This window comes from Vigna unguiculata, chromosome 11, assembly GCF_037176805.1.
Source record: "Vigna unguiculata cultivar grain cowpea cultivar isolate G323 ecotype 2 chromosome 11, ASM3717680v1, whole genome shotgun sequence".
Lineage (NCBI taxonomy): Eukaryota > Viridiplantae > Streptophyta > Magnoliopsida > Fabales > Fabaceae > Vigna > Vigna unguiculata.
The window spans coordinates 25,826,293-25,898,381 of record NC_140802.1 but is presented as its reverse complement, the minus strand read 5'-3'; the positions used below and the strand labels follow the sequence as shown (position 1 = coordinate 25,898,381).

At 33.9% G+C, this 72,089-nt stretch overlaps 2 protein-coding genes and 1 pseudogene across 4 annotated transcripts; 2 read left to right on the top strand and 1 right to left on the bottom strand.

The window, feature by feature from the left end:
* Positions 1-24,611: 24,611 nt before the first annotated feature.
* LOC114168358 (G-type lectin S-receptor-like serine/threonine-protein kinase At4g27290) lies at positions 24,612-28,628 on the bottom strand. Of its 2 annotated transcripts, XM_028053141.2 has the most exons (7): positions 27,050-28,616; positions 26,555-26,656; positions 26,293-26,450; positions 26,006-26,216; positions 25,657-25,888; positions 25,424-25,574; positions 24,612-25,341 (listed from the first exon to the last, which is right to left on the bottom strand). In XM_028053141.2, the coding sequence occupies exons 1-7, from the start codon at positions 28,314-28,316 to the stop codon at positions 25,042-25,044; spliced, it is 2,421 nt and encodes an 806-aa protein (XP_027908942.2). In that variant the 5' UTR covers positions 28,317-28,616; the 3' UTR covers positions 24,612-25,041. The 2 variants fall into 2 exon arrangements, with proteins under 2 accessions (XP_027908942.2, XP_027908943.1); XM_028053142.2 differs by lacking the exon at positions 24,612-25,341 and having other exon boundaries at positions 25,434-25,587; positions 27,050-28,628.
* Positions 28,629-38,105: 9,477 nt separating this feature from the next.
* On the top strand, positions 38,106-64,895 carry LOC114170240 (G-type lectin S-receptor-like serine/threonine-protein kinase At4g27290; annotated as a pseudogene).
* On the top strand, positions 40,250-45,939 carry LOC114169622 (uncharacterized). Of its 2 annotated transcripts, XM_085669430.1 has the most exons (6): positions 40,250-40,706; positions 41,182-41,305; positions 41,411-41,513; positions 43,603-43,683; positions 45,308-45,676; positions 45,769-45,939. In XM_085669430.1, the coding sequence occupies exons 5-6, from the start codon at positions 45,326-45,328 to the stop codon at positions 45,835-45,837; spliced, it is 420 nt and encodes a 139-aa protein (XP_085525556.1). In that variant the 5' UTR covers positions 40,250-40,706; positions 41,182-41,305; positions 41,411-41,513; positions 43,603-43,683; positions 45,308-45,325; the 3' UTR covers positions 45,838-45,939. The 2 variants fall into 2 exon arrangements, with proteins under 2 accessions (XP_085525556.1, XP_085525557.1); XM_085669431.1 differs by lacking the exon at positions 40,250-40,706 and having other exon boundaries at positions 40,740-41,305.
* Positions 64,896-72,089: the final 7,194 nt, after the last annotated feature.

Here is a 72,089-nt window from a genome sequence, read left to right as displayed (position 1 = left end):
ATATAGAAATTAAATTTGGTTTAAATTTGGAGAAGGACAAAATTGCACAATTTTTACAAAAATTGGGACTAAATTGAGACAAAAAATAAAATACAGGGACCAAATTGAGAATGAGAAAATGACAACTCCCAAATACTGCCACGTGGCACTGCCACTGTCACGTGGCACTGCCACTGTCACGTGGCACGATGTCCGCTTGACACGTGGCAAAATTTTAATTTTTTTAAAAATTTTAAAAAAATTAATAAAAAATAAAAAAATTTCAAAAAAAAATTTCAAAAAAAAAAATAAAAAAATTTCAAAAAATCCAGAAGCTGACACGTGGCACCTCATTTAACACTGTTACTCTACCACTAACGGAAAGGACTTAATTGAGTCAAATTTCCCAAAATAGGGACCAGATTAAGATAAAAAATAATTGAGGGACCAAATTCAAATTTTGCTACGAAAATGGGGAATAAAAGTATAATTTAACCTTATAAGTACTAAAAGAATCCACTAAAAAGCCTTAACTTTTTTTATAATTTTTTTATTTTAAATTTCAAATTCAAACTTCTATAGTTTTTTGAAATTTTGAATTTAAAAAACATTTTTAATATATACATATGTTTTGAATTTCAATTTTGAAAATATATGGGTCTTAATTTTGGAATAAGATTGAAATTGAAATGGTTAATTGTTTTCCTATCTTTAAAAGTTTAAAAAATTTATATTTTTTTATTTTTTACCATATATTTTAATTATTATTATTATTATTATATTAATATTATCATGATATTTTATATTTACATTGTTATTAAATAATATTATATTTTATAATATATTATTATATAGTTATAAATCATAAAAATTTTGAATTTATAATAATTAAATTTTAATATTAATATTATTATTAAAATTTGTGAGAGAAGTTAATAAACATTCAATATTCATATTAATATTATCATTTTCTTTGAAAATGTGAAATGATAAAAAAAAAAATAGTAGAATAAATTCGTTTAATAAACTCATATAATAAAGTTTTTATGTTTAGGCACAAATTCATATTTAAAACTCTTATTTATAAAAGTTGCTTTGAAATATATAATTTTAAATATTATAATTAGCTTAATAATTAACTTTGATTGAAAATATAATTCCATTAAATAAATTGAAAAGGATATGATTTTTTAACATTTAGTTTATTTTTAGTTTGTTTACAGTGTCATTATTTAATTATTTATTTGTTGTTTTACATCATATTTTAATTATTATTAATATATTAGTGTTAATATTATTATATTATTATTAAATATTATTGTTATTATTATGTGTTATCGGATATTATTATATTATTAAAAACTATCAAAGCTTTTAAATTTATATATTTTTTGTCAGAAGCACTAAAAATATTTATTAAAAAATATATATTTTTGTATATTTTTTTATTTTAAATACATTAAATGAAAAATTCCAATGTAAATTCAAAATAATGTAATATTATATAAAATTAAAAAATTTTAATATTACATTAATTCTACAGTTGATATTTAAATTTAATTGTAATTGATATAAATTTAAGAATATAATCATAATAATTAATATTACATCAATCAGTTTTCAAATACCTTAATAAAAGAAGATTTTGATTTTCAATGAAATATTTTTAAACTGTCATTTTAATTTCATTGAATCTTATTAATAATTAATAATATATAACACCTATGAAATATTGATATTAATGATTAATAATAAATAAATAACATGTAACATTTTCCAAAAAAACATCATGACATATAATTTGTATATTTTATATATGCTTGAAGTTGGTAAATGATACTTTTTGAATGTTTTAAATCTTAATTATATGTTAATTTTGTTTTTAAGAATACTTATGCAAATAAGTTAAACGTCATCTCCTATAATATATATATATATATATATATATATATATATATATTTTGATTGATATAAATGAATACAATTTAATATAAATATAAATATAGATTATATATTAATATGAATAATATAAGGATATATATGAAAATAATAAATTAGATTTTCTTTGACATTTGAAAGAATATACATCGAAAGGAAATTAATGTTGAAACCTTCTATTTTCAAGGACATTAATTGAAAAAAAGAAGTGTTCCTGCAGATAACAAACAAAGATAAGTTAGGCACAAACGTCACCTTACCCATGTAGTCCGCTATCTCCTCAGTTGGCCTCTTTCCGGTTGGTACATGTCGGTTTGGACCTAGGAGGAGTTACTTGCAGAAAGAACTTCGAAGCTCAAGTAAGTCAAAGCTTTCAGAAGGTCAAATCAGTGATTAATGAAGTAATGAATGCGTAGCTTTAATTACTGGGGTCCACGTGTATTTATAGAGCATTAATCATGTTTTGTTATGCCATTGGCTGGGCCTTGGTTTGGGCTGTAAGTGGGCCTGGGCCCTAACCCAGGCCCTTAGGAGGATCCATTGAACAGTAGGGGGGCTTGGATTTTATTAAGTATATCGGAGTAGTCGGCCTAGGCCAACTACTTTTGTTGGTGGTTTACGTTGGTCATGTGCCGTCTTGTGCAGGTTGTCTTTCTAGACATTCAGGTTCAGGCCGACTCAGCCTAGGTTGACTACTTGACTGCTTTGGCATATATGTATCGTTTTATTACTATTTGGTCGAGTTGGCTAGGTGTGGTACACCAGTCCCCCAGCCTTGGCCGATATAGGTGTCAGTCAAAGGTGATATGTGTTGATATGTTATCAGAATCGGCCGGGTGTGGTACAAAAAGTTTTAAATACAATATTCCTAAATTATCATTTTGGTTTTATTTGTATTCATAAATATTATATAAAAATAATAAAATGTAAACTTTAAAACGATCAAAGAAAACAAAACTAAAATTTGAAATGTAGTACATATTAGATTCATATCTTATCGATTTTCTTCATGGTGTATTATATATCATCTACATTTTCTTCATTTTTGTGGATTTGCCTTATTGTATGTTAGCAATGCATTGAAATAGAAAAATATTGAATTATTTTTGTTCATAATTAATGCTATGTGAAGTCCAATGATGCAAAATTCTTAAAAGATGAAAATTTATTGATATTTGACAACAGAAATGTTGGAAGACAAAAAGAATGAAAAGTTTTTCATTGGTAGTGTGACTAAAATTTTTTCATTTATTTTTGTATATTATGGACATTTATATTGTAAGACATACGTGTTGATTTTAGAAAGCTTATTTTAAGAAGCTACGTCTAAATTTAAGAAGAAAACAAATTATGTATGAATTAACTATTCTTAGAAATTAAAGGTTGAAAATTTTTTCGAAACTCCAATTCTTGATATATTAAGAAAATAAAATATTTTACAAATTAATTATTAAGAAACTAAGAGACTTTACACCTAAAAGCTCTCCACATTTATAAATTAAAGAAATATTGAAAATTGAGGTCAACAAATGTGACATTGGTAACTCACAAATTCTTAAAATTTAACTTACAAATATTTAAACTCAAATTTAAAATTGTAAGTAACTTGAAAATATTGTACTTTTCTGATCAGTAAAGCTATCTTCTTTATGGAGTTTTCTTTCATCTCTGATTCTACGACATGCTGATATGGTATTAGGAGGATAGATGTTTTCTTCTACAACTTGTTTAAATATTTCTCCCCTTGTTTGGTCGTTTACATCATTTGTTTGTTCTAGCTTTGCATTTTCATATGATCACTTCATCAAATAACCTTCCTCCAAAACAAAGATAAAATAAACAAACCATAAAAATAGATAGAGACAATATAGTGAAAAATGTTTGGAACCCCTAAATTTAAAGAAAGAATTTACAATTCTAAAATCAAAAACATAAAAATACCCTTTCCAACATAGCATAGGTCGAGCATTTACGACATAATGTATCCTCAAAATGACTCAGTGGCATGGCAAGGAAATTATAAAATAACCTCTTCAATAAAGAGTTAGGCATCAGAAATTCATCTTGCAATCATGGTCTAATCAAGATAAGAAAAAAAAATGTGAACTTTGTTTCACAAATCAAAGAATAATCACATAAGAACTTGAAAACAATAAAAAAAAAATCAGAAAAATATACCTGAAAATCCTTGAGTGAACAAACTATTCAATAGTTGGTCAACATTCTTCTTCGGGTGAGAAACAATCTTCTTCGAGTGAGTTTGTATATTTTTTAAAAGGAGGTTCCAACCGTCATAATTGTTTCTCATGATAGTTCAAAGTTAATACATGTCATTGGAAAATCAATAATTTCATTTAATATATAATGAGTACTTATGAGAGCAAAACATCATCCAACATATAAATATAAATATAACAAAAGAAGAGTTTACCTTTTTGATAAGTAAACAAAATAGAGTAAAATAAGAACAAAATTGAAAAAGAACAAAATAAGTTGTTACCTTTGTGACATCGACACAACTGAGAATTTCAACAAAGAAAATCTGAGAGAAAGAAAACCATCAAACACAAAAATAATGCAAAAAAATATCCGAGAAAATGGTAGAAGAATGTAAAAAAAAAAACAGAACAATATGCAATCAATCGATCAAACAGTATACAATCAATCAACCAAGAGAAATCAATCGAACAATATACAATAAAAAGCAAATCTGAGAGCAAGATTAACCATCCAAAAGAGAAATATAACCAAAATAAGTAGTTACATATGTAGAAGAAGGAAAATAAGAACAACAAAGTAAATCTGAGAAAAAAACACCAATCAAACAGATAAATGCAACAAAGTAAAGTAGATCTGAAAACAAAACATTTATCCAACAATAAAATAGAACAAAAAAAAGTAGATCTCAAAGAAAAATATCCATAAAAAGAAAAATAATAGCAAAAACATTAGATCTGAGAAGATGGTAGAAGAACGAAAAAAATCAGAAGTTGTTACCTTTTTTAAGTAGGGTGAAGGTCCTCAAGAATCTCAGAGGAAAACATCAACCCAAAGAAAAGTATATTTGAGAAGAACAAATTCATCCAACAATAGATCTGGAAAAATATGAGAACAACAGTAGATCTGGACTAATAGTAGATCTGGAAAAATATGAGAACAAATTCATCCAATAGTTAAATCAAAGTAAATATAAGAAAAATATGACATGTTACCTTGAAAAAGCTGAAAAAAAAAAAAGAAATCTAGGTAAAAAAATGATATCTCGCAGTGACCAATGTTAGAATAATTTCAGTGATCTGTGAAAAATGACCAAAACAGAGATCAGGCAAAAAAAAAGAAGAAGAAGATGAACGGTTTGCTTGTAAAAGGTGAAAAAAATAGAAACATTGGTAAAAAAAGGAATCTGGTCATAAAAATTACATACCAGTTAAGTTGTACAGCGAGAAAGACTCTTGCATGTGTTTGAACTCATCATTTGAAGCCTGTAATCAAAAGATAAATACCATCAACGCAAAAAATAGTTAGATCAAAGTAAATATAAGAAGAATATGAGTTGTTTGCTTCAGAAAGCTGAAAATAAAAACGAAATCTGGGTAAAAAAATCATATGTCGTAGTGACCCATATTAGACCTGTAGAAAAAAGAAAAATACCATTAACGCAAAAGATAGTTAGATATGAGAAAATATAAGAATATAAGTTGTTTGCTTGAGAAAGGTAAAAATAAAAACAAAATCTGGGTAAAAAAAACCATATGTCGTAGTGACCCATATTAAACCTGTAGAAAAAAGAAAAATACCATCAACGAAAAAAAAGGTTAGATATGAGAAAATATAAGAAGAATATGAGTTGTTTGCTTTAGAAAGGTGAAAACATAAACGAAAACAGAGATACAACATCTTCAGATATGGGTAAAAAGACGATATCTTCAGATATTCTCATTTCATTCATCTGAAAAGAATGACGAAAACATAGATACCACAAAAATAACTACAGATCTGAAGAAGTTAGAAAAATCGAAAAAGAGAAGTCTGAAGATGAAGAGGTGTTGTGTGCTCGTGAGAAAAACAGAGAGAAAACAGGAAGATAGAGTAGAAGTTGAAGAATCTAGGGTGTGTGTGAGTGAGAAAGACCTGAGAAGAAGAGAGAGAGAGAGAGAAAAAAAGTGAGAAGAAAAAAAAGACGTTGGCAGGAAAGAGGAGCAGAAGCTGAGAAGAAAAAAGTGAGAGATAATTTTTGGATTCTGATTTATTTTTTGAACGTTCAAAATTGTCTTTGATTGACACATTATCATTTATTCCTTTTGTAGAATGAAAATTTTGAATTGAATTGGGTCATATATATTATTTAATAGAAGAAGTTTCCTTTTGTTAGTTCCTATTTGTATATAGATATAGATTACATACTTATCACAGAAACGAAAATTGTAAGGTCCACTTATTTTTTCTTTCCTAAATATTTAAGGGCTTACCCTAATCAGTTGGGCATAAGGTTGGCCCACAGGGTGCCCAAAACCCCTAAACTAGCTCTAACTCTCTCATTCTACCCATTTTCAGAAAATTATTCCCCTTCTCCCTCTCACATTTGAAACGCAGAGCTCTGCTAGGGTTTGGCTCCATTCTTTGTCAAGTTAGCTCAACTCCGTTTTCTATCCCAACGTAAGTTGATTCTCGACTCATACTTTCTACTCTCTAGCTTGTTTTTTATGGTTCCAGCTAGGGTTCATCGTAGTAACCCGTCTTCGTTTTAGTGTTTGTATTTCTAGCTCGCAAAAACTGTTCTAGGAGATGTGGTGCCTTTTCTGCTCGTGCCAAAATCCCTCACAGTAACTTTTGATAAGGTAAGGTAAGGGAAGTTAGGGTTTCATGTCTTTGTGATTATTTTTCCTATTGCGGGACTATCCTTGTGTTTTGGTATGTTTAAATGTTGCTTTGATGGTATGAACGTTGTATGTCGTATGTATTTCTGGTTGAAATCTGGTTTGGCACGCATGAGAACAGGTGGGTTCTACTAGACTCGCCTAGGCGAGCTGGGTGCTCACCCAAAACAAATAGGTCTCGCTTGAGCTAGAACGACAACAACTTACTCCTCTTTGATTCGAGGACACGCCTAAGCGAAGGCCTCTTGCCTGAGCGAGATGGGCTAGCTTGAGTGAGATCTCGACGTGCCCACTGTTTGCAATCTCGCCCAAGCAAGATCTGGTAGCTTGAGCGAGGGCTTCCCCTCGCCTGAGCGAGAGTTCCTTAGCCTGAGCGAGATTGACAGTGGTGTTTTGATAAGTGTGTGTTTCAAATGATTGATTGGTTGGTTGCTTTACAAAGTTACGTAAGATGCCTTATATGTATTCTATATGACACAATGGGACTGGAATTGATGAGCTTGGTGTGATTATACGTATAAAACATGACTGGATGATTGGTTGTATATTGACATGAGATTGGTATGGATGATAACTCTATGGTTGGTTGGTGAAGCATGGTTATGGTATGAGTTGGACGTAATTCCATGAATCTCTTGGTGAGATTCATGGTGATGCCTTGTGGGATGGACGTAATTCCATGAACCTCTTGGTGAGAGCTCATGGTGGTGCCTCATGTAACGAACATAATTTCATGACCCTCTTGGTGAGAGCTCATGGTGGTGCCTCATGTAATGGACGTAATTCCACAAACCTTTTAGTAAGGTTTTGTTGTGATGCCTTAACGTATATAATTAAGTAAGGATTGCATCCTGAAGCTCTAAAGAGTCAGTTAGTCTCACGTAGAGCATACTAACTCAAGTGATGAGAGTAGTAGGAGGCCCCAATCTTTGGCAAGATAATGGCCTTAGATGTTTGAAGGCTAACCTTGTGCGTGGTAGGGTGAAACCCATTGGCAATGGCTCTGCAGAGCAGTAGAGGCCACCACAAGTGCAAGCATCCAGTGAATCCAACTGATTATATGTATCCGGATAATTGAGTCTTAAATTCTTGCTTGTCTGCTATCACATGCTTGGTTGATTTATGTGTTCTTGGCTTTTAAATTGTATGCTCAATTGTATGATAAAACATTTTCACTCTAGCTTACCCTTCTTGTTTGTGTTGGTCTTCTTGTGTGATTTTTCCTTTTTGTAATGATCACCAATCTTTAGTGTGAGCAGATATGGGAACTCTTGGTGATCGTAGTGACAACGAGAATGCTGCAGCTTAGTTGGGCATGGTTTAGTGTTAGGCTCATTGTTGAGCCCACGATGAAGAGTTATTATTATGTTGTAATCCCTTGCTTATGAACAAGCTTTTGGACATCCGTTGAACCTTTTAATTTTGTTCATGGCATCTTGGTGTGCCTAGTCTTTATTTCAGTTTATTCATGAATAACTGTAATGCTTGACGCTTAAACTCCATGGCGTTCCTCTTTATATTATATTCTATGTGATGTTTCATTTAATTAAGCTTATTTATTAAATGAGACGTTAAAAAAATAATTTGTAAACATTTATTTAGAAAATAAAAAATATTCAATGAAATTGTTCAAACCATTTTTACAAGAATAGAAAAAGTATAACTACTATATTTTATATAATTGTGAGACATCTAATGCTTTTTCATGTAGAATACATAATCGAACATAAAAATGCATCTAATTATCAATTGGTATTGAGCTTTATTCGAATAAACTTCTTAAGAAATATTTTAGATGAAAAATAATAATTTGTGCATTGTAGAATTTATTTGGTATTGATTTCTCTTATTTTAAGGTGTATCCAAATTAATTTTACTTTATAGAAAAATTTATCTTACATTTCCCTTTTATTTCTGTGTTGTCATTATTTAGACCAACATTCAAATTCGAAATTTATCCTTTATATGTTGGTTCAATGTACAATCTTATGCCAAGAGCAAATGTCAAGTTGAACTATGTAGTTGATTGAGTGGTTATACCAAGAAATTAGCTATTATCTTGTTGAGGACATTGAAAAACATTAGGCATATCGAAGGATGTAGTAGACAACCTAACTTGTAAAAAGGTGTAACAGAGAGGTTGACAAGATTTGTAGAATCCAATGGGAGTTTGAATAGTGAACACAATTGAAATCATCAAAAGGAATTCAATCGAAGTAAGAGACATCCATAGTAGGCAAATCGAAACAAAGAAAAGCATCGAAGAGAAAGAGAATCAAAATCGAGACTAAAACCTAGGTCAAGAAGGAGGTTTACATGCAATAATTGTAATAGAGCGTAGGACTTACAAAGATGTGAGGCACAATGCAGGTAGTTCTAGAATAGTTACTCCTATTTTATATTTTTCTCTTTTATTTTATTGTATCAGGTAACTGCTTTTGTAGGAAAAAAATATAGATAAATAGCTAGATCAAATCTAAAATATGAGTGACAAATTGTGGAAATAAAATTCAAAAATAAAATGAATATTGATATTGATAATTTAGGTCCTCACTTTCACATATTTCCTTTTCCAATTTCTGTTTTATCCTTGGTAATTTATTATTTTTGTAGTTTACATTTGTGCAAATCCCTCACCATCACTCTCTTCTTCGCGCACATTTCTCCATTTTATTTGCTTCTTGGCTCCTTCATTCCTCCATCTTTAACAAAAAAAAAACCAAACCCAAATATGATCTCAGGAGAGAAATGCATGATTTATTGATCATAATCAACATATTACATGAACTTCATGAACTAAAGGTGTTTGTGACTTTGATCCACGACATAAGTGATATGTTTGTGCAATTTATGCTTACAGTGGATGCATGAAACACTCTAACACTTAAAATCAAATTGAAAAATATTAACTTTCATAGCCCATTGCAAACGAACCTACGTGAAGTAGATTGGTTTCTTTGGAACAACTTTGAAAATTATTGAATTCCAATCCTCATGAACAAATTGGCATGCTTGGTGGAACCACTTGTGTTGGAAAGACCATATTGATAATTGGCATTATCATGTTTTTATTATTATTTTTGTTTATTTTTTCTTTTATTGTTGTTTTAATATTATCTTTTTAGATATTTCAGGTTTTATTTAATAAAATTGGAAAAGATAAGTATTAGGTTTACATATTTAAAAATTTGTAGATTAATGGAAATATAAAAGAAATTAAGAAGAATATCAACAAAATTTGATCATCAAAGCTATTAACAAAATCAGATATTGATAAAGTTGGTTACTCTAATACAAATCAAATACAAATCTTTAGATCCAATCCAATTTGAGCCACTCACCCAGCAAAGGTCCCTTCGCTCTACGAATTGTGTGTAACTCGCCAAGCAAGTGAAGTCACCAAGCGAGTTGCAGGTTGTGGGAAATCTATAAATTAAGGGTCTGACAAAGGTTGGGGAGAAGGACACTTGACCTAAAAGGAGTGAAGGTTGAAGCGCATTCTGAAGGCTGGAGGCATTCATCTACATCATTATTCTAGAATTCAAAATGTTTAGGAGTAGTTAACTCCCTCATTCACGGGGGTTGTGTGTAATGTATTCTTAACTCTTTGTGAATTCCATTATTCAATATAATTCTTTTCTATCACTCTTGTTTTCTATTCTTATTTTAACTGCATATTTTAGATTGATTGCATATGTGAGAGTACCTGCTAATTGAAAGATAGTTTGGGAAACCTGATTAAGATAAAATAACTAATCAATTTCACATGCTAGGTATAGATGTGGAACATTTAGTCATTCATAACATCAAAATCTTGATCATTAATGCAAACTTATAGTAAAAATTGCTAGGCATAGGGTTTTTATTATTTAAGTTTAGACTTGTTGGTAAGACATTACGACTTGTTACCAAATGTGTAAATGTTAGAGAAGAAATTAGAAGTATATTGTTTGTTTGGTATTTTTGTTTTGAATTGAATCATGAAACCCATTATTTCTCATTCATCAAAATGTTTCCTTGTTTGAAAATTCTTAACAATCATTAGTAAATAAAAATAAATTTTCTTAAACCACATCAGTCTCTTGGGAAACGATAGTTGAAGTTTCCATTTTATTGCTTGTGCGATTTGGTACGAATATATAAAAGGTTAATTTTGAGTGAACATGTGTCAATGGGTGTATGAGATTCAGAAGTATGAAATTAAATATGTCAATACACAAAGTTAGATGACGACCACTAATAGTGGATTTGTGCCCATCGCCCCTTTACTACTATTTGTAAAACAAGGGGCATACCATTAGGGTTATTAGCAATCAAATGATTAGTCACACCATAAGTAACCTACTAACAACATATGTTGGACCAATTGTAAGTACACGTGCAAAACCTCTACATGGGATAACAAATTTTAAGGTAGGCTCATCAAGAATTGCAAATGAGCGATACCAATGGGGTATTCCTCCTTCACCAAACACTCCTCGAATTTACTTTGGGAAGGGATGGTGCAAAATCTGAAACTATAGGAACATCACTTTCGAATGGCTTGTTGGATAACATAAGATGACGCATTGGTGAATGTATTGTTTAGTCAAATCAAAATTGTGTTGAATCCTCTGGTTCAGACCAAAGTTGAAAGTTTCCAAAAGGTAATAATCCAGATGGCTCGAATAGGGGATGCTTTGGCAATCCCTCCGGTCGATGCTACCGAGATGCCTCATGTGAACAATAATAATGTCGATAGACAAGGGAATGTTAACTTGGGGATTCATAACAACATAGATAACTTCGATCTAAATCCCAACAAGATTTTGCTAAAGTTGTATACCATTGTAACTCTTTGCTTTCCAAATGAACAATAGCCAATTTCACCTTGAATTTTCCTATAGTGTTATTTATGAGAAAGTAGTTTTCACACTAATGTATTCAAGTATTCACTTTTTTCCCATTGAATATGGGAAAATCAATATGTGCTCGTCGAGTTTTGCACACAGAAGTGGAATTTGAACATGCACCCTAAGTCAAGTTATCACTGAAAAAACTTGTATACCCTTGCCAATTTCTTGGGCTATAAAATCTTGCAATGTTTGGATAAAAGAAGCAACCAACAACATATAACAAGCATCCATCTTTTGAGACATTATTTCTTTCATATATTTAATAGTTTGAGAAAAACAAATAGCGCATGCCATGTGAATTTCACAGGAAAGACCAACTCATACTTATTATTAAATGAAAAAGAGTCTAGGTTTTCTCCTAAGAGTTACAGTAGAACCCCAACCTAAGAAAGAACCCTAAAGAGGTTATGATCAAACAACTAGGACAAAGAAGGGTGTGAGTAAAGAAAGGTATATGGAAAAGTAAGGAAAAGTAAGTATGTATTTTCATATATTAACTATTTTTGTACAATACTTGTTATTGCATTTACACGTATCGATTGATTGCTTAACAACCAATCTCTAACAGAATAGGGAAAAAAACCCATTAGGAATGTAATAATATGATGTAAAACTTCTAGCACAATCATTTTCTTGCAATGTGTGAAACAAAACTAAAGGGATCTAAATTGTTCAATGTTAAGGCGTTTCTCACATTTTTTCCTCTTCTTCAATATGCTTTCTTTTCTCATGATTTATTGGGTTCTTTGCTAATTCAATGTCCAACTTGTTATCAACTCGAATCATAGTCCCCTTTTCTAGCTTCATCTCTAACTTGCTTATAAGATTTCTTAGCCAAACTGCATGGCAAACACTCTAAGATGTTACTCGACTTTGCATGTTGACAACTTTACAATAGGCTTTTTCTTTAAAAGCCATATGAAGGTTGCGTTTACCATAAAGAATACATATGTAGATGTACATTTTCTGTCATTAACATCTCCACACTAGTCGCTATCCAAGTAGCCAACTAGTCAGTAATTATCCATACTTGTATACATTAGGCCAAGTGACAATGTTCCTCTCAAATACCTTAAGATTCTCTTTAATGCCTTCCAATGAGTATACTTCAACTCCTCTATATACTGACTTACTATCCAACACTTAGGATTAAATCTAGTCTTGTATTTGTAAGATACCTAAGACTTCCAATTAGACTTTAGTATTTTCCTGCATCAACTTGGTCTCCCTCACCATATTTTGAAAGTTTTGTGCCTGGTTCTATTGGGGTGGAAACTGAGTTGAAACTTGACATTTTAAATTTCTTCAAGACCTCTTCGACATAAGTTTATTTGCATGTATTCGAGTGGTTGTTCAACATATACTTCCTCCTCCAAGGCTCCATTTAGAAATGTCGACTTCATGTCCATCTGCAAGATCGTCCATTTATGTTAAGCTATTATGAAAATCAACAACCAAATTGTTTCTATCCTCATCACTTCCGGGAATACTTTGTCACAATCTATTCCTTCCTTCTACTTGTATCACTTTACTACAAGTCGAGTTTTATATCACTCAACTTCTCCTTAAATTGTCTTATTTTTATATGCCCACTTTTTGCAAATAGGTTGAGCTCCTTAGGCCAAATCAGTCAACTCCTACTTGTTGTTGTGTTTTATTGTCCTGATCTCTTCAAAGCTCATGTCTTTTGAATTTGCCAAGAAACATACAACATGAACTTTATCAATGGAGTTGTACATGTCTTGCAAACTTCATCTTCTTCATCAAAACTCTCATGATTTCTCTCAATAGTGATGTAACAATTTTTTAGCTCCTACTTCCAGTAAACTCCTCCTTTGAGTTGTTCCAATTCCATTCATTCACTTTATGAATTTAAACATCTCGAATCATAATAAATTTATTTATTATTGGGTTAAACAACCTATAGGCTTTAGTTTTCTCATCATACCCAAGAACACATACTTCTTGCTTCTGTCTTCAAGTTTGGTCCTCTGGTGAGTAGGAACGTGACCATAAGCAATGTTGTTGAACACTTTAAGATGAGATACACTCAACTTTCTTCCACTCCAAATTTCTTGTAGTGTCTTCTCATTCAACTTAGCATGTGGACACCTATTTTGCATATAGATGGCACATTGTATTACTTTTGTCCAAAACTCTTTAGGAATGTTTTTACTTCTCAACATTGTTTAAACCATCTTAAGGATGGTTCAAATCTTCCTCTCGATAACTTCGTTTTGTTGGGATGAGAATGGTGTTGTAAAAAATCTCCTTATCCCTTGCTGTTCACAATACTTCATGAGTTAAGATGAAATGAACTCACCTCCTCACTCAGACCAAACAAATTTGATAAGTTATGCTCATTTCTTTCTTAACTATTTCTTTGAACCTTTTAAATACTTCGAACACCTTAGAATTTTCTTTCAAGAAGTACACCCAAATTTTTCTTGAGAAATCATTGATGAAGGAAATAAAGTACCTTTTTCCACTATAAGACTCAAGGGTAATCGGTCCACAAAGATCTATATGAATTAATATGAGTTGTTCCTTTGCTCGGTACCTTTTCCTTTCAACTCGGTCAACCCACCAAAATGAAAGTGGTCAATCTGAAAGTGCCACATTATGGCCTCATCCTTCACATCAAGTTTCAAGCACCTCTCTTGGACTATCTTCAAATCCAACTTTTACATATTTTTCATTTCTACTCGAGCAATTAAAAGATCAAAATTGTCCTTCAAGTACAATACTCAGTCTTTTATCAGAACCGAATAACCTTTCTCCATCAGTTGGCCCATGTTAAATATGTTGCTTTTGAGATTGGGTACAAAGTACACGTCTCTGATTTCTCCAATTCGGCCATTCTTCTATAGGTACCAGATTGTACCTTGATCTTTTTACCGCTACCTTGAGTGCATCTCCAAACAACATATGTTTGGCCTCAACTTTAGACAACTCCTTAAAAAGGTTCTCGTCCCTGCACATGTGATTACTTGCTTACATATCAAGGTACCAAAACGAGTTGTCAGAATAGCTCAAACTTGGCTCGACATTTGAACTCCTTGACATCATCAATACTCTGTCTTCCTCAACATCTTTAAAGAGAAAGTTTATTTCCTTTTTGCTCTTCAAATTGTAGTCCTTCGCAAAATGCCCAACCTTTCCACAATTATAGCATTTATCCAAGTTGCAATCCTTGGCAAATGACTGTGCTTCCCACATTTGAAGCACTCAACTCCTGAGCTACTTGACCGAACTCCTCGACCTTTACCTCATTGACCTTTACCTTGTCCTCGACCACGCTAGTTTTGTTGATCGTATTACTTTTTGCATTTTTCATTTCCTCCTCTACCTTTACTACCACGACCTTGAGTGTTATGAGTATAAGGTGCTTTCTTCTCCTTTAGGGTTTCCTTTGCTTGAAGTGTTTAATCAAGAGACTCCTCTTTCTTTATCCTTCTCTGCTACTCATATGTCTCAAGCAACCCGACAGCACTTCAACCGAGAGCATTGAGAAGTCCTTAGACTCCTCAATAACACATGAATATTCTAAAAGTCATTGGTTAATGACCTTAAGATTGTCTACACCACTTGGTAAGTGGGCAACGTTTCTCCATTATGTCTAAGCTGACTCACCATAAAGATAAAACATAGTCCACAAAAACCAGATTTTGGGTTCAAAAGTCGGTTATGCATAGGAAATGTATTAGAACCCTAAAGCGCCCGCCTAAAGGCGATACCTTTAATTAAATTCGCAAAAAGGGATGTGTGTATTTTAAAATATTTATTTTTCTAAAAAATGATAAATTATTGACCAAAAATATTCTTTGAGTTAAAAGGACCTAATAAGGGTTAACCTTGGTCTTGTGTATTCTCATTAAGAATGAAAAATCAAGACTATGTAGTTCTTTGTGTTTAAAAAAAAGTTGGAATATTGGTTTAACTTAGTTAATTCTTGAAAGTTTTCTTTTACATGTTTACATTTGTTTCATGAGTGTCATGTGACCCGTGCCGATTAGACACTAAAAGTCTTTTTTACATTTTTGGTATAATTACTGATTTGATACCCCAATTTTTTAGTTAAGTTCAATTTGGTCCTCATACTTTTGGTTTGTTCAATTTAGTACCCATATTATCTAAAAGGATTCAATTTAGTCCTCTCCGTTAAGTTGGAGTTAACACTGTGTCTATACAGGACACGTGTCAATCCGTGAAATTTTTAATTTTTTTTAATTTTTTAATTTTTTTTTTAAAATTTATAAACTGCCACGTGTTAGTTTACCGTCGTGCCACGTGGCAGCTTACAATCATGACACATGGCAACGGTAATAGTAGTTTTCAATTTAGTCCTCTATTTAAATTTTTGGTTCAATTTAGTACCTCAATTCTTTAAAACCATCCAATTTTGTCCTCTCCAATTTGAGACCAACTTAGTAAATAAGCTTAATTACAACTTATATATACATGTCACAATAACTTTTTTTAATATATACATCAAATTATTTCACCTAAATACTTAAATTATTTTATTTTTTACATTTCTTACCTTTGTAATTTTTTACACCTGAAATTTTTTACACTTGTAAAAAATAAAATAATTGGAATATTTAGGTGTAGTGATTTGATATATAAATTCAAACAATTATTTTAACATGTATATATAAGTTATAATTAAACTTATTTAATAATTTAGTCTCAAATTGGAAAGGACAAAATTGAACCGTTTTAAAGAATTGGGGTACTAAATTGAATCAAAAATTTAAATTGAGGACTAAATTGAAAACAACTATTACCACTGCCATGTGTCATGATTGAAAGCTGGCATGTGGCATGATGGTAAACTGACATGTTTTTAAATTTTTTTGTAAAAAAATTAAAAGTTCCACGGCTTGACACGTGTCCTGTACGGACACGGTGTTAACTCCAACTTAACGGAGATGACCAAACTGAATCCTTTTAAATAATATGGGTACTAAATTTAACAAATCAAAAGTATGGGGACCAAATTGAACTTAACCAAAAAATTAGGGTACCAAATCATTAATTATACCTACATTTTTTATATTTTTAAAAAAAGTGTCATGCAATGCGAGTGGTCAGGTAGACACCAAAAGCCTTTATATATTTTTTTATATATTAAAAATAAGTGTCATGGCAAACAACGGATTAGACACCAAAAAATAAAAAAAAAACTATTTTTAATTTCATTTGCTCTTATTTTATCATTTTTTGAAAGCCATTTTAATTTTTATTTCAAGTTGAATATTTTATTATTTTTAAAAAGAATGAGATATATAAAAAGTTGATGGAATAAAAATGAAATTGAAAATAAAATATTACAAAATGAAATTGAATGAAAGGTGAAGTTTAATTTGGAAAAAATGGTTAAATTGGAAATAAACTTATGAGAGTGCATAAGTGAGTACTGATAAGTGTCAAGAATAAGTAAACTTTCCATTTGAAATTGACACGTATCATGTATCAAATGGTGTTACTTGTGTACAAAACAAACCTCCTTAGCTTAAGATACAAAATGAGATATTGAGAAATAGAGTTCCATGAACTATAATGATATTTTACTATTTTGCAGTAAAAAATAAAAGAAAATATCAAGTATGCAACTGAGCCACAATACTGGAGCTAAGTCATGGAAGTAGAAAAGACAGGACAACATATTTGGACTTTTTGGCTGAGCATAAGAAATTGAACTGAGCCTCGTGAGGAAACCCTCTTTGCAAGGAAACATGGAGTACAAATCCATGAGCCTCATGAGGAAACCCTTCCAAGAAGGAAAGGTCACATGCTAAGCATCAGGATAAGGGGTTGAGTTGAGAAGGAAACCCACTTATGAAGTAACCCCTATTGCTGAGCACCAAAAGTTAGGCTGAGCAACACCCAAAAATTCCTATAAATAAAGAGTTTGGGTCTTCATTTCAGGCATTGAGTGAAGACTCCACAATGTGGTAGTAGGACAAAATAGAGTATGTTAGGCACGAAAGAGGTGCTCTTAGTATGAATCTTATGTGTAGATGTTATTGGAATTGCATTGTAATATTCTGTGAGTAGTTAAACTCCCTCATAGGTTTGATGTAATCAATTTTGATTATATTCACTTCTACGTCTTAGATATTTATCTTTGCTTTCATTCAACTGCTTGTGATTTGATTTATGCTTAATGATGATTTGATCACTCATCTTATTTCACGGGTTTGATTTGAGTTGAAAGATTGATCTCAACTTGTGTGGATGAATTCACGACTCATCCTATTTCACTGGTTGGGATTGAGTTGAAAGACTAATCTCAAACTAAGGTCCAATCAATCATCATACCTGATTCAGTAGCCAGAGGGGATGCTGGAGGAGAGAGTCTTGCACATTAAAGCAAGGACTCATTCTACTAGGAGTTGAGAAATCACACTGGGATTTGGAGTCCTTAGGTTCTTGTGTATCAGAGATGAATCTAGATCTACATAGGAAGAGTACTCCTAGAACATTGGATGATATGCAAAGTAAGTAAACAAGATGGTAGTGGTGTAGTAGAAGAAGATGAGATGAAATCAATTCATAACTCCTACTCCACTCAATCTATCTAATAACTATTATTTTTACTTACTTGCACTCTCTATCAACCAAAACTCAAAAATCAAACTATCAATATACTTGTTAAATCCTTTTGGATATGACACTTGTTGATATTACTGTGTACCAATACATTTACTAAGAAAGAAATGGTTGTTGCGAAGCACTAATCAGATATGTTGGGTGTAGAAGTAAAAAGTTAAACACCCGAGGGATTGAGTGTATAAAGAGAATTGCGTCGTTTAGTAAGTAAAAGCCCAATTATTCTTCATTTTTCAAAACGCCGCACATAAGAGTTTTTCCCAACTTCATCTTCAACCTCACTGTGCACTCTTACGCGCGACCACCAACCATAGACGCCGACCATGCTACACCGACCATGCTCACGGCAAGGCCAACAGCGGTGGCGGCGACAGCCACTCTCGGAAGTATGGCGACGCCAGCACCGACGCATATCGCCACCTTACCACTCATAGCCGTGCGAAACACCGCCGCACTGTCTCTTTTGCTCGCGTCTTCTTCGAGCCACCACCACCACCGTTTACACTCACGTGGAGGTTCCATCACTTTTCTTCCATGACTGAGCCCCAAGTATTTCTTCTCCAAACTTCTTCACCATTAATGACGACGTCGACCACCATAGAGCCACCACGCTAACGTCAACCACTCGCGCGAAACGCTTACCTTAGCATCCAATCACGATTCCTCTTCCTCCTTCGCCACCAGGGAGCATCAACCACCGGCGAGACCACCCTATGTCAGCCAATCACAGTTTGCTATCAAAAGCTTATCAGAAACACCGCGGCTTCAACGGGACTGGAGCGTCGCTTCGGCTACGAAGTTCGAAAGAGCGCCGCTTTACCACTCAAACAGCCGGTGACACTATTCTCAGTCGTAACTATATTCCACCAACAACACCCGCAACTCTAATGCCTATAATTCCCTTGTCGTGCAGCAATAGAAAAAACCCCACACCCTAATTTTGTTCTGTTTCAATTTCCGTTCAACCCAATCCTCTTTATATTGATTTTTAATTGATTTACTTACTATTTCATGTAAACTCAGGATGTTCCATTTTGTTCTTTTCACGTGCAAATTATACCACAATCAACATAGAAAAATTTGAAGATAGAAATTGCCTACCCTGCTTGTGTTCCAATATTGTCTTTAATGCTGTTCTGAATATTTTGTTTCTTCTTATTTGATTATTCTTGAACTTGAACATCTATGTTGTGGGCCTTCTGGCCCTCTGTTTTGTGACTCTGTATTGTAAATCTGGATTATGATTCTAAATTGGATTGAATTCTGGTACTGTGTAGATGAATAATTAACATTGATGTGAGGGTGAACTATTATGGATGAAGATATTATGGAGAAGATGATTCCCTTGAGTGTCCCTTTCTGTAAAGATTTGAATGATAATAATGAAAAACCCCTTCCGCATGACGGGTCCCCTTTGAATATTAACGTGTTCTTTATTTTTTAAAGGAAAATGATATTTCAACAAAACAAAAGTATTTGAGAAGTTTTTTACAATGGTGACGTGACAACGGTTTTTTTAAATTTTTATTACCAAAATGTAAGTTAGCACGTATGGCGGAAAGAAAGGAAACTGAAATTAAAATGTAAGTTAGAGAGAGAAAGTGAAGAAGAGAGAAATGGGGAAAGAGAGGGTGCGAGGGTGCGAGAGTGCGAAGTGAGAAACCGTATCGAGAGAGAGGAAGCAAGGTCGCCGGAGTTTCTGGTTCACTAAAAGTGAGATTTTAGAAAGAGAGAGGATGGGAGAAAGCAAGAAACCGACAAAGGAAGAAACAGGAAAGCGAGAAAGATAGATAGAAAGAGGGATAAAGCAAGAACGGAAATGAGAGAGTGAGAGAAGTGAAGCATTGGAGATTAATGGTGGAAAATACCAGTCATTGTCGTCGTTTGGGTGGGTTACCGGAGACAGGTTGTAGAGGAAGTCGTCGACGACAAAAAATTCGTCTTCCCAAGCGTACAATTAATATTGTGTTGGGACATTTGTTAAAAGAAAAAGGATATCGGGAGTTAATCGAATTAGTCAATTGTCATTTATGTGAATGTTAGGCAGTGCATGAATGATGGATAAAGGAATTTGTAAATTACTGAAGTCATGAATGAATGATCCAAATAGCATATGTAAATGAACTTTACTGAAGTCTGCACTGAACAGACTAAACTTTGCATGCAACTCCCCACTTAGTTATGCGTCACTCCCTACTTATTTTTCGATTTGTTGTTTTGTGGGTTGTGTGTTGTTTGACAAAGCACCCAATGTAGTTCATGGAGATTGGGTTATGGAGAAGAATTTGTAAGTCATTGAATGAAAGAGCAATAATCCAAATACCATATATAAATGACTTTGACTGAAGTCTGCACTGTCCATACAAAAACGTAAATGTTACTCCCCACATAGTTATTCGTTACTCCCCACTTAGTTTTGGATTGTTTTATTTGGTTTCTGTCTTGTTCATCAAAGCACCTAGTTTCGTTAATGGAGCATGATTGATGGAGAAGACTTTGTCAATGATTGAATGAAAGAGCAATGATGCAATTACCGTATATGAACAAACTTTACTTAAGTCTGCACTGTGTAGTCAGAACATTGTGCGTAACTCCCCACATAGTTATTCGTTACTCCCCACTTAGTTTTGGATTGTTTTATTTGGTTTCTGTGTTGTTCATCAAAGCACCAAGTTTAGTTAATGGAGCATGGGTGATGGAGAAGATTTTGTCAATGATTGAATAAAAGAGCAATGATCCAATTACCGTATATGAATGAACTTTACTCAAGTCTGCACTGTATAGTCAGAAAAGTGTGTGTAACTCCCCACATAGGTATTCCTTACTCTCCACTTAGTTTTGGATTGTTTTATTTGATTTCTGTCTTATTCATGAAAGCACCCAGTTTAGTTAATGGACCATGGGTGATGCAGAAGACTTTGTCAATAATTGAATGAAAGAGCAATGATGCAATTACCGTATATGAATGAACTTTACTCAAGTCTGCACTGCACAGTCAAAAAATTGTGTGCAACTCCCAACATAGTTATTCTTTACTCCCCACTTAGTTTTGGATTGTTTTATTTGGTTTGTGTCTTGTTCATCAAAGCACCCAGTGTAGTTAATGGAGCATGGGTAATGGAGAAGACATTGTTAAGGATTGAACGAAAGAGCAATGATGCAATTATCGTATATGAATGAACTTTACTCAAGTCTGCACTGTAAAGTCAAAAAATTGTGCGCAACTCCCCACATAGTTATTCTTTACTCCCCACTTAGTTTTGGATTGTTTTATTTGGTTTGTGTCTTGTTCATCAAAGCACCCAGTGTAGTTAATGGAGCATGGGTGATGGAGAAGACATTGTCAATGATTGAATGAAAGAGCAATGATGCAATTACCGTATATGAATGAACTTTACTCAAGTCTGCACTATACAGTCAAAAAATTGTGGTAACTCCCCACATAGTTATTCTTTACTCCCCACTTAGTTTTGGATTGTTTTATTCGGTTTCTATCTTGTTCATCAAAGCAACCAGTTTAGTTAATGGACCATGAGTGATGGAGAAGACATTGTCAATGATTGAACGAAAGAGCAATGATGCAATTACCGTATATGAATGAACTTTACTCAAGTCTGCACTGTACAGTCAAAAAATTGTGCGTAACTCCCCACATAGTCATTCTTTACTCCCCACTTAGTTTTGGATTGTTTTATTTGGTTTGTGTCTTGTTCATCAAAGCACCCAGTTTAGTTAATGAACCATGGGTGATGGAGAAGACCTTGTCAATGATTGAATGAAAGAGCAATGATGCAATTACCGTAATGAATGAACTTTACTCAAGTCTGCATTGTACAGTCAAAAAATTGTGCGTAACTCCCCACATAGGTATTCCTTACTCCTCACATAGGTATTCCGTACTCCCCACTTAGTTTTGATATCTGTTATTTCGATTTTGTGTTGTTTGACAAAGATCCCAGTTCAATTCATGGAGCTTGGGTGCATGGAGAAGACTTTGGAAATCATTTAATGAATGAACAATTATCCAAATTGAGTATATAAATGACCTTCACTCCAGTCTGCGTTGTACTGGCAAAAACATACATGTAACTCCCCACATATTAATGAGTAAGTCCCCACTTTGGTTACAGTACTGTGCTTTCCCTATACTGAATTTAGACAAGTGCTCCTTTGAATGTCCATTTGATGATATAAATTACATTTTGAGAGACTAAATGAATGTTCAATGTTCCAAAATGATACACTTGATTGAGTTTAGTGAAAGCTGGAACATTTTAAACATACAGTGTATTGTAGCTCCCCACATACGTTTGCGGTACTCCCCAAAACGATGTTTAACATAGTTTTAGTGAATAAACCACTTGAAGTTTTGATACGACGAACAATAGGGACAATACTAAGCAAATGGTTGCCGCCGACGAAGGAAGGTGGTCGCAGAGTTCGCAAAACACTACCAACTCCAAAAGCTTCGTCTTCTGGATGATAGGGATAGTCTACCCGAAAACTGTAACTATCCTCCACTAACGACGACAGAATGCTTGCTGGAGACACGCTTTCAGTGAACCGGAAACTCTGGCGACCTTGCTTCCTCTCTCTCGCTCGAAACGCTTTCTCACTTCGCACCCTCGCACCCTCACTTTCCCCCTTTCTCTCTTCTTCACTTTCTCTCTCTAACTTACATTTAATTTCAGTTTCCTTTCTTTCCCGCCGCACGTGCTAACTTACATTTTGGTAATAAAAATTTAAAAAAATTGCTGCCACGTCACCATTGTAAAAAATTTGTCAAATACTTTTATTGAAATATCATTTTCCTTTTTTAAAAAACTGAGGGAAGTTATCAACGGTTCCCTCTAATCCTACCAAAAGCTGTTTTTTTTTAAATTAATAAAATGAAAATGAAAAATAATTTTTAATTTATTTTTATATCTTATCTTAATTTTATAACTAATTTTTGATATAGAAACAAAAATCTTTTTTTATTTAATTTTTAAAATATAAATTAACGAAACTCTTTTTTTTTCATTAATTTTTATTATTTTTTAACCTAATTTACATTTATCCTTTTTATTTAAAACTTTTCTCTTTTGCTATTTTGAAAAACAATTTTCATTCATCGGACGAAATTAGATGGTGATACTTTTGAAGATTTAACATTTGTTATCTTCTTAGAATCAGTTTTTCGACAACTCAGTACAACACATACATGACTATTTTGTCCTTCACTTGCGATGCTCTCATCGTAGCAAGTTGGGGAATGGTTTGTTCTTCCATGTCTGTTGGTTCTTTATGGCCATTTTCAACTACTTCCCATACTTGTTGGGAAACATGGAGGGCTTTCATCTGCAAACTCTAATTGACGACTTTTGATAACTTAGGCAAGGACATATTGTTTGCAAGGTTGGTCATCTCGCTCAAATTCTCTAGCCCTCAAACACTTTATTAAAAACTCAGACACTCGGGCTATCTAGCTCTGATGCCAACTTGTTGACAGACAAGTCTTTTTGGATAAACACTCTTTTTATTATAACTTTTACTAAGAAGCGAATCATGACCAAAATTTTTGAAGGGGTCAAAATAATATACTCACAATTTATATATTTAATAATTGTCACTAATATAACAAAAGTATATATAATTTAGTATTGAAATATTCTTGTATGTTTCTTCTAAGAAAAATGACAATGTTGAAGTTCTATTTGATATGGAATGCATTTAAAATAAGTTTTTCTAATTTCATCTCTTTCACTGATTGAATATTTCCATAATCGAGAACGTTTTCTTGGAAGAAGTTTTAAATAATTAATATGAAACTTCCCAATTGTAATTCTTTGAATCTTAAAAAAAAAAATCTAATTCAACAATTAAAACCTTAGTATCATGCTTAAAAATATGTGAAGAAGTAAATCTGTATTATTTTCATCTTTATGGGTATTTTTTCTTTAAAACGAATCTAGTATTTTATTCTTCATCAATATACCTTTTTTTTAAATAAGACAAAAAAACAATTTATCAAAATATAATCGAAAATTTAGAGACCTAATTACAAAAATAAAAAATTTATGATAATCACGTAACAATTACAAAATGCTTATGAAAATACACATAATAAATAATTTTTCCTTCTATATTCATACAAAAATATATAAAAGCAACTCATGAGATGAAAAAAACAATACAAAATATTAAACTAATATTTTTCTGTCAAGAGATAAGAGAGTTAACCTTTTTATCTTATAAGTAAAAGAAAACTGATGAGAAATAAGAGTAGAAAAAATGAATTTGTGTCTAACTTTCCTTTTTTTTTCAAAAATAGAAGAAGACATGGTCCGTATAATTCTTCTAAGATTCATCCTTGATTGTACCTTTACATTGAGTAACACAAGAACTATTTATAGACCATTTTGTCTAGAACCTTCAAATACGTGAATTAAATACAACTACTACCTAAACTATAATTAATGAAGTATATTACATGCCACAATCATACTAGAAGCACTCCTAACCTTTACAATCTTCTAAGGCACTTAATTCTACCAACACTATTAAATGTAACTACCCACGTCTAAGTGTAGCCAACAAATATAACATGTTTGTTTGGGTACATGGAATGGAGTAAAAGCCGGAGCTTGAATAGCAATTTATAAAATCATGTTGCGCATGCTTAAATAATCAACATATTCCACATATGAAGGTGCAGCTTGACATTTTCGTGCTTTAATTTTCTATCTTGCGTCTTACACTGTGATGGAAAGTTCATTAACTGAGAATGATTTGTGATTTTCCGATGAAGAGTTTGCTTTGCTAGTAACATCAATTTGAGTGTAAAATGCAGGAGCCTTTGGGTTTGGCAATAATTTATCACCATTTAACATTAAAACCACAGATGACATGTCTGGCCTATCCTCTGGTCTTTGTTGCACACATAATAGACCTACTTGTATGCATCGTATAACTTCAAATAGCATGCACTGTTCTTCTAACACTTCATCTAGTAATAGTTCCAGTGCCCTATCTTCAGTCCATAATTTCCATGCCTAAGATGGTGAGAATTCAATTAAATCCAGTAAATAATTCACTTTATACTAATTAGCAACATAGTCAAATCAGTATGCTTACATGACCAAGAAGATTGTTGCAGTGTTCTGGGTCCGAAAATTCTCTGTTTTTCTTACCACATAGAACTTCTAGTACAATGACACCATAACTAAAAACATCTGATTTCACTGAGAAATGCCCACGCACAGCATATTCAGGAGGTATGTAGCCACTGAAAATAAAATCTTCCAAGTAAAATAATTAAAACTTGATAGTAGAAATCAGACAATCATGATATATAGAAACTAACTCACTATGTTCCAGCAACCCTATTCGTTTTTGCCTCAACTTGATCTCCCAAAACCAATCGAGCCAAGCCAAAGTCTGATATTTTGGGATCCAAATTCGCATCTAGTAAAATATTACTAGGTTTTAGATCTCTATGAATAATCCTCAACGTAGAGTCTTGGTGAAGATAAAGGAGTCCTCGAGCAATGCCACTAATAATGTTGAAACGCTTACGCCAATCTAAGAACTTCCTTTTACCTTCATATAGTCAAATACACACATTTTACATAGCAGTTCAAGTCTACATAATTACCTGAGCTAGAAATAGGAATAGAATAATTGTAACTTAAAATAATAAATCATAAAGGTTCCAACCAAAAATAAGGTAGTCCAAGCTGTGATTGGGCATGTACTCATATATTAGCATTTTTTCTTCTTCTTCAATGCAGCAACCAAGAAGTTTTACCAGATTACGATGCTGAAGTTTGGTCATCAATGCAACTTCATTTTTGAACTCATCCAACCCTTGCAGAGATTTCTGAGAAAGCCTTTTCACAGCTAACTCTTTCCCATCTATTAGTGTGCCCTGAAAATATTCTTCTACTATAGTTAGAAAGTGTTTGAGGAAAATATTTGTTCTGGATCTTAGCTTTCACCATCACCTTGTATACTGGTCCAAAACCCCCTTCTCCAAGCTTGTTTTCGGTTGAAAAGTTTCCAGTGGCACTGGCTAAGACTGAGAAATCGAAAGTTGGCAAATCTATAACTTCCCTCCTCTGCATATTTTTGTAATGCTTGTTGCAAAATTTTCTTGCAGCCTCTAATGGGTTAGAGAATAACAGTGTGTAAACATGGGCATAAAATATGCATATATTTTTTTGGTGCCTAATAGTCTGTAATAGAAGCTAAATTATACCTACTTACCTGGATTTTTAATTCCCAGTATGCATACACATGTGATGATGAATCCAAAAATAGTGACACCAACAATTATTCCTACCATGTTTTTCTTGTCGTTTCCATGATCTGCAATAAACAGCGTTGTTTGTTTCTATATTTAAAAGAAAAACTCTACTGACTACATCTGAGGGTGAGAAAGGGTGCCTAGTTTCTTTAGCCTGAGTAGGGGAGAAAGAAACTGTATTTATTTTGAAGAATAAATAACATGTAAAAAGTAACATGTATTACTAATGATTTGTATGCAGCTGATAGAAAAATCAAGCAACCTCTCTCTACTTGGAATGCATTTAATGCTCCTATAGTAGAATGTTTGTGTAACTCACCTTTTAATGTTCTCATTGCCATACCATACATAAACCACCGTTTTCTCTAAGACTAATGGAATAATAAACACAAATTGAACTAGAAAAGAGAGCAGAAAGAAACAAAGTGCAACCAAAAACAAATATAGTTGAGTACCTAGTTCTGAAGCAGGGACTCTGATATAGAAGTCTTGTCCCCAGTTTGAGAAATTCCTCATGTCAACTAGATCATCAAACCAAAGTAGACAGCCACTACCTCCATCAAGAACATTTAAACTTGCATAACCTGTACAAGAACAGTTCATAATGCATGACTGCTGACATTCATCAAGGCTAATAGTCTCATAAAACCGTGATGAAGAAGTGTCTGGCAATTTCATGTTTGTATACTTCCAGAACCGATCTGTGTGACTATTTGTGCAATTAGATTTATTCCTCGGAACACAACCTCTGAGCCAAGTTGATATATTCAACTGTTCCGGAGACTTGGGAACATAACCTCTCAGGCATTCACAACTTGGGTGATTACCATCGTAATTGCATATAGAATTTGCACCACAAAAGGCATAATTCTCGCATTGATCTTGCTCCCCACTTGAGAGAACTTGCTGTGTTCTTGATTGAGTTGTCCAAAACAATATTTCTCCTGTGCCTGAAGGGGTCAGTGTATATATGATAAACCCTGAACTCTCCTCAATCCCGTATTCGTAATACACCTCTTTTTCATTGAGCACGAATCTTGGTGAGGTGCCGTAGGTTGGACCAGGATTTGCCACCAGAGATAAACCATTCCATGACCCACCTCTAAACACTTTATCAGGTCCCTTGAACTTCATCATTTGAGGATATCCGCTGAGATTCAATTTTACGGCATATTCTCCCACAGCAGGATCATCAAAACTTTTCCAAGAAGATAGAAACTTTTCTAAACCAGTCTCTAAGTTCCATCCAATTTTCATTCCTGGCATAAATGTATCACATGGATGATCAAAGCTCTGCCACAAGACGCCATCCTCATTGGTTTCTTGTCCCTTTTTAACAACAAAATTTCCCGAATCCAAGAGCTGAGCAATTGGATTATTCCCTGCTTTGCTCGAGATGTTGGATGATGACCAAACGATGTTGTTTGTAGCATTGAGAAGAACAAGAATCCCTTTTTCATTGAGTTTGAGAACTCCTGATTTATTCTCAAGAGGCGTGTTTCGGTTTGCCACCCACACCACTGTGACAGGGGATACATTTGTGTACCATATACCCAAGTATCGTCGTGTTGAATTTCCTGGGCTAAAGAAACCCACTTCAGTGATTCCAAGCGCAGAAACCAAAGTCTTACCATCTTCGATGGATTGACTTACTGCTAAACTATCTAGTGAATTGGAAATTCTACACAAGTACGATAAGAATAACAAACAAGTAAACAACATCGTCACTTTTTGTTGTTGCCCTCCCACTAATACAAAATTGAGGAGGAAGAGCTACCATGAGGGTAGATAGCCATACCAAAGAATTAGAAGGAACTTAACGAACTGTGTTTAAAAATGGGCGTATGTATTGACCATGACAATGTCGCATCTTCGTGGAATTGTAGAGCACTAGAAAAAACCAAAGTAGAAGTTAGATGGTTTAACAAGAATGATAATCTTCAATGTCAAGTGTTTCCATTAAAAAAATTGCACGGGGCGTAATCAAGAATGCAAGCCTAAATTCAAAATCCAAAAACAAAAATGTTATCAATTATATAATGATCCCACTAACACGATCTGAGGTGAAATATTCTTCCACTATTTACAAGTCTGTAAAAGCCCATGATTTTAAATTTTTAAATAATCATAGAAATAGTAACAAACTTGTTTTACTACATTATCTAAAGCTTTTTGTATATCTCAATATGATGTTTATATAATACTTAGCCGATAACAGGGCGGTGCAAATTTTCCTCACTTCTTTTCGTGGTTCCTATTGTTTAATCATGTGTCTTTGACTTCATTCCTTCCGTTCACAAGAGAAGTCTAGTGGTGTGCTTAGGAAAACGTTGGGTTCAACGGAAGATGCCATCCAGAACGTTCCGTCTTCAGCATTAGGCTTACTAAAGATAAGCCAAGCACCAGCTAATTTCTTGTCTTTAGTCACACATTATTTTAAAAAGAACGTTGTGTAACACGAGAAAGATAAGATGGAGAAATATTGTAGTGTTTTTATATTGTAGATGTTGTGTTTATATAAACACAATACAATACAATCATAATCTCTATAATAAAGTCATCATTGAATACAATAAACAATATAGATAATAATTGATAATGATGGCTACACACATGAGAAATAGTACACGGAAATAATATCAAGGATAATATTATTGACATAATATCTTTGGTATTGATTCTAATAATTAGAATCGTAACTTTCTCTAACTCTCTCTCAAACTGAGGTGACTCAATCATCCCAAGTTTGTCTCTCAAAATGTTGAACCTTGTGTGTGTGAGAGGTTTGGTTAAACAATCTGCAATTTGATTTGTTGTGGGCACATAGGCTATTGTGACTTGATTATGAAGCACTTGATCACGAATGTAATGAACATCTATCTCAATATGTTTAGACTGAGCATGCATCACTGGATTGGATGCCACTACCTTAGCACTCAAGTTATCACACCACAAAATCGACTTTCTAGGCATAAGAAATTTCAGCTCATCTAGATTTATTTGATCTAAGTTACTTCTACTGCTAGGTCAGCTAAAGCTCTGTATTCTGACTCAGTACTTCACTGTGACACCACTTTTTGTTTTCTTGAGGCCCACGAGATCAATGTCTCCAAGGAAAACACATTGCTCTGTTATGGATTTCCTATCATTTATGCTAGTAGCCCAATTTGCATCAGAGAATCCAACTATATCAAGATCGGTTGAGGGTTTGATATGAAGACAAAAATTTGCTGTGCCATGGAGATATCTCAGTACTCTTTTTATTACTTGCCAATGATCTATAGTTGGAGAACTCATATATTGGTTGAGTTTGCTGATAGAAAATGTTATGTATGGTCGAGTGTTGGTAAGATATTGTAATGCACCTATAGCTTGTCTGTATAGTGTAGGGTTAGCAATAAGTTCTCCTTTAGCAGTGAATTGTTACCCTATTACCATTGGTGTATGGCAAGATGATGTTTTTTCCATATTAAACTTCTTGAGTAGATCTATAATGTACTTTGTTTGTTTAAGGTACATTCCACCAGCATCTCTATATATACTTCAATTCCCTAGAAGTAGTGTAGAAGGCCAAGGTCTTTGAGAGAGAAAGCAATGTTTAATTGAGTAATGAAAGTCTCTAAAGACTTATTGTTGCTCCCTACAATTATTATGTCATCAACATATATGAGAAGGAGTATGATATGATCATTTTCTCTAAGAACAAACAATGACGAATCACTCTTGGTGTTTTGAAAGCCCCATCTCAATAAAATGTCTTTCAACTTGTCATACCAAGCCCTTGGGGCTTGCTTCAGTCCGTAAATTTCCTTGTTTAATTTGCATATGTGGCCAAGCTCTGTTGAATCTGTATATACTTTAGGTTGATGCATGAACACATTTTCTTTAAGATTGCCATTCAAGAATGCATTATTTATGTCTAATTGTCTAACCTCCCAATTTAAATGTAATGCAATGGATAAGACAATTCTTATCGTGCTGGACTTGACCACTAGACTAAAGGTTTTACCATAGTCGAGACCCGTAGTTTGTTGAAAACCTTTGGCAACCAATCTTGCTTTCCTTCGTTCAATTGAGCCATTTGCCTTGTATTTAGTTTTAAAGACCCACTTGGAGTCTATGATGTTATTTTGCCCCTGAAATGGTACCAAAGTCCATGTATGATTAGTTGCTAGAGCTTTAAATTTTGCATCCATGGCTGCTTTCCATTTTGGACTGAGTAGAGCTTCATTACAATTTTTTGGTTCCTTGTCTTTTGTGTCTATTTCTGACAGTCCTATATCGAGAAGTTTTGGCTTGTAGATCCCTGTCTTGCTTCTGGTTTGCATCCAATACGTATTGTCCTACTGAGTCTATTGGTTATTTTCTTCTGGTGTATCCTTTACATGTGAGGTTGCCTCATCTGCATAAATAGAGTTATCATTAAGCCTTGGTTGATCATCATTGACAACTAAGTCACCGATAGTTGGTTGCTCTTCATTGGAAACTAAGTCACCTTCTTGATGATTCATCTCCCTGTGAGTTGAGTCAACTGTGTGACTTGTAGTGGTTCTTACAGGACAAGAAGGAAGAACAATAGGGATTGTTCCAATAAGTGTTTTTAATGAATTTCTTGTGTCAAGAAAGCCATCATGGAAAGGAAAGTGATTCTCATTAAAGACCACATATCTTGAGATGAAAATTCTGCCATGAGAGTTGAGGCACTTATAACCCTTGTGAGATTTGCTGTATCCTAAGAATAGACATTGTGTAGTGTGAAATTGAAGTTTGTGTTGATTGTATGGTTTAAGGAAAGGATAATAGGCATAACCAAATGGTTTTAGAGCATCATAATCAGGTTTCTTTCCAAATAACAATGAAAAGGACTTTCATTTGGGTTAACTGATGAAGGCAATCTATTGATGAGATAAACTGAGGTAGAGAAAGCTTCCCACCAGTAGTGTAAAGGCATTTTAGCCTATGCCAAAAGTGTGAGCCCTAGTTCAGTCACATGTCTATGTTTCCTTTTAGCTCTACCATTTTGTTGAGAAGTATATGTGCAAGACATTCTAAATTGAATTTTCGATTTAATGGCTATTTTTTGGACAGGTTTAAACTCACCTCTACCGTCACATTGAAGACCTTTTATCTTCTTGTTAAATTGGTTTTCAAGTAGGCTTTTGAATTGAGTGAAAGCATGTATTGTTTCTGATTTTTGTTTCAAAGGAAAAATCCAAGTGAACCTACTGTAATCATCAATGAAAAGAACATAGTACTTAAAATTAAAGGGAGATAAAATTGGGGCAGGTCCCCATACATCACTTTGAATCAATTCTAAAGGTTCCTTAGCATGAGAGGAACAAGATTTAAATGGTAACAAGTGAAGTTTTCCAAATTGACAAGCTTCACTAAATGAAAATTGATGTGATGATGTCTTGACATTGCAAATCTTCAGCACCTTTTCTAAGACTTTATTGTTGGGGTGTCCAAGCTTTCTAGGCCAATTCTATGTAGACACATGGATCTTTATTGACTTGAGAGTTGACACTTGAAAGTTAGTATAATCCATCTCTAAGTTTCCCTTTTAGTAGTATTTTCCCTGTCAATTTGTCCTTCACATAACAGTAGTTTGCATCAAATTCAACAAGGGCATTATTGTTGGTAGTTAGCTTAGATACACTCAACAAATTTTTTGTTATTTCTGGAACATATAGAACATTACACAAGTTGAGGTTATTCAATTTGGTTGTGCCTGAGGCCAATATTTTCAATCTTTCACCATTCCCACTAAGAGAGAAGAAGTCATACCATTGTTTTTGTAAGACCAGTGGAATTTAATTAATTAAATATATAATTAATTAATAAATGCGGGAGGGGAAATAATTATGACATTAAATTATGGTTGGTATGACGTGGAAAAGTGCTAGCTCATGTGGTTGAGAGCACTTTGATTGTGTGAGAGGACTTGGGTTTGAGTCCTATGCATGCTAACTTTTAATGTTATTGTTTTATTATTTAAATCTATGAAAAACATGTTCTGGTATGTTATGATGATTGAATTGTGATTTCTAGCATGAATTATGAATTGGTTAAATGGTTTGGTATTTATTTGGTGATTGCATGGTTATGGGTTCAAGCCTTGGAGAACTTACATTAAACTTTATATTTTTGGCATTTTTGGCTTTGACGTGAATATGGAAAGGTGGGAAGGAAACCTAAGTGAGTGGGCAGCCAAAGGAGGCTGGAAAGGCAACCGTAGGGGGGAGTTGAATGGCACATTATGTCCTATTCAATGGCATTTTCGTTTTGGGATTAATCACTTAGTTTGGGCACACTTTAAAAAGGAAAATTAGGTTAAGGGCTAAGGTTTGACAAGTTGGGAAGCATACCAGAGAGAGAGCACGAAAATCTGAGAGTTGTGAGACTTGAGGGAGGGTTGCGTTGCTGAATAGTGAGGAAGCAAGGAAGGTGGGTGATCAAAGGGGAACCTTACAAATTGTCAAGCTTAAGCGAAGTAGAACCAGGTTAGGGGAGCTGGACTCCGTTTTCTTGTTCTTTTAATAATTGTCTAAATAATGTGATCACTTGAATGCATATTTCCCCTTTATTTTGTGTGACATGGATTTCTGGAAATTTTCCAAAATCCGTTTGGCGGGCTATACATAGCCGCCAGGCGGTACATGCCAAATTGTGTGTGTTCTGGGTTCAGTGATGAACCGCCTAGCGGTGAAACCCTGTACCGCCAGGCGATGCGATGCTATTACTGTGTTTTCTGGCTTCTCTGATGAACGACCTGGTTGTGATGAATTTCTGCCAGGCGACGCAAAGCTGTTGACACGATTTTTATGATTCTGCGCATTTTGGGTGGGTTCTATTCAGGGAAAATTTGAGGGTTTGTGGTGACGAGAGGATTGAAGCAGTATTTTGTTGAATATCATTAGGAATGATCCAAGAAATTGATGGAACAGTGTTAGGGTGGGAAAGCATGGAGACCTTGTTATTGAACCACATGAGGTGAACTCGTGAGGTGGAAATATGGTATGGGTCGAGTAGAGAGTCACACATTGGGCGGTATACGAGTGAGTGAGAAGTAAGATCTAGGGGATAATTGAACAAGGGACATTGCAGGAGAAGGAGGGAAGTTGTTAAGGGAATGGACAGAACCTGGGAATTTCCAGGATTGGTGTACCGCCTGGCGGTGCGGGGCTTACCGTCAGGCGACCGTTCAAGTGGGGTGTTTCTAGATTGAGAGTGAGTTGAGAGTCAGAGGAAGTTCGGTGCGATTGGGAGGGGGGGCCTTTAAGAAGGAGTCGAGAATTTCGGAATGGTGAGTTTATGAAACGGAATTATAAAAAAAAAAATAAAAATGGTGGATGGTTTACGTAAGGATCATAGATAATAAAGGTAAATTAGATGCTGGTACGAGACATGAAGTAGTGACTGGTAATACATGACCTTAGTGAGCGAAGATAAAAACAGTAAGGAATACCTGAGATTAGTGGACAAGGGAATATAAGATAGCAGGAATAAACTTTTGTGCTTAGGTGAGTTACTTAAACCAAAAAATTCTATTTTGTGTGAGGCAGGTTAGTTGGTGACACCTTAAGGTTAATTGTATTGTCAAATTGGGGTTTGAGAGCAAAGAGGGTAAGTTGAGATGGGGAGTTATGTTAACCTTGATGGCATCTTAATTTAGGTATTGGGGGTGCGTGAAAAGGGTTGTAGAGAAATTTTATGGTGAGGTATGGGTGAATTGAGTTGTAGTGTAATCTGATTGGATAACCTGGAAGTCAGTGCAGTGCAACTTACTGATATGGCACCTGGCGGTAGGGTTCAGACCGCCAGGCGATAATCAATATACTAATGGCTCTAGAGTGAGTGGCGCCTAGCGGAGAGGGAGATCCTGCCAGGCGGACGGAGCAATAATAGTGACGTTTTGAAGCGTCGGCGCCGGGCGGTGGCGACATAACTGCCAGGCGGTGGCGACTAGAATCATGTGTTTTGAGGCGCTTGGCACCTCGCGGTACGTGACACCCGCCAGGCGGTCTGGGAGCTGGCAGTGCCTAGCGGCACGTGTCCCCCGCCAGGCGATTTATACTGCTGCAGCTTTGAGTTTTGATTATGTATCTGTGATCTACAGTGCGTCTAGTGATGCTTTAAAGGTGGGATTGCTGGTGTTCCTTGAGTTGTGGCTCGAAACGTATCCCTTGTGTTGTGACTCGGGATAGGGGTTAAGCACGTGGTATTCCTTGAGTTGTGGCTCAGAATAACATCTCTTGAGTCGTGGCTCAGAATGGCGGATGAACACGAGAAACCCTTAAGTTGTGGCTCGGGTTGGCGAGTGTTGCCGATGTGAGTGTGCTGGTTGTGGCCAGTACGGATGGGTCCAGATAGATTGCCCTCGTCAGTTGTTGGTTGACGAGTTTGGTAGTCTTGGGACGATACAGACTATGTTCGTATATGGGAACTCTACCTGGCATTGCGGTGTATGATCCGTAGCATGTTTTCCCGCACGTGCTCTATCGGTTGTGGCCGATAGGTATGGCAGCAAGTCACCTTGAAGTAATCATTAGACGATGTAGAACACGAATAATCTGATTTGGGGGTTGGATTGCAGGAATAAAAGTATAGGGCAATGTGGGAAGTTAAGTTAGGTGTTGTGATATGTATGCATATTGATATATATGTTTATAGCATTGTATATATGATTTATCTGATAAGCTCACTCTATCTGCGTGTGTTTGACGATGATCGTGTACGCGATACACGGGAGCAGATGTTGATGATGCAGTTGTGGCCTATGTACTGTCCTTGCTCTATAAGCATATATTTGGGATAACTGTCAGACGTGTATGCTTGTTCTTCTTTTGTCAATGGCTTCATGGTGTGCCTTAGTTTTATCTCTGTGTTTTTGGGATAATTGTAAGGAGTGACATTTATACTCCATGACAATGCTCTTTACGTTATATCTTATGGTGATGTTTTATTTAATTAAGCGTATTTATTAAACGGGACGTTACAGCAGAGGAGAATGCAAAGTCAAAAGGAGAAGAAAAGGAAAGCAAATGACAGTATGTCATAGCGTTGGATGAAAAATTTGTTTGGAACAAACGGCAATAGGTTACAATAGCTTTCGTGAGGAGAGAAAAATAAAGAAGACAAATACAACTTTTGACTATCTCATTATTGGTGACAAGTCTCTAAAAGAACCATCTCTATAGTGACACAAACGACGATTCTAATTCTTTCGTCGCCTATTCTTTGTTAATAATTGGATTAAAAATATTTTTTGTCTTCAACTTTTAGTAAGAATAGAAATTAGTCTTTTTAATCAAATTTTGTTAAATTTATTTGACGTTCAAACACGTTTTAATGATATTATTTGAGTTATTTACATCATTTGACATGTTTCCGATTTAATATTAGCTAACAAACACGTTGAAAATATTAAATAAATTTAACAAAATTTGGTTGAAAGGACTAAATTCTCGAATGTTTAGAGATGGATGACTAAATGGGTCTAAGATTTCAAATAGAAACTGTTCCTGCAGGAACAAAAAAGAGATATTAGGGAACACAAATAATGTCTTACCTCAATCCTTGACCTCTCGAGCTGGCTCCTTCTTGACTTGCACATGTCATCTCCTAACGTAGACAATCTAGACCCTTAGGGGGTTACCTGCGGAGATGGCTCCAACGATCAAGTCAGCAAAAATTCTCTTCAGAAATCAAATCTTAGATTAGGAAATTAATGAAAGTGTACCCCTTAATTGTTGGGATCCACGCGTATTTATAGAGTTATTAATTATGTCTGCCATCATTATGGGTTGGGCCCCCTAGCTGTGTTGGGCCAACGTTCGGATCCTAGATGGGCCTCGGCCAAGCCCAAGTCCCGTGTTAGCGTGTTAATACTAGGGGTCTTGTTTGTGATATTCTAAGTTTGGAGTTAGTAACTCCTTATTATGTATTTTCCTTTACAATAGGCGGCTTGAGCCGATATATGATGCTGCCTAACTGGTTACTCATGCACTGCTTTTATTTGTGGGGCTATACCTAAGTAGTTTTGGTCGTGTAGTTATCCAGATCTACCTAGATATAGTACAGAAACTAGTTCTGATTTTTAGTGAGTTAAAAGATAAAAAACATATTTAACCTTTAATAATTTTAAAATTGACTTTGCTTCATTAAAGACTATATTTTTATAAAAAACCGTCACCTATCTTCGTCATTATTTTATGTTTGTGTGTTAATGACCGTACCATTTTAATATACATTCTTATGATTTAAAAATAAATAAATTATGGAGACATCAACCAGTACTTGTTAGCCATATTTTGGCATCTATTTATACGACATGAAATCCCACCGAAAATATTTTTGTTATCTTTATACATCTAACAGCGTTTGTCAATTTTTAGTGTGCAATTATTATATGAAGTATGGACCAATTCCAATTGAGGGTGGAAAGGGGTTCGCCGTAGCTGATATGCTATATGTATGTTTACGTATGAAGCATCATGACCCAAATGAATTCTTGACTAGTACAGTTGTCTTTCATGCGCAAAAATAACATAACATCATTTACTAAGTCAAAAAGAAAAATCAAACATAAAGTAAAACATCGTGGAAGTCTATCAGAAAAACAATATTGATCAATTCTACCGGAATTTTGTTGAATGATTTATTACTTTAATGTTAAATTTGACAATATCGGGAAAAATTCTTTTAGATTAAGTCCGATTTTGTTTATATAGTAATTTTAAGATATTAATATTTGAAATTGAATATCATAGAATTTAGTGAAAAATCATTTTAATAAATTTTACTTGTATCGTAGAAAAATGTTATAAAGATGAAAAAGAGTAAATTCTAAAATATTTATTATAAATTAAAAAAAAAAGCCTCAAAAATGTATTTATATACGAAGTTATAGGCCATCACTATACTAAATTAAGGCACACTCTTGAAATAGTCTCTTAAATCACTTGCAAAGACTAGTCATTGGAAACCAGTTGTTTTCGCAATTAATAAATTGGGAAAAGGTTAGTTTGACAGGAATTCATTTAACATTCCTTTTTAATAATTAATATATATATATATATATATATATATATTATAACTTTAAATTAAAAAATAATATAAATATAATTAAAATATTATTATTTTAGATTGTGTATTTTATTTTTTTGTGGTGTGACATATAATCTCTCAATTAATTGAATTAGAGACCGGCACCAATATGGCACTATATTTTCTATTTTTTTTAAGAAAGTCATGCATTCCTTGTGATTTGATTGTTGTACAGTTATGAAAATTTAAATAAACGAAAAATTTTAAATTCTAATAAATAGAACACATCTCTGAATTAACTGTTTAACAGAAAATGAAACAAAAGAGAAAATAAAATATCTAGTGATCAAGAAGATCACATGGTCTCCAGCATTTGCATGTAACTGGTATTTATTTAAGCCTTTTACGATAAAGAATAAATAATAATAAATTATAAGTGAACACTATTAAGAACCTCACGGGTCATTCAATAAAGTTAGAAAGAAGAACCAACGTAAATCTCAAGCTGTCGAAAGAGATCAAGTTAGAAGAATGAAGAACCGAAGCACTTACATATACCAGCCACTGTCATCTTATCCTGAATTTCTCATACGAGTTTAACATACACTCAGCTCAGTCCACACACAAAAATGGACATTCGTCTTTTCAAGCTTATGGTTGCATGCGTACTTACTTGTACCTTCTCTCAAAACTTCAATAGCAATTAGTTCTATTGAAGTGTCCCAAACCATGAGTGATGGAGAGACTTTGGTGTCAAATGGTGGAAGCTACGAACTTGGGTTCTTCAGCCCAGGTAATTCTCAGAAACGTTACTTGGGAATTTGGTACAAGAATATCCCAGTGAAGAAAGTCCTTTGGGTTGTTAATAGGGTCAACCCCATCAATGATTCCTCAGGTATCTTAACACTTAACACCACTGGCAATCTTCTTCTCACCCAAAATGGGTCTCTTGTTTGGTACACTAACTCTCACAGAAAAGCGCAGAATCCGGTGGCAGAAATCTTGGAAAGCGGCAATCTTGTGATAAGAAATGAGGGAGAAACTAACAAAGAAGAGTATTTGTGGCAAAGCTTTGACGATCCCTCTGATACACTATTGCCTGGGATGAAGTATGGATGGGACCTCCGAACAGGTCTCGAATGGAGATATACTTGTTGGAAGAGTCCAGACGACCCATCCCCGGGAGACGTTTCTCGGGTTTTAAAACTCTATAACTATCCAGAGTTTTATATAATGAAGGGAACACAAAAGTGGTTCAGGTTTGGACCTTGGAATGGCCTATATTTTAGTGGAACACCAAGTGTATATAACAACACCATTTTCTACTTCAATATGATCAGCAATATGAATGAGATTTACTACACATATAGCCTTGCAAATAGTGCAACCATCACATTTACTGTGACAAACGAAACGGGTAAAGTGTATCGCTATGTGTGGACTGAGGATGATCAAAATTGGACGACGTTTGGATACTACCCGAGTGAGTTTTGTGACACTTACGGCCTCTGTGGACCCAACGGGAACTGCGTAGATACCCAAACACAAGTCTGTCAATGTTTGAAAGGTTTCAAACCAAAGTCGCCGCAAAAATGGAACTCGTCTAATTGGCATGGAGGATGTGTCCGCAATGAACCGTTGATTTGCAAAGGTAAAGACAAAGATGGATTTAACAAATTCGAAGGGCTGAAAGTTCCAGATAGTACACATACTTGGTTGGATATGAGTATTGATCTAGAGGAATGCAGAGTGAAGTGTTTGAGTGATTGTTCTTGCATGGCCTACACTAATTCAGACATAAGAAATGGAGGTAGTGGATGTGTCATGTGGTTCGGAGATCTCATTGATATAAGACAGTTTCAAAGTGGAGGACAAGATCTATATATCAGAATGCCTGCTTCAGAGTTAGGTAAGCTCAAGATCAACCTAACTTTGTTCTTTTCATTTTGTTAGTATTTTAAGGTTGTGAAAGGGATAGTTGAAGGGATAGAGAAAATGTGTGGATAGTAGAGTGTGAAAGTAGTAGTTGGAGAAGTGTATTTTGTAGTTGAGAGTAGTTGTATTGGATGTTGTGTTAGTTGTTCTTCATGTTACAAAATGGTAGCATACATGGGTTTTTATAGACCCATAGATTATTCTAGAAACTCCTAGCTAGAACTAATGCAAATACTTCTATATTTTTCTACATAGTTGAATGTTCTTGATTTTTCTTTCTATCCTAGGCTTTTCTCCAATACTCTAGAAGTTTCTTTACATTTCAATAACTCTATCTTATATTTTTCTAGATTGTTCTAGAATTTGCATTATACTTCAATACATTTAAATACAACTTTGAAAGGTCTAAAATCACTCTTTACTTTATTCTTCATCTGTTTCAACCCACACAGAACCTGTTTATAGGCCCAAGAGGAACACGGTAGCAATAGTTGCTTCCATCGTTGCAGCAATTTCTGGTGTTCTACTGCTGAGTTCTTGTTGTATCTATAGATTCCGGAGGAACAGTGCTGGTAAATTGTTGTTTAGTCCCATTTTCACTAAAAAAAATACATAGCATGGGTCATTTTATGGAGGTTAAAAAGACCTCCACAAATAAAAATTATTATATGACCAGATTATGATAGATTTTATAAAAGCTGATAATAGAGGGACTTTTTTTATTATTTTTAGGAGGTTTATGACCTTCTCAGATTGCAACACATTTTTCTCTAATGAATTCATGTGTTCCCTCTTTATTAATGAATCTTTCCCTTTCACTCGAAAACCTAAGTTCAGAGTGTTGATCGATTCTGCTTCGCGATTAAGTCATGTCGTAGCCTCCGTTGCAGCGATCTTCGTCGCGTCTGCTCCGTCGCACCAGTTCCGTCACGCCAGCTTTGTCCCATGGTCTTCGTCGTGCCAGCTCCATTGAAAACCTAATTTCAGAGTGCCAATCGATTTCGCTCCGCGATTAAGCCATGTTGTAGACTCCGTTGCAGCGATCTTTCGTCGCGCCAGCTCCGTCGCGTCGTCGCCAACTCCATTGCACCAGCTCTGTGATTCAGCTTCGTATGTGTCCTTTTGAAGGTGCTTTTCTTCTTCTCCCCCATTTCTCTCATATTTGTATTTCTACTTTGTACTCTATATATGTACATGTTTCTGTAGATAGAAAAAAAGAAAAGATGCTCGTGCAATTATATTGGGTATGGAATCATCAATAATACAATCACACCAATCATCATTTGTCACAATAGGCATTATTGTCACTTGGTAATGGTTTGAGTTGGACCCTCTTTTCTTGATTTTGCCTAATCCAGTGGGAGCCGATTAGAAATGGCTTAATCATTAGTCGGGGAATACTTATGTAGTAGGCAACAATAGCTGAGACTTTGAGGTTCATTGTATTTGAATGTTTCAGGTCCTCTTGGTTTTAAGTACGAGGAATATGATGCTTCTTCATTTTTATTGCTTCAAACTGATGTTTGAGCTTTTATTGTATTTATTATTATTATGTTATGCTTATTTATTGGTCTTTAATATTTACCATAACTAGTTTTGGTAGGTTAGTAGCATAATATTTGTAGACTTGCCAGTTTTCACTGGATTCACTTATCCCACATCAGTTGTCTGCTACTCAACGAAGTGATTGGATACTTGTTCACCAGGCCCATCAATTTCTAAGAAAGGTGTTCATCCTGTTCTTTTGTTTCTCTATTTCACAATCATCACCTTTTTCTGCTCTGTTTGTAGACAAAAGATTAGTTGTTACAGTGATTATTAACTGTTTGCAGTGGCTGATTGATCATCCAACTTTTTTATCAAACGAAATTTACATCGGTGGCGATTCGTACTCTGGCATTCCTATTCCAGTCATTGTTCAAGAAATTTCGCAAGGTAAGAAAGTTTAGTGGTTGCCAAATTCTCTTGTTTTTAGCAAATGAAAAAGGGGTTCAACCATGGATAAATCTCCAGGTTAGCATCTTAAAGTATCTCTTTGACGTTCGGTATACATTTTTCCACAATTATTACTACAATGTTTCTGTGAGGAGAATAAGAAGTTTAGGAGTGAATTTCTTATATACATTAATTTGTTTTGTACAATGATTGATTGCATTAAAAAGCTTTGAAAATTCGGATGTAAGATCTCCTGCAAATACTGAAAGTGCTCACTGCTTGATCATATATTCCAAGTAGTTAGTTAATATTAAACACAAATTTGACCAATTTAAAGTGAGATTTGAGTAGTTGATTATAATACCTTGTGTAGCATGTCTCAATTGTCAAACATGTGTTTTGATACAAAAATAAAATGTTCGTCACTGTTTATTCTTCTGAAAAACTAGTAAAAAAAGGCTTTATTTTAAGTGGCGTGACTCCGTAAAAAATTGTTTGCCAACTTTGATTCTATTATCATCTTCGTTCAACGTATAAATCCTTTTAGAAAAATAATATTCTTACGATCAGTTCAAATATTTGATAATTTTAATATAGTAATACAGATATTCGAGTCAATAAAAAACGACATAAAATACTAATAAATGTGCCATAAACAGCTGTCTGTTTGAACTATAGTTTTAATTTCACATACCACATAACTTTTCTATATTGCTGATAGTGGGATCATGACCTTATGGTTCCTTTCTTGGCAACTCAACCTATGGCCATTCAACCTATGTGTACTTCAACTTATACTGGCAATTCAACCTATGGCCATTTTAGACTGTCTCCATCTTTGTGTTTCCTCCAAATAAACTAGATACTTTATTTTCTCTAATTACTTCAATGTGTTGAAGATCAGTTCCCCTTAAAGGTTATGTTGTTGTTAGCTAGACACTTTAGCGTATTGCCGGAACCAATCCTCAGGCCACTCTCATGATGCTTGCAGTATGCCTTGTCTCTCTCTCTCTCTCTCACTGTTTTAGTGTTGCATTATTTGCTAGAGTAATAAAAGCCACTACAAAAAATCGCGTATATAACGGCGTTTTTAATATGGCGGTTCTTTGAAAATGTCATTTTTTACAGTATAATACGGCATTTTTAGAACTGTCATATTTTACATGCAAAATATAGCGTTTTTAACTATCATATTATTAAATATCGTACTATTATCGAAAAATATGTCATTTAAAATCGTCACTTTTCAATAATTTTTTTTATACTTTGAAATCCTTTCTCGATTTTTAATATGTGAGTCCCTCTCTTTTGCTTCTTTTTTTTTTTTTTGTTAAAAATGGATTCCCTCCCTTTTCCAAAATCAATATTTTCATTTCTAATTTTCTGATTTCACTTTCCAAAATCACTATTCACATTCATTTCCCTTCAATGTGTCTACTTTCAAGGCATTGGAAAAAAGATCTCTGATTACCATTCTCGAAACATATTCGTGTTCGCATTTGTCGCTCTAACTTCGTGTTCGCCGTTTGCATTTGCCATCACCGTTCGCAGTCATTCGCATTCGCCATCACCATTCACAATCGTTCGCAGTCGCACCCTACCTCTCCTAACTATTCGAAGACACTCCTAGCTGCTCCCAACCGTTCGAAGCCATTCACAACCTCTTCTCTTTTCTTCGTTTATTCATTCAATGTAATGTTCTATGTTAGGGTTTTAGGTTTTTGAAGTTCTGAACCTATTTTTCTCTGTTTTCTAGTTCTTCACTATGGATGAGATTTAGGGTTTTAGAATTTTTAGTTCAAATGAATCATTCTCTGTTTTTTAACTCACATATGACACTATATTAGAGTTTTTAGTTCAAATGAATCATTCTCTGTTCAAATGAATCAAGCTACTGTGGAACTTTTCATTGCCATAGCACTTTCTTTTTAAAATGTTTCGAATTATATATAAATGCATTTGAAATTTTAATGGAAAAAATTCATTAACACTAGTCTTTTTGACAACCCATAGGAGAGGTAAAATGTTGGTAATTACAGATAATGTTAAAGGGTGCCTTATATAACCATAAATTCTCTTTTTGATGCAGGAAATACAAGACATAGTTAAGGGTTGTGACACATTCAAGAAGCAATAGGTGCTGCCAAATCTACATTTTCTACAATTAGAGGTAATTCTCTGAACACTGTAATTTCATATTGATTTTTGTATCTTGAATGCTTTGAAAAGTTATACAAAATTAATATCAAGAAAATATGGGCATATTTTGTTTTCGAGAGAGAATTAAACATAAATCAAAACTTTGCGAAGCCACTCCATAAGTGAAGAAAAAATTGACCATTCAAATATAAACTTGGTAATAAGTTTGAACTGCAATATGTTGTTTTTACAGTTACATTAGTATAAAAACCACAATATAATGACTGAACTAACAAACTTTGAATAGATTATCTACAATGATAACATATACTTTGATGGCTGTTGGAGAAGTTAAATGAAATGGATTGCATTGTCTTTTCTATAATCATTGCTGGTATGTGCCAAGAAAATGAAAACAATTACTCCCCAAAATTAAGTATGGGAATTCAGTGCTTTTTATTTGCAAAACTATTGTATTCAGTAGGAGAAATGGGTTCCTAACCTGTATAAACAAAATATTTACATATAGATAACATTCTTTTATATTTAAAGTCTCTCCCATTTATCTATGCTAACAAATTTTTTCATACGTTGTTATCTATTACACTAATATAAATTTTCTCATACGTTGTTATCTATTTCATATTGATTTTTGTATCTTGAATGCTTTGAAAAGTTATACAAAATTAATATCAAGAAAATATGGGCATATTTGCTTTGGGGATGGGTCTTGTGGATGTGAATTAATATCAATGCCACTCAATATCATTAAAGTTTGAATGTCTATTGAGTTACAAAATTCAATAATCTTGAATTCGTAACAGATAAGAAAACTTTAAGTGATTTATGTAATTGTTTTCAGTATATATTATTATATATGCATATGTTGTTTTTAAACTTATCTCAAACAGTGTTCTCAATCTCATCATTTGTTGACTATTGAGGCATGCTAATGTTGGAGAATAAAGGGGTTAACATGAATGAAGGATGAAGATATTCATGCCTGGTGTAGATTATTTCTTTAAGAAATGCTCTGGTCGTGTTGAGTTTTCTGAATCAATTGTAGTACTTAAAGTGGAAACAAGATTGGATGAAGAGTTAAAAATTAGAGTTGGATTGAGAATTCATGTTACTGATTGTGTGTTGATGATTAATGTGTTTTATTTGGAACAAGAGATTACAGAGCTTCTAAGGCTATTTATTTATAATCACTTTCTTTAGTTTGCATTGGAATGTGTTTTAACATGTGTGCATATAATGATGATGATGCAATCTGGGACTTCCACAAACGTGGACTTAGGTGTTATATTGCACGTTCCTTTATATTAGAAATACTTTATATAATAATTATTTTTAGAAACTTATCTTTTTGGATGGTTTATAAATCCTGTTGGTATATATATATATATATATATATATATATATATATATATATATATATATTTAGATTCAGGTTTTAGGTTTTATTCAAGTTATATAGAGACATTACAATAGTTTTCCATGAAGCACTAGAAAATTTTTCTTCTTTCTCATTTGGTTCATTGGTTACGTATGTATCTCTAACAGTTCACAAATTCTTGGATTGCTAACTTCATACCACACTTGAATTTGGTATTAATTAGGAGATGATGATGATGTTTCACGTTTTTATGCAGGAAAAAATTGATGATTTGATGTTGAAAAATCCAGAAACTGCATCAGATATATCTCTAAATGATCCAGTTGGTGTGATATTTGGAAAAGAATATCCAGGACGAGTTAGAGGACTTTCATTTGGAGCTTGTCCTACACTTGCTTTCCAGCAATGTCCGACTGCAAAATTAAGTGGAATCAACTTTGCTTCATCTAGTGGAACTTCATCAAATACGGAGGACAAGTTTGTAAAGATGGAAAGTGAGCTTGCAACTGTCAAGAACCAAATGAACCAAATGCAAACAGTGCTTGCCTATATTGCTTCTAGAGAAGATATTCCTGAACCTCTTGCTGCAATGGTTGCTGCTTTTGTACATCCGTCATCTAATGAGGTATAATTTAATTTAGAAAATTTCTTAAACTTATTCTATTACTATTTTAAAATTATTCAAATACTTATATTCTTTTTTCATTGCATGCACAGGATCTTCAAAGTGGTGCACCGTCTCCAAATGGTGTAGCAGGATCAAGTGGTGGAAGCAAAACCGATTAGGATTAGATTTAAATGTAGATTTGTATTATGATTTGACAATGACTTTTAATATTGTCTATTTTATGCTTAGATACTTCAACTCCTATGCACTTTGAAATTTTTGAACAATCAAAGAAATTTCTTCTTTTGTTCATTTTTATCTATATATTGATATATGTTGTTTAGAGTTTTATCATTTTTTATATAATAAAATATTTAATTATGAACTTATCAATATAGGTGGATGATAATAAATAGTAAAATATATTGAATTATAAAATATTCGTGAATAATTAAATATAATAAAACATTTTATTACAGGATAATTTAAAATAATAAAATATAAATATTGTAATGTGAATTACGACGTTTTTAAGTGTCACTATTTTCATTAGATTTGTTTTGCAGTACGTAAATAACGTCATTTTTAACTGTCATTAATTACCTCTTTAAAACGCCACTTTATACAATGTATAAAATGACGTTTGTTGCGGCGTTTCACTTCAAAACGCCATATTATTCTTTTTGGCGGCAAGAATTACGGCGCTTTCGGAAAACGTCAGGAACGTAAAAAATGACGTTTAAAAACGCCGCAATATACAAAATTAAATGCCACAACTTACACAATTTTTTGTAGTGAGCCCCAAAAGTTGTGTGATTAAGTGTGTTAATGATTTGGTCACATTCATTCACCCTTTTCCCTTTCAACTCTTTATCATGACTATTGGTGGTGCATATTAATGATTTATGCAGCTTAAGGTGAATGTGCTCATAGCCAACAATGTTTTTCTTCTCAACAAAGAGGTTAATGCACCAATCTACAACCCCGAAGATCTCAAAAACATTAAGAAGATAGTTGAAAGAGATGATGCATTTGAAGAACTTAAAGAATGGCACTCACTTGGGAGCGTTCGTATTTTTTGTTGCATTGTGTGAGGTGCTGCATCGACTTTTAGACTAATGTTTAGCAATTGTAGCATGTTTACATCTTATAAGTGATTTATCCCTTACTGTTTAATGTTCTATGTTGTGAGCACTGTACCATATATGTTGTGAGCACTGCACCGTATGATATTGATGGCTGAATCGGATGTGATTTTAAGCAAGATTATTCTAAAAGTCAATATGATAACTATCATTCAGAAAATCCCTAACAGATCTTTATATGCATAGCACACAAATTTTTACTATGTTAACTTTTATTATAAATTTTAACCCGTCATAACATTGATTCAGATGAGTTATGCAATTTTTTGTTATTCACTTGATCTTTCTCTGTCCAAATCTGAATATCTTTCTTTTGACAGGGAACTTTTTAGTAATAATTAGTAATAATATAACAGGGAAAATACCAACTGAGCTTGGGAGTTTGAGAAACTTGGTGAGCCTGGAGCTTAACTTGAACAAAATTACTGGTCCCATTCCAGAAGAATTAGGCAACCTTAAAAACCTACGTTTCTTGTATGAATTGCTTTCCTTGATCTCATATCTTTAATCTGCAAAGCTTATGTAAATCAGTTTCAATTCTGTTTCTTCTTTTTTAGCATTCATAAGTTTTGCTTTCCTACATATTCGTCGATCTTCATTTGAGTTCCAACACATCTTCTTGCTACAGAGAAGAATAACTCTGCATAATTACATGACATAGATGCTTATACAACTTACAATCAAGTAATTGTAGCACTAGCACACACTCACTACACTTGCTACTCAATGATTGCTTTTGTTATCTTTGTTTTGTCACTCTTATGTTATTAGTTTATTATCTAGAAAACTAAATGGCTCTGCTCCCTGAACCAGGCGTCTCAACAATAACAACTTGTCAGGAAAAATTCCTATGCCTTTGACCAATCTCTATAAACTGCAAGTGCTGTGAGTTTTAATCCTCTGTCTACATTGCTATCAGCACTGTGTTATTTTATGTGTAACCTGACACATGCCATTGAATCTAGTGATTTATCAAACAACAACTTAACAGGAGATGTCCCAACCAATGGTTCTTTTTCACTTTTTACTGCTATCAGGTTGGTACAATTTAAACTTGTTAGTTTCCATAAGCATACTTGATGAACCACACTACTTTTGTTAACCAACAACCATTTTGGTTCAGTAGAATCCCATCATATTTATGTGAACACATTATTATTACTATTAGTTTACTATATTTATATATACTAATAATATTATCAGGGATGAGATATCAAAATTTCATTCACCCATTTATTGAACTTTACAAGCATTCAATCTCCACCAACTGCCGCATCACTACGAACTCCTTCATGTTTGTTGGTATCTGTTTTCTGGTTGGTAATGAATTTAATTTTTTAAACAATAACCTGACATAAAAATATAAATCAAAATGCCCTCTGAATTATTTTGGTGGTATTCAGTTACGTTTCTTTAACATGATTCACACATTCCATTCCATTCCAAGTTCAAATATTTCTTTCACCTTTTTAACAATTGACACGTTCATGGTATTTTCACAAATGCTTATTCTATAATTTTAAAAGATTTTTGGCATCGAATATTTTCATTATGACAAGTTTTAACTTTTTGGAAAAGACAGATCTACTGTTACTAAACAGTGACCTTTGATGGTGTAGATACCTTAAGCATAACCTCTGCATGCTTAAGTGTATAGTTTCTTAAAGTGCATGTGCTTATGATCTTATCTACTGCTGAATCAGCAGAGGGAGAAGCCTGGTGTGAGGAGGGTGTACTCTAGAAATAAGAAAAATGGATTAATAATAACGTTGAACTTTTTCCAATGGTATCAAACGGGAAGAAGCAAAGTTTTGGAACTGAGTTGTAGTTTCCCATTTAATTTTGTTAATCCATGTAGGTAACGATAACCGTGTTTAATATTGAGAATTACATCCTTACCGTATATGCTGTACAAGAATTTCTAGGTCAAGGCTCTATAAATATGATGATGTAGTGGAGAGAGTGGCTCAACAACTTGGTTTGGATGATCCATCCATAATTAGGCTTACGCCTCACAATTATTACTCTCAGCAGCCAAAACCCCAGCCTGTTAAGTATCGTGGTGTGGAGCATTTTTCTGAAATGCTGGTTCACTATAATCATGTAATCATTGACTTAATGCATAATCTGGTGGTAGGAACATTTAGGGTGTTGATGATGTTTTTTAGGATGAAACTATTTTAGTGTATTATGAACTTTGAGTAAGTATGGATTAAGTCGTAATTGTTTCAATTTAAATTGCTTTTATGTTAATATGTTGATTTTGAGAATCAAAAGTTCTAATGATATATATTTGAGCACTTTGGTTGAAGTATTTGATTGAAGTTTACAAAAAAATATTGTTGATATAAAAATATAAGTACCTCAAATGGTGACATACATTGTCAAGTATAGTAGGAAATTCTAATTATAAAATATTGTTTTTTTATGAGATTTGAATAACGCAGGAAAAATACAGTAATAAATCCACAAATTAAATAATACAAACGAATCCTCGAATTGAGGAGGGTATTAACCCCCACAAAAGAAAATGAAAAACAGGAATTTTGGAATCAAATAGGTTTATGGAAATAAAGGAGGTTTTAAACCTCCACAAAATAATAGTCATGAATAGGAGAGGTTATAACCCTCCATTAAAAAACTTCCATAATATAAACCTGGTACCAGGGGTTGTAGAAAACCTCCACAAATAACTTGTGGGGAACCTATCTGTGGAGGTTTGAAAAACCCCTGCAAAATATTTTGTGGAGGATAAAAACCCCCACTAAACGAAATTAAAACCTCTACAATTTAGCTTTTTTTTTGTAGTGTTTTATGCACTTATCTGAATATATTTGCTGGGGTTGCAACACTTTTCTATATATAATTTTTAGAGTTGGAAAAATGAAACTGTAAATATAATTATACTAGGATAATCAGGAAACAGTTTCCTATATACTTCAGGATATTTTTTTCCTTAGATAGTTCATCAGGCAATTGGTTCCATTCTAGGATAAAAACATAGTGAAGGAAAAAGAGTACAATATTCTATAATCTTTAATACAATATTGTTCATCATATATTCTATTTCTCCTCATCATGTAAACTTGCATCATTAAGATGACATAGTCCGAACTTGTGAATAATTTGCTCAAAAGTTCTTCTTGGCAAAGACTTTATAAATAGGCCTGTCAGATTTTCACATGAATAAATCTTTTGGATATCTATATCATCCTTTCACTTCAACAATACACTATTGTCTTCATATATTGTTATTGTTCCATCTTTGTCAGGGATATCTAAAAGTTTCTTGCACATGTTGAATTATACACCTTAACCAAATATATTCACAGCTTTCCTCATAATTTTGTATGATTAGACGATGTTGCTTCATATACCATCATGAAATCATTGTGCTACCACATGTGAGCAAATATCCTATTTGTGATCAACCATTGTGACATTGTGAGGATATTTAAAATCACATGCATACGCATAACCCATTAGGTCTGATTTTGAATCATTTAGATAAAATAAGCTCATATTCATAGTACCTTTAAGGTAACGAAGTATATGTTTTACTCTAATCCATTTTCTTGTTGAAGAACTATGTCTTGCTTAACAAATTTACAATAAATGAAATATCAGGTTGAGTATAATTAACAAAATAGATTATTGTTCCTATGACACTAAGATATGGTACTTTTGGACCAAGAAGTTCTTCATCTTTTTCTTGAGGTCTAAAAATGATCTTTATCAACATCTAACGACCTCACCACCATTGAGGTGCATAATGAATATGATTTTCCATATAGAACCTTTTAAGAACTTTCATTATATAAGCTTCTTGATGTACAAAAACACTTTTGTTTAATTACTCCATTTGTAATTCGAAACAAAACTTTGTCCTTCCAAGATCCTTCATCTCAAATTATTTCCTTAAACAATCAATTTCCTTTGTGAGCTCATTAGGAGTTCCAACAATGTTTATGTCATCTATATAAACAATAATTATGTCAAATTTTCTAAGTTTTCATATAAATACAAGGACAAATAAGATTATTTATGTATCCTTCTTTTAATAAGTACTCAATTATACCACACACGTCAGTATTGTTTTAATCAATAAAAATGCTTCTTCAATTTTATTGAATAACCCTATTTAGAATTTGCCTTGTTGGGCAAGTAAAATCCTTTAAGGATTTTCATATAAATATCATTCTTAAGAGAATCATACAAATAGACTGTAACATCATCCAATAGATGTAAATGCATACCTTGTTGTGCAACTAGGATATTTCCACCTTTTCAATTAGGTCATTTTGCATTTTAGCTCCCTTTCTCATTTAAAAGTTTTTATCTTTGAAACCAATAGGCCTACACACTTCAAATGTGTCTTTGGAACTAATAGGCCTACCACGCTTCAGGCGTGTTATTAACTAATATCAATTATCGTTGGAGCATTAGCAGCTGGTATTAATTACCCTTTTTCTATCAGTGAAACATAAGGTAATTGATTGACTAATTTTGTTAATGAATTATCTATTGATCTTCTAGTTCACATTCTTTTTTACGATGATCAATATGAGATAATGATAATTGATTCCAACCAATATCTTTTTTTAATTTTTTTCTCCTCCTAATGTTGGAAAAACTTATTCATCAAAGTGACAGTCAAAAAGTCGAACTGTAAATAAGTCTTATGTTGGTAGTTCAAGATATTTTATTATTCAGGGAGAATCATATCGAACATATATTCTTAATCGTCTTTGAGAACCAATCATAGTCCCTTTTGGTGGGGAAATTGGAAAATATACATAATGATGAAGGATTATCTTGTTTCCTTTTAAGATTATTGAATATAGTGTAAGTTGATTAAGAAAGCTAAGTGAAATCCCCATTGGACATTAAGATAGCAAACTATCTAGATGTGAAGGTTCGTTTCCCAAAGCTCAAGAGAAGAGAATGATGGATTGATTCAAAACAAAAAGGAAATGGAAAGCACATAAACCATAGAAAACCAAGAACAATTAAAGGAAGAAGAAAACATGAAATGGAAAGGAAATGAATGGTAAAAATGTGAGAAGCACACCACTACAAGGCTAGGCTAGAAGCCATGGCAACCTTGAAGATGAGTGGATGTGTGCTGCCACTTGCTATGCAAGATAAGGCTTAAAAGTATTCATTCCCTAGGGAGGAAACTCTCACAAATGGTTGAGACACAAGAGTGTTTTTACTTCAAAATGTTCAATCTTTTTACATGTCTAGGAGCACCCCTTATATAAAAGAGTTTATGGGCCTCTAAGCAAATAAAAGATACCTAAGGATGTTTGTACAAAAACCAAACCCTAGCTTCTAGAAATTAGGTCAAATAAGGTTACAAAAATGAGAGACAAAAGAGGTAACTATGGTGTGTGCAAGGCTAATTTCGTTCTAGTACAAAAGGAGACAAGGAATGTGTCTCATATGTCTCCAAAAAGTGGCCAAAGTATGCTAAAAACAAAGGAGACCAAAGGTACATAGGTACACTTGCTTTTTGCCTTTTACTTTATGCTTTATGCCTTTGCTTTACTCTCTCCTCCACATCATTTATGCTCCTCAATTACCGTGTGCCACCTAGCATTGCTTTCTTACTCCTAATTAACCTACAAAGCAAATAAACATAGATTAACTTGTTGGCTTAAGTCAAGCAACTATAGTCAACAAGTCAAACCTAGTCAAAGGTCAACAAGTCAACTAAAGTTGATTCAACTAAGTCAACTAAAGTTGATTCAACCATGTCAACTTAGAGAATAAAAAATAAGAAACACAAATGAAAGGGATGAAGGATTAGTGAACTTCCTTTCTAAACATGCTTAGTCTTCTTAAGCGTGTGACTCCATCCTTGGTTGGGATCAATCCTTCATCATCCTCCCCCTTTGGTGAGAATTTGACAACAAATTCTTTAAGCCTTTGGAGATGGAGCTTGACTTGATTTTGGGGAGGATTTGCGCCTCCCTTTTATGAGCTCTTGTTCCATCCTTTCTAAGGCTATTACCCCTAGCTTTGGTTAGGCCATCTTTATTTTCTAGACTACTCTTCCTCTCTTACTTGTGCTTTGGGCCTTCCTTTTTGGCTTGGGAAGAGAAGGAAGGGTGATGCACATCTTACTTTGGAAGAATTATTTTGTAGGCAAGTAACACCTTGGTGAAAGCTTGCCCCTTTTCGTTTTCTTCTTCATCTTTTCTTATTGTATTTCTATCCTTATTAACTTCTTAAGGTGATAGAGTTAGTAAAGTGGTCTTTTTCCCATTTATGAAGAAAATGTATTGGTTGGTATGGCCATCATGTAAAGTCTCAATTAATTTGTTGGCGTTCTCACTTTTAACCAAAGTACAGTCTCAATTAAAAGTGAGAACTTTTAGATTATCCACAGTAAATTCAACCAAAGTACAGTCTCAATCAAATTTACTATGCCTAATCATGTCTATTATTTTATCTCCTCACCAAATAAAAAGCTTAATTAATCAAAGTAAAGTCTCAATTAATTGTAGTTAGAGTAAATACCTTTATCCAAAGTAAAGTCTCAATTATTGGTAAAAACTTATTTAATCACATGAAAGTTTCTAAATAAAATCAAAGTAAAGTCTCAATTAAATTTAAAAACCCTTGGATTCATATGATCAACATGTATATAGATTTAAAATCATTACTTCTTACATGATTTAAAGATAAAAGACATAGATGAATGAAAACCTCAACAATAATAAAAAGAACAAAGAAATTAATTCATTCTAACCTCAAAATCCATAATGAAATTACAATGGAATCAACCCAAGAAGTTTAGCAATCTATGGAATACAAAAGAAGAATAGAGAGAAGAAAAGAGAGAGAAAGGAAACAAAATTAGGCACCCCTAAGGGTTCCAAAACTCCGAAGTCCCGAGGTTGTCCTTTCTACTTCTCCCTGGGTCTCTTTATATAATAATTGGACTAGGCTTTTCTGTTGCTAAAATCTCTCAAATATATTTTAAAATAAAGATAAAGATAAATATTTAAAATATTTGGAGAGATATAGACTATTTGACAAATATAATTGGTTGATAATATCAATATCTAATATATTTAAATTAATTAATTAATTAAAGATATATGATAAATTATCACCAATTAGTATTTGTATAAATTTTCCAAATCAACCCTTTGCAATCTCCTTAAATTATCTTCTAAATAATGCAATATCTTCAAGATATATTTGTTTGTTGTGGAACTAAAAAGATTCAAGAAGATCTTGTCATATTTAAAAAGATTTGGTAGTTATTATCTTTCAATATTTTATGATATAATTAAATAAGATAATTATTTAAAAATATCAAATAAAATATTTAAAGATATATTTTTCCCAAATTATCTTCTATCATAAAGATAAAGAAAACCACAAGGTCCAATTTTTTTTGTTCCTCTCTTCTTGGTTTAGCCAAACTTATTCACTTTTTCAAGCTTTTCTTGCCGACTTCATGCAATGCTTGGATTGGATTTTTGTGCTTTTGATAATTTCTTATTTTTGGATTTATCTTTAAGGTGTCATGAAGCTTTAATCAATTTATTTCCACACCTCCATGAGCTCAACTTAGCTGCAGCTGCACTAACACACCTCAAATTATCCAAAGAACATTTATGCAGCTAAAAAGCTATTTTTAACATGTTTTTGTATCTCATGTTCAATAAATCCAATTATAGGAAATCCCAATTAAATCAATCTTTAAGCACAAAAATTCAATTAAATACCTAGAATTAAACATTAAATGAGGACAAAAATACGCACTCATCACCTAGTAGGATATGTGTGACTTCCACGAGAAAAACATCACATAGCACCTCATCTTTGTAGCTTCATATAGAGAAGTTAATTAGGACTTGTTTATTGACATCTATTTCTCCCTCTTTACTTATCCAAGCTAGCTTGTAGGGATTAGCATGAGGAATGGTCTCTAAGCTAAGCTAAGCTTTTCCACCAACCTTGTGCTAGTTACATTGGTACTACTTCCTTCATCAATAATTAGAGAGCAAACCCATTTGTTAATTTTGCATCTATATTGAAAAATGTTTTCTCTTTGAGTTGGCTCAAGCTCACTTTGATCTTGACCTATCATATGTAACATCCCTAAGAAATATTATATGAAAATAAATAAATAAAAACAGAAATACACTAAAGTCCACATTTAATACAAACCATTTCCCAAAACCACAGGAAATTTAAAACTTAAAAATTCAAATCCATAAATCCAGGAGTTCATAATTAATAAAACCGAATTAAAAAATTCAAAAACTCCCAAAGGGATTACATAATTTTCTCAAAGCTAAAAAATGTACAATTATATACATATACAATATTATTTCCCGGCTAGCCCTCGCTTCGCGTCTAAGTGTCACCTGGCCCACCTGTCACATCATCTGCTCCCGAATAACAAGTTATTTGATCATCGCCACACACACACAGAAAGGGTGAGCTATGCACAACATACATATATAAAACATGATATAAATATGTTTCCCAACCTAAAATAACATAACTAGATTTATAATTTTCAAATCACCCAACCATGACCTCATAGTCCTTCATGAGTCATATGCATGAACTAGGTCTTGGGACTTCCCTATGCTCCCACGAAACTAACTCATTCGTGGTCCAACCCTATGAGCCTATCCCGCTTATAGTCTTGCCATACAGACTCCTCGCCTGTAGTATAAACATTCAAGTCTCACACTTGGACCCTGGCACGCACACAATCACCACACTATGGACTCGTTGCCCGATAGTAGCCGACGGAAACCTCACAATTCCTTGCCTATCGTGTGCCCGACACATGCAATCACCATACTAAGGACACCTCGCCCATTAGTAGCCAACGAGAAGTCAACCAGTTCCATGCCCATCATGTGTCCGACCATCGAGCACATCCCAGACCCCTAATGGACTTAGTCCTTCAAGCCCACACACCACAACACATGCATATACAACTTAACCATGGTATAAAAACCAAACCCACTCACAAGCACATAGAAACATAGTAAATAGTATAAACTCGCTTAAGCTATGGACCTCTTGCCCAAGCTAAGCCCCCAGCCTCGCTTAGGCTAGCCCACCTCGCCTGAGCGAGCTTAAAACAACAACCACATCAAGTTATCTCTACCCTTCCACATTCACTCCAATCCAAGTTTAATAAAATAAAGGTTAAGTTCTGTCAACCAAGGTTTGAACCCGTGACCTTCCACCCACAAGTACGAAGCATACCCACTATGCCAAACTACATTTGGTGATATACCTAATCAACATAAGTTTACAATACCAATCACCTACTCATACATATTCTTAAAAATTAATAATAAAACAACAACACATAATTGGCATACATAGGACTCGAACCCAAGTCCTCTCACACAATCAAAGTACTCTCAACCATTTAAGCTGATATTTTTCCACACCACAATAAACAACAATTAATGCCATAAAGGCGCCTTCTACCCGCATTTATTAATTTATTAATTATTTAATTAATTAATTTTCCCGGGTCTTACATCATACGCCTTAATAACATAGGGTCTTTCTAAAAAAATTTAGTTTTACTAGAGGAAGAAGCTTCTTTTGAAAGAGAATGGGGAGATGAGTGTTCACTTTCAACATCACTACTCTTCTTTAAGATCATGGTACTCTTGGTTGGGCAATTTAAAGCAATGTGATTATAACCCAAACATTTAAAACATTTAATGGAACTTGATCTTGGAGAAGTGGAATGGTGAATGTGATCACTTGGTGACTTACTTTTACTTAGTGGTTCTTGATGAGAGTTAGATGGGAACTTATCATGTGTCTTTTTAACCTTTCCCTTCCATGAGTGACTAAAGTAGTAGTTGGGTAAGTAACTCTTCTTTGCCCTTTTTTTTTCTTTTCAATTGAATTTCAATTCTAAGGGCAAGTGTGAAAATATTTTCAAGAGTGGAGTACTCATACAACTCTACTTGGTCTTGTATGTCTCTCCTAAGACCACTCACAAATCTTTTTATTTTCTCTTTGTTAGTTTCTTTTATTTAAACCCTACGCATTTGAGACTCTAATTCTTTAAAGTACTCACTCACACTCATAGAACCTTGGTGAAGCCTTTGGAGCTTCAAAAGAAGTTCCTTCCTATAGGAGGGAGGAACAAATCTAGCGCGCATAAGAGTTTTAATGTCCATCCAAGAAGCCGCGGGTGACCATTGGTCATAATTCTTACAAACTTTATGCCTTATGCCACCAAGTATTGGCATACTCCAAAAATCCTAAAACTACTAGATCAACTTGTGCGTGATCCTTCACATGATTTTCCTTGAAAATTTGCTCAACTTTAGCTTCCCAATCAAGGAAAATTTTAGGATCATTTCCACCATAGAAGTTAGGAATCTTTGGAGTTTGCTTCTCTTGTGATGCGTTGCACCTAAAATGTCCTCTTTTCCTAGCCTCTATATCTTGCTCTTTAACTTCAAGCCTTTGAATGTGCCCTTGGATTCTTAGGTTACTTTGCTCCTTGTCTTTTCTCAATTGTTCAAAGGAATCCTTCCTAGACAACTCCAAATCCCGAAGCAATCTCATTAATGTATTGTTTTTATTTGGAGTAGGTGCATATGGTGAACTTGCCATGATTCCTACAACAAAATGCTCAAAGTCGAGACAAAATAAATGAATTAGCACTAGTGTAGTAAGGGTTTTTGGCTCCGGTTATTTTTTGTATTCTGCCTCGGTTCTAGAACGGAGGCATATTGGGGCAAGGCCAAAAGGGGTGGCTTTTAGCCTCGGGTCTCTGGAACTGAAGCCATAGATTCATTTTTCTGCCTCGAGTCTCTAGAACCGAAGCCATAGAGCAACATAGTCCCACCTGTTCCTTCTGTCATTGTGACACCACCGTCGAAATCAGCGGCAACCATATTGGCGACCACCGTAAACACACAACCAAAATCGCCAAGAACAGTGTGCACCACCTACCAGGAATAGTCGCCTCCACCGTCACGAGAAGACGCAACCACCACTACGAATCCTTTACCTGCAAATGAAACCAGAATCAGAAGATGTAACACGAAGTGAGACTTGCAAAACCCAAACCAGAGGTTGTCTGCATTGCGAAACCAGGCCGCCCCAACGAACCACCATGTTGCAAAGCAGACATCGCTGGTCACCACCCTCATTGAAGCTGCTGCCATGAACGAAGAAGAGGGAGGTCGCAAACCGAAGTAGTGGCTGCAGAGGAGTTCGCAGAAGTAGAGGTCGTCGTCCTCGAGAGAGAGAGAGAGAAATTTGCGCAGAGAAAAGAGAGTTGGGGAGACGATGAATAGTGATTAGGGCTCATGAATTGGGAATTCTTTATGGCCTCGGTTCAGTTAATAACCGAGGCCAAAATCCCATTTATTGCCTCGATCCTTCAAGATCCGAAGCCAAAAGCCTGATGCTTGTGGCATTTTTGAAAATTTGAAAGCTGATACTGCCTTTATGGCCTCGGTTCAGTTAATAACCGAGGCCAAAAGCCAATTTATTTCCTCGGTCCTTAAAGACCCGAGCCAAAAGCCATTTGTGAAAATTTGAAAGCTGACACTGCCTTATATGCTTCGGTTCAGTTGTAACCGGTGCCAAAAGTCCATTTACTGCACCGGTTTATAGAGACCTTAGGCAATATAGTTGGACAAAATTGCAAAAATGGCACCGCCTCCTTATAGGCTTCGGTTCAGCTGCAACCGAGGCCTATAAAGTAAAATGTCAAATCTACACTAGTGTAGGGGTTAGACAACATGAAAATCGAGACCAATTCCAACCCAAATGTTTAGATCACACTCCCAAAGTAACAAGGCAAGGCTAGCACTCAAAATCGACCAAAGGAGTGAAGAAAACACTTTTAAAAATTTGTGTGAAACCTTTCAAATGCAAGACAAGTGATTCGAACACAACACCCCAAGAGTTTGAAGAAAATAAAACTATTAACACAAAACAAAGAACACCTACTAACAAACAAGAAAAGCACAAGAACAAGGAAAGCTAAACTCTAGAGAAGAAAATTTTGAGACAACTTTTAACAAGACTAAAACAAGAAAAACACATGTTAAAGACTTTATGGAAAGCACTTGACAAGCATCTTCAAGTCTTAAATCATGCATACACCAAGAAAGATCATAACCAAGTTAAAGCATGGAAGTAATTAGCCAATATCACCCAATTCTCAAGTAAGAAAACTAGTAGCATAACACCTAGTGAAAAACACATTTTTAGTTCATCAAGGAGCAAGGTTGCTCTTGGTTTTTAGGCAAAAAATTGGTGCAAAATTTTCTTCTTTGCACAACTAGTTTCATAAAATGGTGAGAAAGAGTTTTAGGTGGCTTGGACACTTAGTTCCTCAAGTTTTAGGCCATAATCAATTTCATGGAGCATACCTTAAGCAAGACATAAAGTGAATGCTAGATTCAAATACTTGGAATAACAAGAAAAAATAAAACTTCAAGTTAACATATGACTCAAGCAAAAGTTAGGCACATTTAAAAACTCAACATGACATACAAAAAGATACAAACATGTAGCTATCATGCATTTAAACTCATGGATTTGAGGCTCAAAGACTAAGCATCCAAAGACATGTTATCCAACCACATTTAGGGGCTTAAAGAGGTGCAAAAAACGTAGCTAAACTACCACAACATAACCTGAAAACACTGATTCCCGTATTCTTGGCAGATCTAACCCTTGCTCACTCATTTGATCATAACTCTGTCCACAGAACTCCAAATGCATTGGTTCTTTTTTTGCTGGAAAATAGACTCAAAGACATTTCTTTTGACACCCAAAACGTAATTTTTGGACCACTGAGACGGTGCAGTTTAATGTTTTAAAATCGTCACGTTTTTTGCCAACACTGTTTTTGTGTGTAAGGGAAATGGATTTGAACCATACCAAGATAGCTACAACAAGCCAAGGTTAGCACATGAAAAACACCATATTCAAGATAACCTAGGCTCTAGATACCAAATGATGAAGGATTATCTTGTTTCCTTTTAAGATTATTGAATATGGTGTGAGTTGATTAAGAAAGCTAAGTGAAATCACCACTGGACATTAAGATAGCAAGTTATCTAGATGTGAATGTTCCTTTCCCAAAGCACGCCACTACAAGGCTAAGCTAGAAGCCATGACAACCTTGAAGATGAGTGGATGTGTGCCACTACTTGCTATGCAAGATAAGGCTTAAAAGTATTCATTCCCAAGGGAGGAAACTCTCACAAATGGTTGAGACACAAGAGTGTTTTTACTTCTAAATGTTCAACCTTTTTACATGTCTAGGAGCACCCCTTATATAGAAGAGTTTAGGGGCCTCTAAGCAAATAAAAGATACCTAAGGATGTCTGTACAAAAACCTAACCCTAGCTTCTAGAAATTAGGTCAAATAAGGTTACAAAAATGAGAGACAAAAAAGCTAACTATGGTGTGTGCAAGGCTAATTTCGTTCTAGCACAAAGGGAGACAAGGAATGTGTCTCATATGTCTCCAAAAAGTGGACAAAGTATGCTTTAAACAAAGAAGACCAAAGGTACATAGGTACACTTACTTTTTGCCTTTTACTTTATGCTTTATGCCTTTGCTTTACTCTCTCCTCCACATCATTTTTGTTCCCCAATCACCGTGCGCGACCTAGCATTGCTTTCTTACTCCTAATTAACCTATAAAGCAAATAAACATAGATTAGCATGTTGGCTTAAGTCAAGTCAACTATAGTCAACAAGTCAAACAAAGTCAAAGGTCAACAAGTCAACTAAAGTTGATTCAACTAAGTCAACTAAAGTTAATTCAACTAAGTCAACTTAAGGAATAAAAAGTAACAAACACAAATGAAAGGGATGAAGGATTAGTGAACTTCCTTTCTAAACATGCTTAGTCTTCTTAAGCATGTGCCTTTATCCTTGATTGGGGTTAATCCTTCATCACATAACACCCAAAAATTCTTACATGAGAATATTAGGTCATTGACAAAAAACCAACTGCATGATAAATTATTTGTGATAACTTGTTGGCTTGATCCGAATCAATATTGCAACATGCAAAATTGCATATCCCCAAGTAGCCATTTGAATATTAGGTCTCAAAAGTAATGGTCTTGCAACCAATTTTAGATGTTTTAGTAAAGATTCCACAATTCCAATTGATATACAATACTCATGAAAAGCATAAGATATAATTTCACCAGTATTATCATAACAGATATTCTTAATCGTATAATCTGGGAAATGAGCTTTTAAATGTACTAATAATTTTGCAAATATTTGATTGTGAGTTGATAATAAACAAATATGTGACCATCTAGTTGATGCATCAATTAAAACCATGAAATATCTAAATGATCAACATGGGTGTATTAGACCATAAATATGACCCTGTATTCGTTTTGTAAATGAGATTGACTCATTTCTAATTTTTCTAGTGATGGTCTTAATATCAACTTTCCTTTGTGAACGTATAATACAGAGAACTCATTGGTCTGAAGAAGTTCTTTTTTTTTTACTCTTAAGTAGATGTCCACATGAATTTTCAACTATTTTTCGCATCATGATATATCTAGGATGACCCAACCGATCCAAACAAAAAATTCATTTCTATTTGTAAGCTTATGGCTTACAATGACATGGGTCTCAATTGCATAATATATGTGTAGTACAAGCCATAAGGGAAGGCTGATAATTTCTCTAATACACATTTTTTGTTCGACTCAATTCAAGTGATATAAAAATATTCAATATCTCTTTCATTGTTTGTCTTAATATGATATCCATTTAGACGAATATGCTTAAAATTTAATTTTTTTTATTAGACTTAGGAGAATAAAATGCATTTTTAATATGCAATCTTGTACCTTTTGGTAGGAGTACAGTAGCTCTTCCGAAGCCTTTCAATTATATTTTTAGTATCAGAAATAGTACTAACATTGACTTCTCGCATTACCAAACAAGAGAAAAATGTATTACTCTTGAGAATTATATGAGTTGTTGCACTATCAATAAGACACATATCCTTATCATTGGTGCTAATGTCAACATTCACTCTTCATATAAACATAAATATCAATATTGGATATTACTATCTTAGAGGAGAAGAAAAAAGAAATATTTAGAGAATTTTATTCATTAAGAAAAACTTATATATAAGCAACATGAAACATGAAACAAATATAAAGCAATGTCTTAAAATGAAGAACATAATATGAGAAAATCTATTTTTTTAACACTTTCATCACCAATGAGGTGATCAATGCTTCCATTTGATTCAGAAAAAAAATGACAATATCAAGATGAGTATCATCCATATGATCATAATCAGAATCACCATCTTTATAAGCAAAGTGTGTTTCTATGTTCTTCTCCTTATATTTTAAGATGCTTTGATGTACGACAAGTACAACTCAAATGACCTTTACCACCATAATGATAATTTATATTCTTATTTTGCACCCACTTATATACTATGAAATTTCCTTATCTCTACTCAATCAATTAGGACTTCCAACACATCTCCCTCATGCGGAGGTATACACATCTTGTGCGTGGGACTAGACATTAATGGATGGTTCAATAGCGGCCCGATAGCGGATGGAATTATATGTTCAACAAACAAAAATCTAGCTAGGATAGGCTTTAAACAATGGCTCTAATACCATGTTAAGGACTTTAAGCCTAACTCATCCTCACAAAATTGGCTTGTAAGGTGAGGTTTACACCACATTTTTATTTTCCTCTTTTCACTTTATTGTTCTACTTATGGTGATAAAATGTGTCTTTAAAATTTCCTTTATAACCATGTCCATAATCACTATCACGACCATGAAAATATAAATCAAATGTTGTTGCATCCACTTCTAGGAATGGAGCAGAACCAATTGGATAGGTTTCATAATTTTCTATCAAAAGCTTATTGCTTTGTTCAGTCACAGGAAGGCATCAAATAAATTCAAAATATTTGTGAACTTTCTTTTCACAGTATTGCTATTGTAGGAGAAAATTAGTTGTTAAAATGCATTATTTCTTTCTTTAATGGTATCACCAAGACCCATTGCATCTAAATGTATTTCAAACCATTCATATGACAAAAATAATAATGTAAGATAGAATTATAAATGAAGAAAGGATTAGGAAGAGTCTGAATTAAGACATGCAAAACATTATCCTTGGGGAGAAAAAAGCTTCCATAAGCCCTCAGTTGGTTGGAGCATGGTGTTGATAACGTGTTATAAAATAAAGCTAATAATAGAGAGAAGGCGTAAAAGAAGAATAGAGAATGAGAGAATGAGGAGAAACTTTTCTATGTGTTTTATTATTATAGGAAGAGTCCTGTTTATAGATACAACATGTAACTCATAAAGGATACAAATCAAATAATTAATACCAAATATTTACATAGAGTAATGAATGATATGAGTATCAGTCATATCAATCATATGAGTTACTGTATGAAATCAATGGACAACCATTAATTCATAAGAGACTTAATCGTCATTCAACAATAAAATGCATGTCTATTAAAATTTTCCTTGCCATTGTATAATCAATTCTTTTAGAATCAATCATAATAAGTTGCTAATTGTAACCAGAAAAAAAAGAGTTGCATGTTACACTAATATTCTTAATAATTAGCTTAGTGAAATGTATTCTTTTCTATTCTAAATATTCTTAATTAATCCCCTTCTCATATTTTATAACATTACTCTAAAGGCCTTCATCGATTTTTAGAGAAATCATTGACAGAAGAATGCCAAGATAATTTGGACGTCAAATGTTTGATCTATTCACCATTACAACAGCCACTAACAAATTTTTTGATCACAATAAGATTGGCCAAGGCGGTTTTGGACCTGTATACAAGGTAATAGTTCTGATCCTAGTAACTAAATAATGAACATCAACTCACCATAATTGTTATATATACAGGGATTATTAGCATATAGGCAAGAGATTGTTGTAAAGACTCTATCAAGGAGCTCATGGCAAGGAATGACAGAGTTCATAAATGAAGTCAAATTGATTGCAAAGCTTCAGCATCAAAATCTTGTTAAACTTCTTGGTTGTTGCATTGAAGGACAAGAAAAAATGCTAGTTTATGAATACATGGCAAATGGCAGCCTAGACTCCTTTATATTTGGTATGTGTAATCAACAAAGCATAGATTAGGTTCTCAATGATATAAGCACATTATTGACATTGAAGATTCCATGTTTAATAACTTTTTTGCTTGAATAAAACAGATGATAGAAAAAGTAATTTGCAGTGGCCTCAACGCTTCCAAATAATCAGTGGAGTTGCAAGAGGGCTTATGTATCTTCATCAAGATTCGCGCTTGAGGATTATCCATAGAGATCTCAAAGCAAGTAATGTTCTTCTTGATGAAAATTTATGCCCAAAAATCTCAGATTTTGGATTGGCCAGAATATTTGGACCCGACTAGATTGAAGGAAACACAAGTAGAGTAGTTGGAACCTAGTGAGTTTTCCCTTAACCAACTATCTTTTTACTTTTTGCAAATGTTTTTGAAAGTGTCTCATGCAATTTATGTTTTGCAGTGGGTACATGGCACCAGAGTATGCAGTTGATGGGTTGTTCTCTGAAATCTGATGTTTTCAGCTTTGGCATTTTAGTGTTGGAGATTATATGTGGCAAGAAAAATAGAAGACTTTATAACACCAATAGGAATCTTAAACTCGTTGGTCATGTAAGAGCTTCATTTGTTTTCAATTTGTGTATGTCTAATCAAAATGTAAACGCAACTATTTTTATTAATATTATTTTTATGTTACAGGCACGAAGAATATGGAAAGAGGGTAGAGCACTAGAGTTAGTTGATTCAAAGATAAAAGAGTTATGCATTGAATCAGAGGTATCGCGTTGCCTCCATATTAGTCTTTTGTGTGTTCAACAAAACCCAGAAGATAGGCCCACAATGGCTTCGGTAATTCTAATGTTCGAGAGTCATATGGAACATTTATTACGAAATATGTTTTAGATGAAGAACATTTATACTCATATCAGAAAGACACAAGCACAACCAACTATGTAACCATGTCCATGTTGGAAGCTCGATGACTTATAAAAGGTTAATTTGATATGCACTAAATATAGATATGTATATAGATATTTGTAAGAATTTATATATTAAGTTATCTGAACGAGTTAATATCATTCCAATATTTTCTTTTTTTAACTACGATAACGATAGTAAATTGAATTGCAGTGGGTATCCATACAATAAACATATGTAAAAAGCTTTACCAAAAAGCTATTAATAGATTTTTCTAATATTTTTCAAAGACTTGATCAGAAATTAAACTTTTTATTTACAATTTAAAGAAATAAGAAGAGTAAAATGTGGCAATAAAGAGATTGTACAATATATTTAGACTCATTTTGAATCTTCCTAACTTTACATATGAACCACTCCATCTTAGAATGAATGTTTCTGCTATTCAAAACTTGTTTTACTATTAGAAAATCTTCATATTACATCTCCTTGTAATAATTTACTTTGTTTTTACATACTTTTATTCATAGTAGAAAATTAACATGTGATACTTTTCTTTATGAAAATATGTTTGTTTGCGTTGAATGTTTTTTTTCTTCTACTTTTAAAGTATTCATAGTGCAAAAATCAATTTTTATAATAACTTTTTATATTGGTTATAATTCACCTGATATAACCTACAAAAAAAATGGATATTTGTTAAGGTTAAAATTATAAGTTTTAGTTGCATCTGCACATTTGTTTATCATTTCACAGATTTGTGTCCCGCCTTGCAACAGGCAACGACTTCTGCACCTTCTGGTACTCCTCAAGCCTATGTTGCCAACATTTTCAACAATAGGCTAACCCAACAACACTAGCAGAACCATGATTTTTTCACTAACATATACAATCTAGGTTGGAGAATCATCCCAATTTGAGATGGGGCAACCAACAATAGCAGTAAAACCAATAGGTTCAAAATGTGTAGCCACCTCCTCACCAACAATAAAGAGCTACACTTGCACAAGTTGCCCCAGTTCCACCTGGTCCTGCTGCCACTACAGCTTCTGCTGCACCTTTATCTTCTACTTCATTAGAGGTGTTAGTGAGGATGATGACCCTTCAAAATATGAAATTCCAGCAGGAGACTAGAGCTTCAAATCAAAATCAAATGGGGCATATGGCCACTCAACTAAACCAAGCACAAGTTCAGAATTCTGATAAGTTGCCATCACAAACAATGGAGAATCCGAGAAATGTGAGTTCTATCATATTGAGATCTAGGAAGAAGATTGAAGTTCCCACTCTTCAGCCTACACCTCAAATGGAAGTTGATCCTACCACACTTCAAAGAAAGCATGATGCTCATACAACTGGTCCTTCCACATCTAGTGTGCCTTCTACACCTTCCACCTCTACTATTCCACCTCCCACCCCCTTCCTTTCCCTCCAAAAGCCATTCCAAGCAATAAGATGGAAGAGGTTGACAGAGAGATTCTAGAAACTTTTAGGAAGGTGGAGGTGAGCATACCTTTATTGGATGCCATTAAATAGATTCCCATATATGCCAAATTCTTGAAGGATCTGTGCACACACATAAGAGGAGGCTAAAGGGAAACGAGAAAATCAGCATGGAAAGGAATGTGTCAACGCTGATATGTAAATATGTTCCTTAGATTCCTGAGGAGTGCAAAGACCCAAGTACATTTTTGGGTACCTTGAATCATTTGTAACAATAAATTTGAAAATGCAATCCTTGATCTTAGTGCTTCAATTAATGTTATGCCTTTGTCTATTTTCAAATTTCTTTCTCTTGGACCCTACAACCTACGAGTGTGGTGATTCAGTTGGCAAATATAAGTGTTTCCTACCCTACAAGTTTTGTTGATGATGTTTTGGTTCATGTTGGTGAATTAATTTTCCCTGCTGATTTTTATATTCTCGATATGGAAGAGGGATTTTCACATGTTTTTGCACCAACCATTTTAGGCAGACCATTTTTAAAAATTGCATGAACCAAGATTGATGTCCATATTTCTTCTTTTTAATGATGCATTTTAATTCAGGTTTGATTGTTGATTCGAATTCCATGAGCAACTAATTTTCGTATGCATTGATTCCTTGCAAAGAATGAAATGAAACCTTGAGATTAGTGTTTTGTTCAGTTGGTTTTTTTTATTTCTTTGTCTTGAATTTGCATTTGTGTTTTAATTGCATAATCAAATTTGTTTATGCTTAATTTTTAGAATGGGTAATTCACTTTCGTTGATTGTGTTCATGCTTAATGAGTTGTGACAAATTCATAAACGTGTGCACTCTTTAATTTCATATTGAAGTTGTGGTTAACCTTCGCTTAGTTGGTTAATAGCGAGTTTCATGAGGAATAACAGAACCAACTTAGTTTGTAATCTAGGATGGTTGAAGTTTCATTTGAAGCAAGCAATCAATGTCGTTTTTGCTATTATTTATTCAAATTTGCAATTACATTTTATTCTTGTGTTGAGTTTCCAAAACTCTACCAACCCCCCCCCCCCTTTTCCGTGTTGAATTGCATCTGGAAAGCTTTGAATGAAAGGTTTGGTAACTGAGAGACGACCTTGGTTTAACTACTAAGTATTACATTTAACTGTTTTATTTGGTCGGGTACGACCTCGATCACTTGGTGCATTCATTCCATGTTAGATATAGTAAATATTACATTCTTACTTTGTGTATTTCTAGTTTCATAGGGCATAGTGGTGGGACTATGGGCAGTCTAGAGTGGAAAAAGGAAGAAAAACTCCCATTCAAAATTGGAGTAAGTTAAGATCATGCATGAGAAGAACATTCATTCCCTATTCCTTTGATATAGATCATGAGATAAAGAAAAAGAAAATTGAGATAGCAAGAAGGAAGGAGGAGAAAATCACAATACTCCTCAAAGAGAGGAGGGAGTAAGTGGAAAAAGAAAAAAGAAAAAAGAAGAATCCAAAGAAGAGAATAGAAAGAAAGAGAGAAATTTGAGAAAGAAATGAGAAATAAGAGGAACGAGAGATAGAGGAGAAGCTAAGAAAAGAGAAGGGAAAAGAGAGAAAAGAATATGAAGAAAAAGATAGAGTAAGACAAGAGGAAAAGTTAAAAAGAAAAGAGGAAGAGATTGAGAGAAAAGAAGGAAAGAAAGTTATGTTTAGGAAAGTAGAGATACAATATCCTACAATTCCTTGCATAGATATGGATATTGAACTTCTCAAGGTAGGGATCTCATCTTTAAATTCTCCTTCATTTTTCATTAAATCTTTTGTCTTAATTCTTTGTAAAACTATTTTTCCACCTTCACCAATTATTTTAAACTCCTCAAAAAAATTTCCTAAACAAACCTTTGACTTAGAGTTATCTTTTAGGTCTCAATTAAGTCAAAGTGAAAATTAGTATTTTTGTGAAGTGGGCCGTGTATAAGATTATTCAAAAATCAATAGCTCATCTAAACTTGTTTCAATTAAATATATTTTGCATGGTCCCCAAAATTTTAATAAAAATTTATTTGATGATTTTTGTAGATGTATTTTTTATCCTGGTGGAATTAAGCTTCCAATGTTGTGGGCCTTAAAGAACCCTCTTGATCTCAGGACATATCCTCTTCAAGAGGGAGGGGATGATGGGAATCATCCTAAAGGGCTTTCTGCATGGTGTAAGACCCTTGGAAATTAATTAATTAAATAAGTAATTAATTAATAAATGTGGGAGAAAAGGGGACTTAATGACATTAAATGTTAATTGGTATGACATGGAAAAGTAGTAGCTTAAGTGGTTGAGAGTACTTTGGCTGTGTTAAAGGACTTGGGTTCAAGTCCTATGTATGCTTTTTATGTGTTATTTGATTTAATTGTATTTTGATAATATAATTATGACTGGTGAGTAATATTATAATCATAGGATTATAATGGTTATCATTAAACATGAATTAACATAGTGGTTGTGCTTTGGCATTATGAGTGGAGGGTCATAGGTTCAAACCTTACCGGAATTAACCTTTATTTTTGCCAAATTTAGCTTGGAATGAATGTGAAAAGGTAGAGAGAACTCTAGCTGGGGCAGCCAAGAGGGGCTGAAAAACACCTTGTAATTACCATTGAATAGGGCATTAAACCCACAATAAAGCCCAATTTCGTTTCAACTCTTTAACCCAACATTAAGGCACCTATAAAAGGCAAATTCTAGGTGGATAGAAGGGTTGGCTGATTGGGAGGGGGTCTGAAGCAAAACAGTGGTGTACAAAGGAACATCCTTCTTTTTCCCAATTTGAACCAAGAAGTCCAAGTTAAGGGTGCTGAATTTATGTGTATTCCAATATTGCTTGTGTTTCTACATTTTTTTCCTCAATTGGATTCTATGTGGTGTGATATTTGGTATGGTATGCACTGCAATTGAGAATTGGTGGATGGAATGTTGGGTACAAAGCCTTTTTGGGGTTTTATAAGAATTGGGTGAGGGTTTTGGTACTGTTGTTGTTGTTTTTGGCCAAACTTGAAGTTTTGGGGATTCAAACAGGTTTAAAACTTGTCCTTGTAATTAGATTGATGAAATAGAATGCATGAGAATGATTGCATTGTAAATTGGCAAACATTTGGTGTTTTTGGTGCATGAACAGTGGCGAAACTCTGCAAGTTCCGCCCAAGTGAGTCCCTCTCGCCTAGGCGAGAGTTGTAGAATTTCATTCAGGGTTTTGGTTCGAGCTTCTCGCTTAGGCGATGAAGTTTGGATTTGAGCGACACTGTCCTAAGCGAGGTCGCGATGAAACCTGTACAATTTGAGCATGACTTCTCGTCCAATGTATTATTTTATTTTTAATTATTCGTCTATATTTATTTAAAAGTAATATTCCTTAGGGATGTTACACATGGGCCAATGACCTGGCCCAATTTTTTTTTCTATGTTTTTTTTAATTACTTGTATAGGTTTAATGTTTAAGTGGTGTAAGTATCATTTTCATTTTGGGATTGTATTCCACCCATGCTTTTTATTGTTTTTGTTTGGGCCAATGAGCTTTCCATCCGCCCACATACGTTAGTGAGATAATCACGTATGATACTACAATGATAACAACAAAAAAGAAAAAATTACTTTCCAATTTGTGAAAATCACATATCAAACCACCAACACTACCACACAAAATAAGAATTTATTCACAACCATGTGCACAACCAGAGAGATATCAATATAAGCTTGGAACTACCATTCAGAAACCCAAGAATAACCAAGGTTAGCTCTTCTTACCTTGAGTCCTTGATCAAAAGTTCTTATTCCACATAAATTTGTTTCTCTACCAAGATATCCTATCTTCCTTCCTTGCTCCTATCCCACCATCTAAGAACCTCTGACCACTATTTCACTCAACCCACGTGCCTTCCTCTCAATCACAATGTGTCTTTAAAAATTCAGTAGTTGTCTCTTATTCTCCCTCTAAATTCATGTTAGTCTCCTCTTCCCCTAAGGTTTCCACTCTTAAAAAAAAGTATGACCTAGCCCATCTACTATTTTCTGCATCCCATTAATTTTTAATAAATTAAATAAATAAATTAAACTATTATTTCAAAAAATATTCTGCTTTAAGTCTATTAATTTTGCCCATAACTCTAGTGCATGCATCTAGGTTGAATGAATCTTGCTTTAAGTATATTAATTTTGCCCATAACTCTAGTGCATGCATCTAAGTTGAATGAATCTACCCTCCTTCCTTCACATCTTTGAGCATACCAACAAGTTAACACATATTTCTTGTCAACCACAATCTCAAACAAGCATTACAATACCAATCCACACATAAGCATATTTTTAAATTAACTATTTAAAATAAAATCCATAAAATGCACAAGATAGGAATTCAACACATGACCCTCAACCTTATCCTAAGGCTTTTAACCAATTGCATTATATTCCACTTACATTTTACTTTATAAAATATTTCCTTTTTTTTGTTTTTTAAACCAATTCCATGTTCTACCATTAAGCTTGCAAAGATTCTAACTATTTTCCTCTTGAGTGTTACAGAATCTAGGGTTGAGGAGAAAGCCTTGCACAACACTGTGTCGTTGGTTCAATATAGGCTAATTTGATTCGTCTACACGAACATGTAGTCATCAGGATCTACAGTGCCATAATAGTTCACTGTCGGCGACTTCCATTGCTTGGGAAGCGGGGTTTCCGTAATTCCATCAATGGAGGGATGGTGATGGCTGTTATTGGTGGCAAAGGAGTTATAGGTCACTCCTTTGGTTCTCTTGGTTGAGTTGTATTGACTCTCTTCTTTAGTCTCGCGGACTGTGGCTTTAGGTCCTGCGTGCCGTACTAGTCAACTCCCTTTCCCTTGACGGTCTCAACCTTTTTCTTCAACCTAGCATTCTCCTCTCTCAAGGTATTTTTCTCTTCAACATTCCTTTTACTATAGTCAAGTATGGCTTTCACTGCTCTTTCTTCACAGAATATTTATCAGCCCCACGGTGGACGCCATTTGTTCTTACAAGGACAATATATATATATATATATATATATATATATATATATATATATATATATATATATATATATATATATATATATATATATATATATATATATATATATATATATATATATATATATATATATATATATATATATATATATATATATATATATATATATATATATATATATATATTCTGCAAAGTCTCCAAAATGATCTTTAAGGGGTATCTCGTCTTATGCTTTGAATGTGAAATGGGCATGTTCCTACAAAAGACGCTCTTATGTTAAATTCAGTTTTCATATATTGGATTCAAATGTCAAAATAGTAACGTAATGATATGTTTCTTAAAGCATGCCTTTTATAGTAGGGTTCATGGGCCTTACCTAGTTGTGCTTTGATTTAGTTATCTTAATTACCTGGTAATCATGATAGATTGCATAATGGGGTGATCTTAATTAAGGTAATTAGACTAACTTGATTATCTGGCAAGTCTGAGTACATGTCGTCCTACTAGGCCAACATGTATTTGGCCAAATCGTGTACAAGATGATCCTTGTTAATGAGTGGCCTCCAATGGCCTTCTTAGGTTTGTGTACCATCCCTGGGACATGGACGAGTAATCCAACAAACTCCTTAAATCGCTCCTTAGGTCGTTTGGGACAAGGACGAGTAGTCTACTAGCTTCCTAGTGTTGCTCCTTAAGGCAGTTTGGGACGGGAACGAGTAGTACACTAGCCTCCCAAGGTTGCTCTATAGGACTGTGTATCCTAGAGAACGAGTACGGGTGGTCCAG

Bases quoted from the DNA above. Each gene is read 5' to 3' on its own strand.
- LOC114169622 (XM_085669430.1), top strand. From the start codon at position 45,326: ATGTTGAAAAATCCAGAAACTGCATCAGATATATCTCTAAATGATCCA. The intron at 45,677-45,768 runs GTATAATTTAAT...TTGCATGCACAG, and splicing joins TACATCCGTCATCTAATGAG to GATCTTCAAAGTGGTGCACC.
- LOC114168358 (XM_028053141.2), bottom strand. From the start codon at position 28,316: ATGTTGTTTACTTGTTTGTTATTCTTATCGTACTTGTGTAGAATTTCC. The intron at 26,657-27,049 runs GTACTCAACTAT...TGTTTATTGCAG, and splicing joins AGTCCCTGCTTCAGAACTAG to ATCATGGAAACGACAAGAAA. The intron at 26,217-26,292 runs GTGATGGTGAAA...GAATATTTTCAG, and splicing joins GTTTTGGACCAGTATACAAG to GGCACACTAATAGATGGGAA.